Below are 72,089 nucleotides of genomic sequence, written 5' to 3' on the forward strand. Positions count from 1 at the left end.
AAAAACAAATAAGAAATAATTTGACAAAAAAAATATTAGAAGTAAATCCCTTTACTTTTATTTCACTATGACACTATCTAGTGCAACACAAATAATTTTTTGAAAAATAGACTATTGATTTCCATTGAGACTAAAACGCCCATCTCATTTGCAATTTTTCTTCTCCCTCTTCTTTCTCCTTTCTCATTCTCTCTAGTCATGGCCATAGAGCACATCACACCACCATCCATCCATTAGACGAAAAAACCTACAACTATGAACCCCGATGTACTCAATACCATTCACCCCTCATTAACACCACCCCCTCACCATGGAAGAACATATTTGCCATTAACGAGTAGAGTTTTTTTTTAACAATTCCAAATGTAAACCTATCAAAAGTTTCAGTTAAGACAATAATATATACATTTCGAACAACTCTTTGCATGATTGTCTTGTTTTGTTTGCAATACTTTTTTCTAAATTTGAAGCTCTGAAATTTGCAAAAAAATTTGATGGATCTCGATGAATTTCAATAGCCCCATAAAAAAACTTGATTTTTAATAAAATTTCGATGTAATTTGATGAAAGTTTGATGCAAATTCAATGCAACATCAATGTTTTTTAATAGATTTCGATGGTCCCATATGTATGAATACACTTTATAAAAAAATAAAAATTCAAATAAAAAAAATCACTCAAAATAGACAGCCGAGTAAAAAATTATGCCTTTTCATTATAAAACATTGAAATCCATTGAGTTTTGCTTCAAAAATAAATTTGTATGGGACTAAAAAAACATTAAAGTTGCCTACAATTGAAACTCATCCTTAGTATAACAACACTTATCCTTAGTATTTAACCAATCATAACAGAAACTCGCCGTCAAACCCACCCACTTGCTGCTAAAGTCTCCAGACTCCCCAAATAGTCATATACTTATACAAATAAAGATTTCTTTTATATTCATTTTTATACTAAAGTCTCCAAACTCCATCTAAGCGATCTACTGGTCATAATTATAATTAAAATAATATTATCATTTATTATTTTATTATCATACATAGTTCATAACATGATTCATCATACAATTTAATTAACAATTAAATAAAAAAAATCATACATGGTATTACAGAAACAAGAGCACCCACCTCAAATCAAGTGGAAGAAACTTAGATTCAGACCCCAACTCAAACTCCAAATCCACTCTAAATACAGGCAAAACAAAGTGTAGAAGCATCTAAAATTTAAGCAGTTCGGACTATGTCATATCAACTTGCAAGAGACAAAGCTAGAAGAGAACCAAAACCAGTCTAGAAGCTTACACTTACAACTTGGGATGACATGATAGCCTATGCACTAGTGACAACTCTTTATTTGGAAAATTCTAAACCCGACTCATATGAAGAGGTTGTAACGCCCTGGATAATCAAGGTCGTTACACTGTGTGTTTAAAGTAGTGCAAGACTTGCTAACCAAGTCATTTAAATAAAAATGTAAACATAAAGTCATAAACAGGTTAGGTTTAAAAGATTTTGGTCATAAACAGATAATTTTCACTTAAATTAATGTTTGGTACATGGGATCCCAAATCAGGGTTTAAATTACATATTTACAAGATTTCCAAAAGTTATAACTATTCAAGGGCACTCTAATGGAAAAATACACATTTTAGGTTTCCGTCCCTGTACAATCCCTCGACCGTGGCGGCCGAGCAGCTGACAATGTACACCTCGCCCCCAGAGCTCTCCAACTCATGGTTGATTCATCTTACCCTTGCCTTTACCTGCACCACGTAGCACCCGTGAGCCGAGGCCCAACAAGAAAACTATAACATCATAGCACAATCAATATCGATAACCACATAATTTACAAAGCATAACCAAATGATTTACAAGACATTAATCAATTATCCAGCAAGCCATATCATTCACTTAATCAGGGATAACAATCGATAAATCAATGATCTAACATCTAGATATTCAGCATGTCATATTCATCAAGTTAACAACAGTACACACATCATGCAATAACTAGGGTCGACACCCTTAGGCCGCACCCTCTATTTAATCCATTGTCTTTGGCTCACTTAGGCCAAGCCCAGTGTTCAACCCACTGGCTCCGGTTCGCTTAAACCGTGCTCAGTGATTATTAAACTGTCCTCAGCTACCAGTGGCTGAGCCGAGTCCTGTGCACTAATATTAATTCCGACACTATTAGGACGTTTACTTCATGTTTACATGGCATAATACCATCATACAATTTTGCATACAAGTATAGGGAACCCTTTGTTCCAACATAGTCACACAATCAGGTGTAGTTTTCTTACCTTTAATTCCGAGTACTTTGATTAAGAAAGACGACCCTCAAGAACGATCCTGTCCCGAGCCCTAACGTACACCTAGTCACAACCATGATAAATGATTCCATCAATAATAAGTGATTAAATGTTTCTGGACCAAGTTCTAGCCTTCGAGACATCAAATTCCACCAAGCACGGTAGTGGAATCGATCCCAAGCATCCTAGGTTACGTTCCCGCACCTTAAACCTCCTCAAGGCCAAAAATGCCTTAAGAGCCGCGACCCTAGGCCCTCCATGCCGCGGCCCGCCTCCCCAAACAACACACACGAGCCGCGACCCTACACTCCCCATGCCGCGACCCGCCCTTCATTTCAGCCCCCATCTGTTCAAGAGGGCCGCGACACACCAAAAATAGAGCCGCAGCCCGACCCCTTCGAACCCAAAAAGATCTCCATTTTCATCCACTTAATCTCAACCAAATTAATCCAGAATCATCCCAACAACATAATTTAACTATCCCAATAATTCTAATATGTTCCCAGCAATAAAACCTAATAGAAAGCTAGCTCAAAACCTTATCCACAACTCCAATTCAACCTTTAACTTCAAAGACCCAAGAACACTTAAAACTCAGAATTTAAATGTTAAAACCATCATTCAAAGCTTACCTTAAACTCTGCTAGAATCCACCAGCTAATACTGAATTAATCTCCAAGTCTAGAGCTCCAATTCTTGTGAACCTAGCCCAAAAATCCCTTGGTTCAATGACTAGCTTGGAAGGATTTCTTGAGAGGAGAGAGAGAGAGAGAGAGTAATTGGAGAGGAAGGGTCGGTTCAGGCATGGCTTCTAAACATTTCCTACCTTTTAAGTCTCTTAAGTTAATCCCAAGACTCGGGGTACCAAAAACGTCCCCAAGGGCAAAATGGTCAATTTCCCCAATATTCCCTCCTAAACTCTCTAACTTCAAATATATCTCCAATTATTTATTTTCATAACCCAAATAAATGTCTATTACCCAAAATACCCCTTGACTCACCCCAAGTCGGGTATCGGGTCCCGTTGTGACTTTCCCGCTAACTTGCTCTTAGGATCGCCTCGTGCCGTAAGCTGCAAATATATCCACATAATAACGTGGTCTCAATAATTTATCACAAATAATTACATTTATGCCATCAATAGGCCAAAATTACAAGTATGCCCTTACAAGCTAAACAGGGCCCACATGCTTATCTAATACTCATAAACATGCATTTCACATATCCATATAATCGTAGGATCATGCATATCACATAATCATGCATTTTATCAGTAATTCACATAACTACCAATTATGCCCTCCCGGCACACTAATCAAGGCCCTTAAGCCTTATTAGTAATTTTGGGTCATTATAGAGGTAGTGAAGAGTTTGGATTCAAAGGAGTGGATTTTGATATGACGGAGGAATTGAGATCCTTGTACAAGAATGATACTTGGGCGATGGTTAACAAATCCAAAAACAAGAATGTAGTAGCATGTACATGGCTATTCAAAGTAAAAAGAGGGTATAAATGATCAAGAGCTAGAGAGATACAAAGCAAGGTTGGTTGCTAAGAGCTTCACGTAGAAGGAAGGAGTGGGTTTTACAGAGATTTCCGCATCAGTTATTAAATACAAAACCATAAGAATCATGTTATCTTTGGTTGCCCAGATTAATTTGGAACTTGACCATATGGATGTAAAGATTGCATTTTTACATGGTAACTTAGAAGAGACTATTTACATGGAGAAACCAATTGTGTTCGAAATGTTCAAAGGCCAAGAAAATTTTTGTTTGCTCAAGAGATCATTGTATGCTCTTAAGCAATCACCTTGGCAGTAGTATAAATGCTTTGAAGGGTTAATGACAAAGCATGGTTTTCAAAGACGTTACTATGAACCTTGTAATAACTTCAAAGGACAACAATTTAAAGATGTTGAGTATCCATTGTTATATGTGGATGATATGTTGTTGATAAGTGACATGTTTAACGCCCAAAATATGACTACCACTAAGCGGTAGTTGTAGTAAAATTGGGCGGTCGATCCACAAAGAGGTAACCTAAAACCAAAATATTAGTAGATAATAGCACAAAAAGTTAGTAACATGAAATAAATAAAAATGAAAATGAAAAGAGATTTGTGATTTTGGTATTGTCTTTTTTATGGAATGATAAAATGAGATAAGTGAAATAAAAGTAAGGTGTAATCAAGAGTTTGAGAAATTGAAAGGTTTCAAGAATCATCCATATGCTTGTTTGGTTACTTAGTTACTTGATTTACCAAAATACACAAGTAAATAGTTCACATCCCAACATTTACTTGGAAAATCTAACATTAAAGTCCATATTATTTTCTAACAAAAATCTATTTGAGTTATAAAGTTCTTTACTTTAAAAGCACAATGTTAATCTTATGAAAAATCTAAAAATGACAAAATACCCAAGGGCAATAATGCAATAAAAGATTAGACATAAAATTGTGTATCAATATTAATTTTACTAATTAGAAGCACATAGAAAGAGCATGACTAATCCTATATACTATTAACACAAGTAAATAAAGATAACAAAATAGAGATGAAGATGAAAGAACATAAATAACTCAAATATATTATATTAAGAACATAGTAAATCAAAGTAGCAAAATAACATCACTAGCATATGAAATCATCCCTAACCTTCCTAGGAAGATTAGACCATTATGATCATGATTCTCACAAAATTCTAAGAAGAAAATATGAGAAGAAAGTGAGTAGAAATTTTGCTATAGTTTCTTTTCTCTCAAAATTACATACCAAATGTGAAAGAAGAGTCCCTATTTATAGAGCGAGAGAAGGATTAAAAAGAAATTTAAACAACAAATGGGGTTACAAAATAAATTTGAAATATTAATAATAAAATATGATTTTGAAAAATCAAATCTTTTTATTAATATTAACCTAGCTATTTTGGTGAATGGTCATTTTCCCTGTTTCTAAAACACCACAAAATATGAGCTTAAGAGCTCAAAATAGAAATGTGCAAGGCCCAACACATAAAAAATATATTTTGAAACACTATGGCTGCTGGTGGGTTTTGACCAAGTAACAACCAATGTAAGGGAGCCACGTGGACAGGCTGGCTGAAGGAAAGGGGGCAACCGAATCGGGTCAGCAGGCGGGTCGTCGGGTCACACAAGTCGACTGGGGCTGGGACGCGGACAGGTGGCGCACGCTGGAGGCAGCAACTGGACACCCTAGGCGACGTGTGGCAGGCTGTGACGATGACACTTGGCAGCTGGGCAAGGAGAAGAAAAGGCAGATGTTGCTGGGCTTGGGCCTTTGACTTGGGCCTTTTGCTCCAAAAATGCCACATTTTCTTTGTTTCTTCAATTTTATTTGCTTCTTTGTTTCTTCTTTTTTTTTCTTTGTTTCAAAGTGCCAAAAATAAAAATTAAATTCTACAAAATAAATTAAAATTAAATATTTTCATTTATAAATTAAATCATATTAATTCCATGAAAATATAAATTAAAACTTAATTTATTTTGACTATTAAAATCAATAAATGTGTATTTTTGGGTACTAATCACAACCCCCAACTAGCTTATTGCTAGTCCCTAGCAATTCAAGTGAAAAATAAATTTATCAAGTTGAATAATCAAGTCAAACCAAGCAAAATCATCTCAGCATTTTCAAAGTATCAACAAGAAGTTAGAAATTACTATCTAAGCTACTTCAGTTGCAATTCCAGAGTTGTGTGTGTGTGTGCACTAAACCATATTCTTTTTATCGCAAGTCATAATATAAATAGTATCGAAAAATATCAAAAGTATAAAGGTCTGAACTCCAAATTCCTTACGGGCATTGAAAGTATTTTTAATGGGAAGGATACCACTCTTGGAGTTGGAAATGTAAACGTTTGCGCTCAAATGAGAAAAGATAAACTTTTTAGGACAAACAATTTGAACAAGTATTGATCACAAGATAGGCATATCAACTTATTGGAATTCAAATGACAAATAACCTTTTGGATTTACATGAGAAAGCTTAAAAATAAAATGACAGCTAACTAGAAATGATAAATAAGAAAAGGAAACTATTAATAATAATAATTTTATTGATTTATTATTATTTTTTTATACAATTACACAAAACAAAACAAAAATAATAGAAATATTTTTTTTAACAACTACAAAATAATGAAGGAAAGTGTTGCTCTTGTTCTTCTTTTTTTGTACTATGTTTTTCTTTTATTTTTTTGTATTTTTTTCATCTATATATATTTTCTTATTATTATTATTATTTTTGACAAGAGGCAACACAGAAACAAAAGGAACTTACAAATAAAATAAAATAAATAGAACACAAATTTAAACTTTATTACAAATACTCGTTCTTATATGAAAAACATCCCTCTAGTAAATGTCATGTTTTAAATTCCAAAGATGTGACTTTACAAACTCAAATGATCAATAAAAGTTCAAAAGGTTATTTTCTTAACTCTCACAACTCACCAAGAAATGAAAAACTTTAAATTTGAATTTTCTCTCAACTGTTTGTGTTAACAACCAATTTATCACATGTTTGGAAAGTACACAAAAGAACTATGAAAATCACTTCTTAATAGCTAAATGTTGATGCGATTTTTCGCCAATAGTGAATTATATGAATAACTAGGAAGGATTAGTGCTTAATGATAAACTGTAATAAGAAAATGATAATACTCAGGGATGTTGGAAGCCAACTACGAAGAGAAAAACGATCACTCCTTTTTACGTGGTTCGAAGGTTAAAATCCCCCTAGTCCACGAGTCAATATTATTACTGTTTTTCTCTCTTGCTATTTTTACAGAGTATTTGCATTACAAAAAGAATCCAACCCCTTGCACTACCCAGGATCCTGGTATTTACAGGAGAATGATCTCTGGGTAGGTATTGGGGTCATCCCGTGATCTCTTGATCCTTCACATCATTTCTGCGATATTGATGATTAACATCTAAATTTTACACTGAGGTGTGGTCTAATCAATTAGATAAAAAAAAGTAATGGGCCGCATGGCCTTAATCAGGCGTGTGATGTCTGATTACGCACATTTAAATTGTGTATCCAGGAATGCGGGAATTAAATAGACACGTGATGTCTGTTATAGGCACGTTTATATTGCGTGGTCAACTTTACAAAGATCCTGGGGTATGTTAGGCCTCTGATGTACCACGAACTTAATTTAAAGCTAGCTCATGTCTTTTGGTGCTATGTTTATACAATGGTTCTAGGTGATAAGCTGCTAAATCATTCATTAACTCGAGCTATTTGTTTAGGGGATCCCAAATTTCCTCGGATGAATGGTGAACACGTGGTGCTTTGGTTATGGCTTTTTGTTAGTTCGCTTTGTCCAAGCTGCCTCAACAAAGTACGTGCTGATATTCAGGGCGTACATTTGCCCCCCAAGCCCCTGGTCGTGTTCTATGACGCCACTTTTGACTTTCACGGTGGGGGCTTTTAAACTCCCTTTTCGATTATCTATCCCCTGCCCACCATTTGAGTGCCGGACACGTGGAACGCCATGATTGGCGCCTACTCGGGCTTCGAGGATTTGCATTAAATGGCCTGGCCACCTTTTTGCCACTATCTCATCTTCCTAATCATGACCCTCATATCTCGTATTTGTTTGATCGGATGGCCCTCGCTTCCTAATGTCTTTTACGTATAAATAGGGCTGGCCATTTTCAGTACTCATCACCTTTTATTTGAAATTTTTCTTCATTTCCTCTCTTCCGAGTCTCAAAAACTCTTTTTCTTCTTCTGCTTAAAATCCCAGAAATCCCTATATTCTTGTCACGAAAACCATTCGGAAGCCCAGTCTTGAGGATTTCTCCAGGACTTCTACCTCTATGCTGCTTGCAACCTTCGTTTGGAAAATATATTAAGTTTCCTGTTTTTCGTGTGTTTCAACTTCCTTTTTCTTTGCCATGCAAATTTACATTTCATAGTCATAAACAGTAGGTTGTTCCTGAATAACTTTGGTGCATAGGTTTCGATTTTAGGCGTGTTGAGTAGAACCTAAAACATGTCTAGGATTGAGAGATTTCTGGGTAAATTTCTGGGTAAACTTAGGAAATACCCACTTGGGGTATGGAAGACAAGAGGTTTTCAGGGTATAAAACCGGGTAGCTTAAGGGTCACGTTTCTTGGGCGGTTTTTCTTTAAAACCCTCTTCCCAAGGCAAGTAGTGTCCTGACTCGCCTGACACACAGATCCCTGAATATCAGGGGTTTGTTGGAAAACTTAGGCAAGTGGCACAGGCAACGCATGGCATCACGCGGGCTGATATTTGCATCAGCTTGTGTGTTAGGACACCTCGCCTTTGTTTTTTCTCTTGTTCAAAAGCTCTACGCCGCCTACTAAAAAACTCTGTCGTTTTTATTCGATATGCGATCTGATGGCACCAAAGAAAGGAGCACCTAAGAAGACCGCGGCTGGCTCGTCGTCCCAGCAGCTTTGCAAGGGGAAGGAGGTCGTCCCTGACTCCCCCCTTCCTGAGTTTGGTCCCATGGTGGAGGCGGAGGTCGCGGTTTATCCTGACGCCTTCTTCGAGGCCGAAAGAATGATTTCCAAGATAACGACCCAAGGAAGGGTCAACAAAATCCTCCTGTCCCACAACATTGAGCCTGGGAAAGGGACCTTAATCGCCCGACCTCCCTATGAGGGGGAGCGGAGCTGTTCACCACTCCAGGACGACTTCGCAGCCTTGAGTGACAAACATTTGAAGGCCGGGGACTTTCTCCCCCTTGACCAATATTTTGCGGACTTCCTCAATTATGTGAGGTTGGCGCCATTCCAGCTCCCCCCCAATTCGTACCGGCTGCTAGCGGGGTTGAAATATCTGTTCCTGAAGCATGAGTGGGTGGTCCCCACTTCGGCAGACATCCTCTATTTTTTCTGCCTCAAAGCCAGCCCAGACCAGAGGGGACAAGGGGACGGGTTCTATTATTTGACCCGATTTTAGAACTTGCCTGCAGTCATCGAGCTACCCAGCCAACCCAATGACTTCAAAGACCAATTCTTCATGTTGAACGGGTTCCGCAACTGTGAACACCGATACTTCAACCACCCCGTAAGTTTTCTTTTCTCAGCTCGCATAGAATTCCTTTCATACTTTGTCTTCCTTGTGCTTATGTTGATTGGAATGTGTTCGCACATCCATTTTTACAAGGAAGGCCAGATTAGTGACCCTTGGGGGTCAGTACGAGACTTTGGCGGGGCTTCTGCCCAATGAGAAGGACTACCGCCAGCTCGTGTCTAATGACACGATGCTAGTGTGCAAGTTGATTGCTGAAGGTCAGACCCTGGCCTTGAGAAGGATGCGGGCCGCTGCTCCCATGATCCGCGAGCTCCCTCCCATTCCCGAAAGGAATGCTGAAGCCGACGGCAAGGAGCCGGAGGAGAATGAGGTACCCCTCGTGCGAAAGAGGTGAGCTCCTGAGGTCGTCGGGGATCCCATTGCTAAGAGAGCCGCGTCGGGGGCAGCAGCCGACCCCTCCGGCCAAGGTAACCCATATCCTTTTAGGGATTTAGACAAGGCTGTGGCCGACCTTAGGCTAGTTAGGTTTAACCCCAACCAGCTCGTACATCGTAACCCTGGCGACCCAGACCGCAATATCACCTTGCTCCAGTGTGTGGACCACTTGGTTATCCGGTATGATATGGGCCATCCTAGGGGGACCGTAGTGGTGGACAATACCTTGTCCTTTAGGTCAGCCTTCTTTGAAGAGTATGAAACCAACCTTAGGTCGTGGCCATCCCTTCTCCAAGGTGTTGTAGCCCCAGGACTTAGGCAATACGTAGAGGAGTCCAGCCCCGAGGTAGAGTCTGACCCAGAACTTCCCTTAATCCAAGAAGTGTTTGACCTAGACTCTCCTTCCCCCGTAGCAGCTCCGAGGCTGGAGGTCGTGGAAATAGACTCCTCCTCTAGCTCGGAGGGTAGGATTTTTTGATAATTTGTATGTATTTTCCTTACAAACTGATGAGTATGCACATATATCTAACAAATTTTCCTTTCTTTTTCAGTTGAGGAGATGGCACAACGAGGGGAACGCGACATCCGGTTGATGTTCCAGGAGGGGAGATCCAGCGGTGGCCCCCTGGTCAAGAAACTTCAACCCACGTCGAAGAAAACTCCTTCGGCCGCGGTCGCTTCCAAATCCCCAGCCAAAGGGATAGGCACGAGCTCGGGAGCTATGCCCGTCACCCCTGTGGAGAAGAGGGGTCTGGCCACACCCCCTCCTCTCCTTCCCTCAGCTCCTGCTCGGGACCAGGAAGCACCAACTGGTCCCTCGACTCCAGCGATCCTTTTCGCCTTCGTCCGCATTCCTATCAACCCCCAGGACCTCGAGCAAATTCCAGACACTTTTCGGGGGACGGTCTATGGGACAGCGAACTACGCGATGGAACATTTTTACAAGGCCAAGCCCAACGACCTGAGGGTGATTGAGGAGAGGTTCCCGGAGAACGTCATGGAGTCAGCCCTGGGAATGAACCTCACGGTAAGCACTTTTCCTGACCTAATTTTTATTATTCTCCTTGGTGTGCCTAACTATTTATTTGCTTCTTTGCAGGCAGCCCTGGCTCAACATCGTAGCATATCTCGGGCAAGGGCTAGGAATGACGAACTTCAGGCCGAGCTGACTGCGGCCCAAGCTGCTCTCGCCGCTTCTCAAAAGAGCGAGCAGAATGCCAAAGCTGCCTTGGTGGCGGCCCAGGCGAGCGAACAGGTGGCGAAGGCTGCCTTAACCACTGCTCAGGAAGGCGAGTAGGTCTCAGTAGCCCTTCAAGTCGAGCTCGAGGGGGCCAAGGCAAAATAGATGGAGGTCGAGGCGGCCTTTCTGGAGGAGAAAAAGGCATCGACATCCTCCATGGAGAGCATGCTTTACCACTGCTGGGCCTTCAATCAGGACAACAACTTCTCCTTTATGGTCGACGCGTGGGGGCACTACCTTGAGAAGTTCAAGGTTCAGCTACAGCAGGAGTTGCAGGCACCGACTGAGATCGTGGAGACCTCCGCTGCGGGCGAGCAAGAGACTGAGGAGGTGACGTCCTCAGAGCGGCCTGGGGGGGCTTAGAATTTTTGTACTTTTATTTTTATTTGCTTTTATTTGTAAATGCTAAGCACGATGTTACTCTCCCCGAGACAATTTGTACATTAACTTCAGTTGTCCAAGTTTTACTTGTTTTCCAACCTCTCGTCCTTTATGATGTGCTAGGCAAAAACTTAGTTCGCGTTAGCTTTATCGACACCTTGCGTTTTTTAGAAAAAAAATCCCTGAATCAATTTAACCAACTTCTAAGTTTTGGAACCTAGTCATGTCCAGGATATGTAATTTTAAAAACTTAGTTTGCGTTAGTTTTATTGACGCTGTGTGTTTTTTTAGAAAAAACACCAGATAATCAATTTAACCACCTTCTAAGTTTTGGAACCTGGTCGTGTCCATGATATTTAATTTTAAAAACTTAGTTCACGTTAGTTTTATCGACACCATGTGTTTTTTAGAAAAAATACTGGATAATCAATTTAACCAACTTCTAAGTTTTGGAACCTGGTCGTATCCAGGATATTTAATTTTAAAAACTTAATTCGCGTTAGTTTTATCGACACCGTGTGTTTTTTAGAAAAAACACTGGATAATCAATTTAACCACCTTCTAAGTTTTGGAACCTGGTTGTGTCCAGGATATTTAATTTTAAAAACTTAGTTCGCGTTAGTTTTATTGACACCTTGTGTTTTTTAGAAAAAACACTGGATAATCAATTTAACCAACTTCTAAGTTTTGGAACCTGGTCATGTCTAGGATATTTAATTTAAAAACTTAGTTTGTGTTAGTTTTATCGACACCATGTGTTTTTTAGAAAAAAAAAACACTGGATAATCAATTTAACCACCTTCTAAGTTTTGGAACCTAGTCGTGTCCAGGATATTTAATTTTAAAAACTTAGTTCGCGTTAGTTTTATCGACATCGTGTGTTTTTTAGAAAAACACACTGGATAATCAATTTAACCAACTTCTAAGTTTTAGAACCTGGTCGTCGGATGATCTGCCCCCCAAGTAATCGGGAAGTGGACTTGCTAGTTTACTTTGAACTAACAAACAAACGAAATTGTACACAGACACAAATGAAACCATACACACCCTCATTTTTTTTATAATTAATTGGCTCTTAAATGCAAGCCTTACATAGACAAGAGGTTTAATTACTGATAATACTTTCTCGAATGTATAGCATTCTAGGTCCATGGTACCATTTCTCCATTAAGCCGGGCCAATTTGAAAGTACCTTCGTGTACGATTTCGATGATCTGATAGGGCCCTTCCCAGCTCGGGCCTAAGGCACCATCTTTGGGGTCCTTGGCCGCTAGAAACACCCTTCGGAGTACCAGGTCTCCTAATCCAAAGACATGTTTCTTAACCTTTGAATTAAAGTAACAAGTGATTTTCTGTTGATAATGCGCGAGCCATAGCTGTGAATCTTCTCGCTTTTCATCAATTAGGTCGAGGGACGCACTGAGCAATTTGTCATTTTGCTCCTAGCTGAAGGTCTGGATCTTGTGCGTGGCTATCTTTGTTTTGACAGGAAGGACGACCCCACTTCCGAAAGTCAGGGAAAAAGGGGTGTGCCCCATCGAAGTTCGGTGTGAGGTCCGGTATGCCCATAGCACCTGCGGGAGCTGCTTGGGCCAAACTCCCTTGGCCTCGTCCAGCCTCTTCTTAAGGCTTGCCTTGAGCGTCTTGTACACAGCTTTGACCTGCCCATTATCCTGGGGGTAGGCCACATAGGAAAAACTCTTAATTATGCTGTGTCTTCCACAAAATTTGGTGAAGAGGTCGTTATCAAACTGGGTTCCATTGTCTGACACGATCTTCCTTGGCAGTCTGAACCGGCATACGATATTCCTAACCACAAAATCGAGGACTCTCTTTGACGTTATCGTTGCCAGGGGCTTGGCTTCTTTTCCCCACTTTGTGAAATAGTCAATGGCCACTACTGCATAGCGAACTCCTCCTTTTCCCGTGGGCAGGGTTCCAATTAAGTCAATTTCCTAGACCGCGAATGGCCATGGGGACGAGATCATCTTCAACTCGACTGGTGGAGCTCGGACGATCGTGGTAAACCGTTGGCACTTGTCACATTTTTGGACGTAGGAAATTGAGTCCCTTGATAGAGTGGGCCAATAATATCCTTTCCTCAATATCTTCAAGGCCAGGTTTTGCCCCCCAACGTGATCTCCACAAAAGCCTTCATGCACCTCCTGCAAAATAGTTTTAGCCTCCTCTAGCAGAACACATCGCAGAAGAGACAGAGAGAGGCCATGCCGGTACAACGTTCCATCTATGACTGTATACCTCGAAGCTTGATAGAGTATCTTCCTTGCGTTATTTCACTCATTGGGTAACTTCCCTATTGTAAGGTACTCGACTATGGGAGTCATCCAGGTTGGTCTGGCATCGATCATCTCGATCTCCCTTGTATCCTCTACCATGCTTGGTCTTTCCAAGAATTCCACCGGTATCAGGCTCAAGGTCTCGGCTTCCCTGGAGGTAGCGAGTTTTGCTAGAGCATCAGCATTGGCATTCTGCTCACGTGGGATCTGCCCGATTAGGCTGTATTCAAATTCAGACAGCTCCTTCTTCACCTTGGCCAGGTAGGCCGCCATCTTCGTTCCCCGCGCTTGGTATTCCCCTAATACTTGGTTTACCACGAGCTGGGAATCGTTGTAGCACTGGATGGCCTTGGCCTTCAGCTCCTTGGCCACTCTAAGCCCAGCCAATAGAGCTTCGTATTCGGCCTTGTTGGTTGACGCCTCGAATCTGAACTGTAACGTGGAGTGGAAACGATGTCCCTCCGGGGATATCAAAATAATTCCAGCTCCGGACCCGTTCTCATTAGAGGAACCATCCACAAAGACTCTCCACAAAGCCTGAACCGGTTCTTCCCCAGGTTCCTCTTGGAATCTAGTGCATTCAGTCATGAAATCATCCAGGGCTTGGATTTTGATTGCAGTCTGTGGTACGTACAGTATTTCAAATTGGCTAAGCTTGATGACCCATTTCAAAAGATGCCCCGATGCCTCAGGTTTCTGTAGCACCTGCCTTAAAGGTTGATTGGTCATGACGTGGATTTAATGAGACTGGAAATACGGCCTAAGCTTTTTGGAGGTCGTGATAAGGCAGAAAGCCATTTTTTTTATTAACGGATACCACGATTCAGCTCTGAGAAGCCTTTTTCTAATGTAATAGACTGGCTTTTGAGCCCGGTCCTCTTCTCGGACCAGCACGACGCTAGCCGCATCTTTCGTAACAGCTAAGTAAAGAAAAAGAGGCTCTCCTGCCATTGGCTTAGACAACACTGGCGGCTTGGCTAAATGTGTTTTTAGGTCGAGGAAGGCCCGCTCACATTCTTCGGTCCATTCAAACTTTTTATTCCCCCGGAGCAAGTTATAGAATGGCAAACACTTGTCGGTAGACATGGAAATGAACCGATTAAGGGCTAGCACCCTTCCTATCAGACTCTGGACGTCTTTTTGCGACCGGGGCGATGGCATTTCAAGTAGTGATCTGATTTTGTCAGGGTTCGCCTTTATCCCCCTCGTGTTGACTATGAAACCCAGAAATTTTCCTGACGCCACCCCCAAAGGTACATTTTTGGGGATTCAACCTCATACCATACTTCCTCAGGATCTCAAAACATTCCCTCAGATTGGGAACATGGTCATCGGCAGTTTTTGACTTGACCAACATGTCGTCAACATACACTTCCATGTTTTTCCAGATTTGATTAGCGAACATTATGTTGACCAATCTCTGATATGTATCTCCCGCGTTCTTCAGTCCGAAGGGCATGACTTTGTAACAATAAATGTTGGTTGGAGTCATGAAGCTGGTATGCTCCTAATCCGCAGGATTCATTGCGATCTGGTTATAACCAGAGTACGCATCCATGAAGGACATGAGCTCGTGCCCTTCTGTGGCGTCCACCAACTGGTCAATTCTTGGTAAGGGGAAGAAGCCCTTGGGACATGCTTTATTCAGGTCAGAGAAGTCGATGCAGGTCCGCCATTTTCCATTAGGTTTTGGGACCAGAACAGGATTGGCGACCCAGATCGGGTATTTTGCCTCACGGATAAAGCCGCATTTTAAAAGTCGAGCGACTTCCTATTCCATTGCCGCAGCTCGGGTCGTGCCCAGACGCCTCTGTTTCTGCGACTTCGCAGGCACGCTTTTGTCCAAGTTTAGGGTATGCATGATGATGCTCGGGCTGATCCCTACTGTGTCTTCATGAGACCAGGCAAAAACGTCTAGATTTCCTTGCAGGAATTTCAGCAGCTCCGCTTTTCTCTCATCACCAAGGTTTTTCCTGAGCCTAACCACCCTCGAATGGTCTTTAGAATCGATGTTTACCTCTTCGAGCTCTTCGATAGCCTGGAGCTCGGACCTATCTTCGCCAATTCTAGGGTCGATATCGTCACTCAGGGTGGTACCTACGTCGTCGGCTGGCTGAGATTCCTTTATCCCAGGGCCAGTTCTCACTTCATGGGGCTCCTCGCTTCTGCCCTGAATGGCCATCGTCTACTGCCCGGGTTGTGATTTTCCCTTCATGGAAATGCTATAGCATTCCCTGGTAGTGAGCTGATCGCCCCAGACCGTACATATCCCCATAGAGGAGGGGAATTTGACTGCGAGGTGGCAGATAAAAGTTATAGCTTCAAATGCCATCAACGTAGGTCGACCCAAAATTGCATTGTACGCAGTGGGACAATCGATGACCACAAACTCGAGGAGCTTGGAGATAGTTCGCAGTCCCTCTCCCAAGGTTATTACCAACTCGATTGTTCCTATCATTGCAGACCCTTCACCAGAAAACCCATGCAACATGATGGAAGTGGCCTTCAGCTCGGTTACTGACAGCCCCATTTTTTCTAGCGTGGACCGAAACAACAAGTTCATTGAACTCCCATTATCAACTAGTATCCTCCTAACTCTTCGATTGGCGAGCTAGGCGGTTATGACTAGAGGATCGTTATGCGGGAACTGGACATGGCTAGCATCTTCTTCAGTAAAACTGATTGGCTGTCTCTCCAATCGCTGCTATTTAGGTATGTGCTGCTCTGGGACGAACTCGACTCCATTGTGAGACCTCAATTCGTTGATGTACCTTTTCTGGGCACCTCTGCTCGAGCCTGCTAGATGGGGGCCTCCAGAAATGGTGGTTATCTCTCTTCCTATTATTGGAGGAGGGATTTCCTGACCCACTTGGGCTCAGGTCGGATTTGCTGGGACTTTCCAGAGCTGATTGAATGTTTTGCCTGGCGGGTGGATTAGGAGTGACCTGATTTCGGGCATACTGAGCCAGGGGTCCGACCCGGATGAGTGTCTCGATCTCATCCTTCAGATGCCTGCAATCATCGGTGTTGTGACCGATGTTGTTGTGGAGTCGACAGAATTTGGAAGGGTCTCTCTTTGCCTTCTGATTCTTCAAGGGCTCTGGTTTTTCCAGGGAAGGCGGGCATAATTCGCCAGGAAAATGCGCTCTCTAGTGTCTGTGAGGTCGGTATAAGCCGCGTAGACCGGTTTGAACTTCTCCACGGGCTTGTTCTTCTTTGGACCGTGCTGGCCGCCCTCACCACTTCCCTTTCTCTTGCTTCCTCCCCCTGGTTATTTTGGGGAACGGTTTGAGTCGTTGTTACGACGTCCGTTTCCGCTCCAGCGGGCTGGTCAGAGACTTGGCCGATTCCCGCGACCGATGATCGCGCTTCTTCCAAGTTTATCCATCTTTGGGCCTTGTTCAGGAATTCATCCACAGTGCTGACACCTTTCCTCTGGATTTCTTTCCACAGATCGCCCCCAACAAGAATTCCAGTTCTCATAGCCATGAGTCTGGAACTTTCGTCCGTGTCTCTAGCTCGGGCCGCAACGTTGGCAAACCTGCTCAGATAAGCCTTTAGGGGTTCTCTGAGATGTTGCTTCACGTTTGCCAGAGAATCCACCTTGACGCAAACTGCTTGAGAGTCTCAGAATTCCCTCTTGAAATCGGTAGAGAAACTTTTCCATAAGCTGATAGAATGTTTCTTATATTGCTTGAACCATTGCCTAGCTGGCCCGATCAAAGTCGAAGGGAATACTAGGCATCTCAGCTCGGGTCTGATATTATGGGCCATCATCAGGGTGTTGAACATCCCCAAGTGATCTGATGGATCTTCGTCCCCATCGAATTTGGATAGATGGGGCATCCTGAAACCTGGCAGGTACGCTGTTGCTGCGATGTTGGGGGTAAAAAGCTCGAGCTCGTCCCCCGAGTCATATTCATCTTTTCCTTTCTCTGATAGGAGTGTCTTCATTAGTTCCTCCATTTGAGCTAACCTTTTGAGGGTTTGGTCTTTGATCCCTGGGTTGTTCTGGGGCTGTTCAACAGCTCCCGTCCCATTGTACGCGCTAGGCGGGTTATTGTCCCTCCAAGCTTGAGCTTGGTTTGGTGGGACATTCCTGTTGTCACGTATTTCGAAAGGACCATCCTCTCAGCGAGCATGACTTTCGTTTTTGGTCGGCTCTCCCCTCTGCGAGTTGAGGCGATCTCGAAGGTCGGTTCACAGGGCGGCTCGAGGGCTTTGTGCCGAACTTAGATGATTTCTCAGGTCTCCACCAGATCTGCCACTTCGGTGGCTTTCGGTCCAATATCTCCCATTGGAAAAGCTCAGAGCCTGCTGTCGAGGGTGAGGATCTGGGACATTTCCGTGTGCTCGCGGGTGATGAGCAGGAACAGCGGGAGGAAGAGTCCTCCTGCTATTTCCCTATGCAAGAATGTCTCGAGCAGGATGAGGGGGAGATGGATATCTTATCGGTGAAGGAGGATGTCTGATTGGTGATGCAACTCTAGTTCCGTCAGATCGGACCAAACTAGCCCACGGTCTCTCTGCTCCAGTGCCTCCATCCCTCTGCATCTGGCGATCCGATCACTGCGCGAGGGGAGGGGGGGGGGGGGGCTAGCTGGAGCAGGTTGGCCACGCGAGCTCCCCCCAGATCTCCTTCTTGAACCATCGAGAGCTCTCCTGGGTGCATTCGATTGTGGATCTGAACTTGGGGTTAAAGTTCTGACTAACCGGCTGACTCGTTGATGGACCCTGGGAAAATCATCAAACATCGTTTCCTGGGGATGGTACAACATGGGCATAGAACTCTGGGTTGAGGTTCTAACCGATCGATTGGGCTTGGGCTGACTACCCTGGAGGGACTCGTGAGTCCTGCCTTGCCTCTTTCTAACGTTAACGTCAGTTGAAAGAGGGGGTAGCCGGGCCAAGACTTCCTCGATTTTCTTATTTTCTTTAGCTAGATGGCTCCTCAACTACATGTTTTCCATTTCCACCATCGTCATGTAACCTGGGTTCGGATTTGGCGGTAGGGGCGCTGAACTCTCGGTGTCGTCATGGCCCATCGGCTGTTTCCCTGATCGTTGTTGGATCTCCGGGTCTTGTTCGTTGGATACGGCGGTATGGTGAGCCTCCTGCCCCCCATGTTGATTCGCCTCGTTACCATGTCTCGAACAAGTGACCACCATGATAAATTTTTTGTGATAGCACTAATCTAAATCCTCTCAATGAAAAGCACCAAACTATTGACGCGATTTTTCGCCAACAGTGAATTATATGAATAACTAGGAAGGATTAGTGCTTAATGATAAACCGTAATAAGAAAATGATAATACTCAAGGATGTTGGAAGCCAACTACGAAGGAAAAATGATCATTCCTTTTTACGTGGTTCGGAGGTTAAAATCCCCCTAGTCCACGAGTCAATGTTATTACTGTTTTTCTCTCTTGCTATTTTTACAAAGTATTTGCATTACAGAAAGAATCCAACCCCTTGCATTACCCAGGATCCTGGTATTTATAGGAGAATGATCTCTGGGTAGGTATTGGGGTCATCCCATGATCTCTTGATCCTTCACATCATTTCTGCGATATTGATGATTAACATCTAAATTTTACACTGAGGTGTGGTCTAATCAATCAGATAAAAAAGGTAATGGGCCGCATGGCCTTAATCAGGCGTGTGATGTCTGATTACGCACGTTTAAATTGCGTATCCAGGAATTCGGGAATTAAACAGACACGCGATGTCTGTTATAGGCACGTTTATATTGCATGGTCAACTTTACAAAGATCCTGGGGTATGTCAGGCCTCTAATGTACCACGAGCTTAATTTAAAGCTAGCTCGTGTTTTTTGGTATTATGTTTATACAATGGTTCCAGGTGATAAGCTGCTAAATCATTCATCAGCTCGAGCTATTTGTTTAGGGGATCGTACCAAATTTCCCCGGATGAATTGTGAACATGTGGCGCATTGGTTATGGCTTTTTGTTAGTTCGCTTTGCCCGAGTTGCCTTAATAAAGTACGTGCTGATATTCAGGGCGTACACTAAACATAGTAAAAATGGACTCAAACCAACAAGTTGTACTCATGCTTGGAAGATTTTGAAAAAAAAATTGACTTAAAAATTCAACACGACAATAAGATTTTCCAAATGAATGCTCACCACCCCCAACCAAAAATCAGACAGTGTCTTCAATGTCAAAATGAATAATCAATGAAAAAGGTAGGGAAAGAGAACACCTAGATGATGATCATGTCCATGAGGCGAGAGCGTAAATAGTCTGATAACAATACCCCAAAACAAACAAAATACAAAAAAAAAAAAAACATACAAAAATAAAAGAAAGACACAGAAAAAAAAAAAACTATTCAAAACTTCAGAGTGTATAAATTGGGTCCATAAGAAGGACCTCTTAAACATGACTCACACTCTCAATGTAATACTTCAGTCTTTGGCCATTGACTCGAAAAATTCTCCCATCGGTTGGGTCCTTGACCTCAACAGTTGCGTTGGGAAATACTTGCTTCACTACAAATGGACCAGTCCATCACGATCGCAATTTTCTAGGGTGCAAGTGCAAGCAAGAATCATACAGATGCACTTTTTGATTTGGCTCAAAGTGTTTTTGTAGGATTTTTTTATCGTGGGCGATTTTAAATTTCACTTTATAAATCCTGGAATTTTCATAGGCATCGTTTCGCAACTCCTTAATTTCAGACAGTTGGAGTTTGCGATTGATACCTGCAGCATTCAGATCAAAGTTTAGGGCTTTGATGGCCTAATAAGTTTTGTGCTCAAGCTCGGAAGGTAAATGATAGGCTTTTCCAAAGACAAGCTGATAGGGAGACATCCCAAGAGGGAATTTGAAAGCAATGCAGTATGCCCAAAGAGCGTCTAGAAGACGTGTAGACCAATCTTTGCAGTCGGGATTTACCGTCTTTTCCAAAATGTGTTTTATCTCCCCATTGGCTAACTCATCTTGACCATTAGTCTATCGATGATAGGCATTTGCAACTTTATGAAGTACACCGTACTTGCGCATAAGAGCTTCAAAAGATATGTTGAAAAAATGAGTGCCTTGATCACTGATGATAGCGTGAGGAGTACCGAACCTTGACAACACATTTTCTTTTAAGAATTTGACAATTGTAGCGTTATCATTGGTTTGACAAGTTATGGCCTCAACCCATTTGGAAACATAATCCACAGTGAGAAGAATATAAAGGTAGCCAAAAGAAGGTGGAAAGGGTCCCATAAAGTCTATCCCCCAACAATCAAATATTTCGATAACAAGAATTGGGTTCAAGGGCATCATGTGCTGACGGGATAAGGAACCTAACTTTTGGCACCTTATACAAGAATGACAGAAATCATTGGTTTCTTTGAACAAAGTGGGTCAGTAAAGACCGCATTGTAAGATTTTTGCACTAGTTTTCTTCACAGAAAAGTGACCACCACAAGCATCATTATGGCAAAAATTCAGCACAATAGACACCTCATCGTCATGGATGCATCTTCGCATGATTTGGTCGAGGCAATACTTTAATAATTATGGGTCATCCCAAAAGAAATTGCGCACCTCGACCAGAAATTTGTGTTTGTCTTGTGAACTCCATTCATATAGGAGTTCACCTATTACTAAGTAATTCACAATGTGAGCATACCACGGTAACTTAGCAACAGAAAGCAATTGTTCATCGAGGAAATCATCATGAATAGGTGGACCATCAGCGGGATCGCTGAATTCAAGTCGAGACAAGTGGTCTACGACGGCACTTTCAACACCTTTCTTGTCTTTGATCGTTATATCAAATTCTTGCAAGAGAAGGATCCACCGTATTAATCGCGCCTTAGCATCCTTTTTGGAAAGGACATACTTAAGGGCGGAGTGATCTGTGAAGATTGTAATAGGTGATCCAATCAAATAAGATCAAAATTTGTCAAGGGCAAAGACGACGCCAAGCAACTCTTTTTCAGTAGTGGAATAGTTCATTTGAGCACTATTGAGAGTTTGGCTTGCATAATAGGCAACAAAGGGTTTCCCCTCCCTCTGTTGTCCTAGCACAGCTCCCACGGTAAAGTTGCTGGTGTCACACATGATCTTGAAAGGAAGACTCCAATCGGGTGACTGAATGATGGGAGCGGATGTGATTGAATTTACAAGTGATCGGAATGATTCCTCACACTTAGGTGTCCACTCAAAAGTGATATCTTTGGCTGGGAGGTTTCTTAGTGGACGAGCAATCATTGAAATTTTTGTATGAACCTCCTATAGAAACCAGCATGAACAAGGAATGGCCTAACGTCTTTGACAGTCTTAGGAGTAGGCAGGTTGGAGATAAGGTTGACTTTGGATTGATCAACCTCAATTCCTCTTTCAGAAACAATGTGGCCTAAGACTATGTGAGAAGATACCATGAAGTGGCATTTCTCCCAAACTTCAAGATGAAGAAGACATATGTCAAAGGAATTTCCAAAAATGGTTAGGTCATCCATGAATGTTTCCATTGATTTTTCAATCATGTCACTAAAGATGCTCATCATGCATCTTTGGAATGTAGCTGGTGCATTACACAAGCCAAATGGCATACACCGGAAAGCAAAAGTGCCAAAGGGACAAGTGAAAGTGGTTTTATCTTGATCCTCTAATGCAATCTCAATTTGATAATAGCCAGAATAGCCATCAAGAAAGCAATAGAATAGATGACCAGCTACACGTTAAAGGATTTGATCAATGAATGGGAGTGGAAAATGATCTTTGTAGGAGGCGACATTTATTTTTAATAATCAATGAACATGCGCCACCCTGTCATAGATTTTGTGGGGACAAGGACCCCTTTTTTCGTTTAGGAACATAGTGACACCAGATTTCTTGGGTACTACCTGAGTAGGATTAACCCACTTGCTGTCGGGCACTGGATAGATGATCCCAGTGTCTAGCAATTTCAAAACTTCATTTTTTACAACTTCTTTCATTGTGGGGTTCAATTGCCTTTGAGGATCTCTTTGAGGGATAGCCTCATCCTCTAGATTGATTCGATGGGAGCAAATTAAAGGGCTAATACCTTTGATATCAGAAAGCGTCCAACCTATCGCAAATTTATGTGTTCACAGTAGCTTGAGTAACTGCAATTCTTGAGAATTTTGAAGGTTATACGAGATGATTTTTCACCGTCTCCCAAGAAGACATGTTTTAAACCCTTGGGAATTTGGGCCAATTGAACAATTGGAACCTCTTCGGCTAAAGTTTTCGGTTGTGCCCTCTCACGAGGTAGCTCTTCAAAGAAAGGTTGCCAAAATTGAGTCCTTCTATTGCGTGAGTCTATGTGATCTGATATTGCAAGAGTAGACTCAATAGAACCGGGACTTTCATTTTGAGACAAAAGGAGGAGTTCATCAAGATTATCGAAGTTGCTTCGCAATTGAACCTCCTTGGGAATTAAAGTGTCAATCATGAATGTTTGATAGCATTTATCATCTTCTCGGGGTTGTTACCTGATGTGGAAGGTATTGACTTCAAGAGTCATGTTTCCAAATGATATCTTCATTAGGCCATTCCGAAAATTGATCAAAGCATTTGCAATAGCCAGGAATGGTCTTCCAAGGATAATAGGAATTTTAGACTCCATGTTTACCACAGATTGGGTATCAAGAAGAAGAAATTCAACGGGGTAATACAATTTTTCAATTTAAACCAAAACATCCTCAACTATACCCTAGGTTTTTTGGTGGAGCAGTGAGCAAGTTGTAGCACAACAGATGTTGGTTTCATTTCTCCAAGACCGAGTAGTGAGTATACAGAGTAAGGCATGAGATTTACACTCGAGCCAAGATCAAGTAAAGCTTGGCTGACTTCATGGGTCCTAATTAGGCAAGAAATGGTAGGACAGCCGGGATCTTTGTATTTTGGCGGTGTCTTTTGTTCAATCACCGCACTTACTTGCTCAGTTAAGAAAGCAATCTTCTTGACATGGTGCTTCCTTTTTTGTAGTGCATAGATCCTTGATGATTTTGGCATAAGTCGGCACTTGTTTTATGATGTGAAGCAAAGGAAGATTAATCTTCACTTGTGTCAAGTGCTCAAGGATTTCAGCTCGGTTATCAGGAAGTTTCGCAATAAGCCTGGGGAAATGGTACTTTTGGAAAGGCATTGTGTGGTGGATTTTCGGGAATAACTTTTAGAGTATTGGGAGAGTTGGATTTTATGGGTGGGTCTTGCAAAGTTTTACCACTTCTAGTTGTGATGGAATTTACTTCCTTAACATTTTGGTCATTAGAATTTGAAGATTGGGCCATGTGTTGGCCTTGCACATTGAATTTTGGTTGAGAAGGAAGTTTGCCTTTTTCCATAATGGCCAAGGATTCAGTCAATTTTGAGAATTGACATTTCATTTCCTTGATTTCTTCCATCATTTGGCGATTTAGTTTGGATTGTTCCTCTATGAATGCATGAAGGGTATTCTCGAGAGAATTTTGTTGTGGATGAGCATTGTATTGAGGTGCAAAATACACCTTTGATGGTTGAACTTGTTGCTCATTTCTCCATTGGCTTCCAGACGATTGAGCTTGGTTGGAATCTCTCCAACTGAAATTTGGGTGGTTTCTCCAACCAAGGTTGTACGTATGGGAGAATGGCTTGTTATATGCCCCTAAGGCATTGTATTGCTCCTCATAACCCCCCCCCCCCCCCCCCCCCCCCCCCCCTCATTTCATTAAAAGCTAAGCAGTCCTTAGCTAAATGCTACATCCCTCCACAAACAAAGCAAGATTCTTGCAGTTTCGTTTGAGCAATCATGTGTGGTTTTTGGCCATTTTTCGTCATTAAGACCTCAAATTTATTTTCCAAAGCATCAAGTTGGGCCTTAATAATATCCTCTTCTCGAAGTTGATATATCCCAGATGGTTTGTGTCGGTTGGTGCTATCAGTAGCACTTGGACCAGTTCAAGTGTGAGATTTTTCGCGGTTTCTTCGAGATATTCAAGAGCATTGTCTGGCTCTTTTTCGAGGAATTCGCCATTACATAAAATTTCTACAAACTGGCGTTCACGACTCGTGAGGCCTTCATAGAAGTAATTGACCAAACGCCAATTCTCATAGCCATGGTGCGGGCACTGATTCAACAGATCCTTGAATCTTTCCCAAACTTGATAGAACGGTTCATTGTCCTTTTGGGAAAATGTAGAAATTTTTCGTTTTAGACTGTTGGTCTTATGGCTAGGGAAGTGCTTTAGAAAGAAGGATTTGGTCATTTCCTCCCATGTTCCAATAGACCTAGGTCTCAGAGTATAACCAGCTTTTTGCTTTGTCCTTCAAGGAGAAAGGGAAGAACTTTAGTCGCACAGAATCGGCATTTTCAGCTCTATTATAGAACGTGGCTACTACCTCCTCGAGTTCTCTAATATGCACGTATGAGATTTTGTTTTCTATTCCATGAAATGTGGGCAAGAGTTGAATCATGCCAGGTTTAAAGTTTAATGTGGGCATATTAGGAGGGAAGATAATGCATGAAGGCGTGGAAGTGCGAGTAGGATGGAGGTAGTCATTGAGAGTTCTTGGTTGGATTTCATCATTACGAGGCACTGGGAATGAATTATTATCAGCTAAAGTTTGTGGAGAAGCAGTATTGGTGGAAGGAGTTCCGAAAGGAGTGTTGGATGAATTGGAAGAAGTGTCACTAGAAGTTTCGTGATGATTCATCCATTCTCGGAAATCATAATTATATTTATTTTATGTGTTTTTTTTATTTATATTTTTTTGTTAAACTTGATCCCAGGTAGATTTGGAGGTTTTCTGGGGTGATCTCCAACGCCTTACTAAAACTCCCTGAGGTTACTGAGTTAGTATGGTGGATCACAAGTTAAACCTTTTCAACCAAACAACCTTTAAGCTAAGTGAAATTGCTTATTTTGACAGAACAAGTTTGGTTTTTTTATCGCAATAAGTTCAACAATGTAATAGTGCAAAGGTATATGCTCGAAATATTCCTAGGCCGATTGGGAAGGTTGTCAAGGTACCGCTTTAGACTCACACTTGCCTAGACAGAACTCCCCAGGGTTCCCAAGTAAGTGTGGGGGGTAACGCTATCACAAACCTTATTTAACAACCAATCTTTCTAGACAGAACAATATCAGTTTCTACCATTTGTAATACTACACAATTGCTCCCAATACTAAGCGTTTTATGATTGAGATTTTATGAACAATTTTATGTTTTTTTTTTGTGGAAAACCTAAATTCTAAGGAAAACTAAGGCAAAGAAAAAGAAAAGCCTAAACTAAGGAACCTAAAGCCACAAAATAATCAATACAAAAATAAAATAAAGAAAATATGATTGAATTGAAGATAAAATAGCAAGCTTAATCTTTTTTTAAAATATTTATTAAACTAAAAAAAGAAAAGAAATTAAGATTGAAAAATGGAATAAGAATTAACTAAAAAGAAAAAAAAATTATATATATATAATTCCCTTTTTGTAACCAACAGAAAAAAGAAAGGAAAAAAATAAAATAAATATATATATATATATCTTTTTACGTTTTTTTTTCTCTACTTTTTTTTTGTTTTTTTTTATATATATATATATATATATAATAAGAAAAGAGATATAACTAAAAAAATATAATTTTTTTTGTTTTTTTTAATATTCAAATCAACTAAAAATTAGTAAATAAAAAAGAATACAACCCACAAATATAAGAACACTATGCTAACACAATTATTCATACTAACAAAAATACAAATAAAGTTACTAACATTTTGGTAAAAATTTCACTAAACCTTTGAAAACTACCCCCCCCCGGCAACAACACCAAAATTTGTTTAACGCCCAAAATGTGACTACCACTAAGCAGTAGTTGTAGTAAAATCAGGCGGTCGATCCACAATGAGATAACCTAAAACCAAAATATTAGTAGAAAATAACACAAAAAGTTAGTATCATGAAATAAATAAAAATGGAAATGAAAATAGATTTGCGATTTTGGTGTTGTCTTTTTTATGAAATGATAAAATGAGATAAGTGAAATGAAAGTAAGGTGTAATCAAGAGTTTGATAAATAGAAAGGTTTCAAGAATCATCCATATGCTTGTTTGGTTACTTAGTTACTTGATTTACAAAAATACACAAGTAAATAGTTCACATCCAAAACATTTACTTGGAAAATCTAACATTAAAGTCCATATTATTTTCTAACAAAAGTTCATTTGAGTTGTAAAGTTCTTTACTTTAAAAGCACAATGCTAATCTTATGAAAAATCTAAAAATGACAAAATACCCAAGGGCAATAATGCAATAGAAGAATAGACATAAAATTGTGCATCAATATTACTTTTACTAATTAGAAGCACATAGAAAGAACATGACTAATCTTATATACTATTAGCACAAGTAAAATAAAGATAACAAAATAGAGATGAAGATGAAATAACATAAATAACTCAAATACATTATATTAAGAACATAGTAAATCAAAGTAGCAAAATAACATCACTAGCATATGGAATCATCCCTCACCTTCCCAAGAAGATTAGGTCATTATGCTCATGATTCTCACAAAATTCTAAGTAGAAAATATGAGAAGAAAGCGAGTAGAAATTTTGCTATAATTTATTTTCTCTCAAAATTACATACCAAATGTGAATGAAAAATCTCTATTTATAGAGGGAGAAAATGACTAAAAAGAAATTTAAACAACAAATGGGGTTACAAAATAAATCTGAAATATTAATAATAAAATATGATTTTGAAAAATCAAATCTTTTTATTAATATTAACCTAGCTATTTTGGTGAATGATCATTTTGCCTTTTTTCTAAAACACCACAAAATATGAGCTTAAGAGCTCAAAATGGAAAGGTGCAAGACCCAACACACACAAAATATGGGCTGGAAACACTATGGCTATTGGTGGATTTTGACCAAATAACAGCCAATGCAAGGGAGCCATGTGGACAGGTTGGCTGAAGGAAATGGAGCAACCAAATCGAGTCAGCAGGCGGGTCATCGGGTCACGCGGGTCGGCTGGGGCTGGGACGCGAACAGGTGGCGCACGCTGGAGGCAGCAGTTGGGCACCCTAGGCAACGCATGGCGGGCTGTGACGATGACACCTGGCGGCTGGGCAAGGAGAAGAAAAGGCAGATGATGTTGGGCTTGGGCCTTCGGATTAGGCCTTTTGGCTCCAAAAATGCCACATTTTCTTTGTTTCTTCAACTTTATTTGCTTCTTTCTTCTTTTTTTCTTTGTTTCCAAGTGCCAAATATACCAATTAAATCCTACAAAATAAAACAAACTAAATTAAAATTAAATATTTTCATTTATAAATTAAATCAAATTAATTCCATGAAAATATTAATTAAAACTTACTTTATTTTGACTATTAAAATCAGTAAATGTGTATTTTTTGGCAATAATCATGACAAAAAGGATAAGTTGAAGGCTATTCTTAAAACATAATTTGAAATGAAGAATTTGGTTATGACTACAAAGATTTTAGGTATGGAAATCAAGAGAAGAAGAGAACAACACATACCATTTTCATAACTCATAAATCTTATGTGGATAAGGTTCTAGAAAGGTTTTCAATGAAGGGTGACAAAGTTGTCAAACAACCATTAACATGTCAATTTCAGCTTACTAATGCCGACTGTCCTAAAATTGAAGCTGAAAAAGAAAACAGGGCTAAGATGCCTTATGCTAATGCAGTTGGAGCTATAATGTATCTAATGGTTTGCACTAGGCCTGATCTAGCACACTCTATTAGTGCTCTAAGTAGATACATGGTGAATCCCGGAAGACTTCATTGGGATGCTATGAAATGATTAATACTACTAGACATGGGCTGGTGTACAAGCGACATCATAATCAGATTGAAATCAATGGATTTGTGGACTCTGATTATGCAGAAGATCGAGACACTAGAATGTCTACTAATACCTATTACTTTCTAGTTAGTGGGAATTGTGTGAGTTGGAAGTTTCAACTACAATATGCAGTTTCACTTTCAACTACTGAAGGTGAATATATGGCTACTACTGTAGCCATTAAAGAATGTATTTGGATTCAAGATCTTCTAAAGGAATTACAAGTATTCACGGGAAAATCTACAATCTTTTCATATAGTCAAAGTATCATACATCTGCGTAAGAATCAAGTATTTCAAGACCAAACTAAGCATATGGAAATCAAGTATCACTTTATACGTGAGAAGGTCACTAAAGGTGTGATAAATGTTCAAAAAGTTCTTACAGAAGAGAATCTCGCTGATGCTTAAATTAATATACTACCATTGGGCAAGTTTAACTACTGCCTAAGCTTGCTCAGAATTGATCATGGATGATAGTTAATGGTTGAACTGAGATCCTTGGGGAGTTGTTTAAATCTATACTCCATGCTTAATGAATGCCAAGGTGGAAATTTGTTAAAATGGTTGGTCTACATTGAACATCAAATCAAGTCAGCAAGGCTTCATTTTCTTCTAGTCTTGTCTACCAGATAAGTCTAGGTTCAATTTCTAGTATTTTTAAGTTTTGACAATTGTACGAACTCTATAAATTGGTCATGTTTGTTTCATTTATCAAGACAACAGATTTCATTTGTAAAATATTGAGGTTATTTTAGAGAGAAAGATAGGGAGAACTTGAGAGCTAAATACTTGGCTTTTGGTGAGAGATTTATTTGTACATGGTCAAGTGTACTTGGGGTTTTGCTTAGGTTTAAGGCATTGTAATCAATCAAGTGCTGGGTGTCTCAAGTGGTGACAAACTGTAATCTACATTTTTGTTCATAGTGCAGAGAAGAACATTCCAAGATGAGTTCAAAGAGGATGTAGGATCAAGTTTATTTGTACTGAAACTCTATAAATTCTTAGTGTTTATTTTATTGTTTTTCTTACTGATTTTGTCTTGTGTTTGTGCAAGCTGTGTGCCTACTGGTTTTCTTACCTTTGTTTGTGCATGAGAAGCTTGTGCGAGGAAGTTAAATTTCCTTACATATGTGAACTGTGAAGAGTGTAGTTTTTAATGTTTTGAACAATGAAAACTTAAAATTTGTCTTTTCGGAGTCCCCATGATCATAAATTTGATTACACTGGTAATAAACTAATAAAGATATATCAGTATTACATAAATATTCAATGTCCAAATTTAATGACAGTATTAAAATCCAACAAGCTTGTGCAATCAGCCCTAACCCCTTGGTTTACAAGTTAATTTGAGAATATATATATATATAGCTAAATAAACATGCTAATATCACAAAGAATTTAATAATGAACCAATAAAACTCAAGGCTGAAAACGATACATATATGAAGTCATTATCTTGAAAATATTTGAAGTAAATATTTTTAACAAAACTCATAACAGAAAGAACGAAAAAATATAGGCATGAACAAGATGTAACATGCTTCTAGTTGAGGACTCAAATATTTATCTTATAATACACACTAAAGAATAATAATTATAAATGTCTTAAAACAATTAAAAGGAAAGAAAATGCTGACTAAAATGTTCTATCTGACATGTATCTGTGAAATAGTTTTTATTCCTAAACTTACATTTGGAAGAAGAATGAACATATCTACAACAACAACAACAGGGGTAGAGAGGCAAAAAGAATCGATCAGTATAATAGTATATTGGAGCAGCGAAAATATCCTAACTAGGCAAAATACTTGGGCAGAAAGAGAGTTCAAAGCTATAAACCAGTACGGTTTCAGAACAAGAGAAGAGCAGAAAGGAGCATAGCTAAGCTCAATAGAAACGAGCCAGCAGCAATCATAGGCTGTGCATTGCGAGATGTTGGTGCCACTGCTGTAGAGTTGGGCGTAGAAACTGAACTGGTTGGTGAGACAGGAGGCAAAGGCGGCTCCAACACATCATCCAATGTCAATACTGGGTTTGGTGCCTCAGATGGTGGCATATCAGGAGGGCTGATGAGTTGTATGAGACTGCCAGGCTGAGCGGGGCTCATGTAAACAGGTGTATTGTCACCTAGACCCAAACATCGGTTTCCTGTATTAGTTTCAAGCACCCTCAGTTAGCTCAATTTCTCTCCAAATACTAACCAAAAAGAAGGATGCTATACTTTTCCATCTTTTACTTTGTTTCCTGCTAACCTTTATTTGTATATAAAACATCAGCATTGGCCTTTACTTGTTCTCTAAAATAAGATTAAATACATCGACCTGCCATTATATCCTATGACACAGGTAGTGCATTACAGGTGATTTTTTATTTATCCCGATGATATAGCGTTTGGTATTGAATCAAGGCAAAATGATTTCAAAAATTTAGATATAAAAATCAACTGACTAGTAAAAACGCTGATGGTCAAAAAAAGCATAAACATGGGCTTGCATCACTCAAACTATGGAAAGAGGAAATCTAAATAATTTTTGTAGAACTATGTACTTACTTTTGTATCTAGCAGCTGTTTTAGGAAAGTCTGTGATTACACCGTCAATACTGGCTCCCATGACATAGGAATTTATTTCCACAGTTGCATCAGAGAAGAAGTCCCATGCTTGAGAAACAAACTCGTTGCTGAAGGTTTCGACGTAAACAGAAAGGTTCTTTGTCTGAAGCTTACTAACAACATCTGTACTACCGGTCAAAAATAACTTAGTATCTGGGAAGACAGAGGCCTTGTCAACAACCACAGAGTCAGCAAATGACTTGATGTCCTTCAAGGAGCCATCATCAAGACTTCGGATTTTCTCTTCAATCTTGTACACGAGTTCATAATTATTTTTGCCTAGGAACTTTGATAGAACAGAACTATTAGTAGACTGAATCATAACTTTTAGGGCTGTTTGATTGTTGAAGTTGGCTTCGCTCAGGGAACTAATGACTGCTTCAGTTACGCTTAAGCCCTGCTCTTTTGCTAGATAGGCTGCATGCTGAAAGAAAATAATGAAAAAAAAACAGAAACAATCATTATAAAACAAATTTTGAATTAGGATCCGCTTTGGGATGCATCTATCACTCTGATCTGAAGTCAACCAGGCATTCTTTCTTGTTAAATAATATTTTTCACCTCACATTTTTATTTTATCTTTCAATGTTTTAATACCCCTTTTAAGAAAACCATCCGTCCTGAAAAATCAAAGTAGACATGGCAAAATACTCACCTCTATGCTGATCAAGATGCCAGTAAGAGAGCTTGATTTCTTTGTCATGGCCAAAAAATCAGACAATGACACAAAATTGCCATCATTCATGTTCCTTGGATTCCGGTACAGTGTGAGGGACGAATAGGGGCTTGATATAATAGCTACATGTAAGCAGAAAATTAATATATACATAGGTTTTAAATAATTTTGCAAGACGAGATCTTCTGCATCAATTAGTGTCAAGGAAATACTATACCAATATGCTACATAAATAGCCCATCTTATATCTAAGAACAAACTAAGAGGTGAATCAAGCACATAGCTTGCTCTAATTTCACCCTATCCAGCTGATAAGAATACCAAAGATAGAAACATTAGTAAAGTTTTAAAAAATTTCAGGTGATACCAGTGGTAGCTTTTGAATAAACACGAAGCTTAAATGGATTCCACTATTTACATGATTACAAAGACAGCAATTCTGGAGTCGTAATAAATATTTTTTTAAATGACAATATTTATAAGTTGGTAATTACTCAACGATGATAAAATTTCAAAAATACTACACCTAAATGAGTATGCACATGAGAATTGGTTTGAACTTACGTTTTAAAGTTTGAATTTGATCCCATGTCATGTTGAAGGCAAATATTCCAATGCCAGCCTTAATCTGTGGAATACTTGTTGTAAGGTTGCTAAAATCAGACTGAGCCACATCTGTGCTATCTATTAGATTTATAGAGCTTAAGCAAAATGGTATCCCATCCTTTGACATTTGGACTGGACAGTCAACTACATCCACGCCATCATCAATTGCCTTGGAGTAAGCCTTGTCAGTACAACCTGGATAGTCTCCACTGGCTCCACATTTTGAAATAACCAAAGGCTTTGCTGGAGCAAGACAAAATGCAAAACAGGTTAGAAATGAAATAAAAAGTGACAAAACTCAAAATTTAATTAGAAGAAACAAAGACAGTGGTATACCTTGTTCTGTGGCATTTTTGCCAAGGTGAGCAAAGCAATCTGCAGTTTTAAAGAGAAGTCAACAGTTTGAAATAGATAAAAAAAAATTTTTTAAAAATGGTCATGTTCCATAGAGAAACAAGAAGGTTTCACCTAGTGGTTTTCTGAGATTCTTCCCATTATGGAATAGGTAATGAGTAAAACTTCTTGCCTCTAGTCAAACTATAAGTATTGTTCTTACTTTTTAAAATAGCCATGAAAAGAATTTATCATTAGATAAGCCAAATTCTTGTGGCAGAAACACTACATTACCTATGGCTGCTGATGGAGTTATTGGAAAATCAGTTAGCACACCATCAACGCTGAAGTCACCATTGTCAATGAAGTTTAGGTACTCAGCTACTGGATCATAACTATAATTATAGCTCAAAGGAATGTCACTCGCAAACTCTGATGCATATATTTCCAACCCTTCTTTGTGAGCATCTGAGACAAGAGAAGTATGTGGTTCCAAATAAGATTTTGTATCAATAGGCCATATGTAATCTTTGGGGACAATAATTCCAGAGGCAAATGTCTTGATCCTTGTAAGATTCTTCATGAGAGAACCATATGTCTGGTTTGTTGAAGGCTCAATCTCATCTTGTCCAAGAAATCGAAACACCAGCTTTGTCACATTTGTATTGAGTCTTGCTCTAATACTGTTCAGGAAACCCAACTCTGTCGATGAGATATAATTGATCACTACTCTTTTAGATAAAGAGAGTACATAGTTTCTCATACTTAAATTCTGTTGCTTGAAGAATGCATCATGCTGCAAAAACAGGAGAGATGATATGGTTCAAACTGTTATGGTAAACCAGAAACTGTATACCCAAAGAAGCAGCTGGTTAAAGTGGGCAAAAATGCGTCGTCTCAAGTACCTGAATATTCAACCATATGCCTGGTGGTTTCAATTGTTTAGCCATCTCATCAACTGTGAGAATTTGAAATAAATTTCCATCGAATCTAGGAGAGCGAGAATAGATTCCTTGACTAACTGTGAGGATAACAAACAAAACATAAGTTAGAAGAGTTTCTCAACAACCCATCTTCAACAAATATGGACTACACCGTTCAATCAAGTCGTACTATCCAAGAGTAACGGGACAATTAGAATAAAATAAGATCTCAACGATAGCAAAAGCATCCATTATCCATGTGAATGGAAAGAGTTAGATGGACTAGGAATTATGAATAATTAATTGATCATAATAATATGAATTTGTATATGGTTTGCATGAAAGAATTTGGAAAAATAAGTAACAACAATTATAATAATCTCAACCAATGAGATGATGTGGGAAAAAAAAGTGTTCATAAAGATCTCAATCCTCCCTTTGCAACCCAAGTATTCCAGATTTTTTCTTTTGTAAAAAAGACATTATTAATAAATCTAAATGAAACTTTTAACATATAAAGATAACCACCACCAACAAAAATATCATAAACTGCGACTATAAGCATGGAAATCTAGGTATGAAAATTTATTCACAACTTGAAAATACCTTGAATAAATAAATCCCATTTGTTTAGCAAAATATACAGTGTTAGACAGCCAAAAGATACATGTCAAGAATAGTTTATACTTACTGCTGACAGTGGCTAGCTCTTTAAGAGTGAAGTCCACCGAGAACCATCCTCTGGTAGATTTCCCATCAATAACGTACTCTTTATCCCTCTTATTGAAGACATATGCAATATCAGTGCCATTGTCTAACTTGACATCTGAAGCGCAAATTCCTGCAGCATCTTTTGTTAATTGAACATCACACCACAACACCACATTGGGTAGGCTAGTTATCAATGCTAAGCTGTACGCAACATAGCTGTAACCAGGCAATGTCCCGGAAAATCCACCATGGGCTATGACCAGAGGTGAGTCCCCTGGAAATAAAATAACAAAAATAGAGATCAATAGCTGAGCTCGTAAAACAAGATATCACATAGAAACAAGCAGCTTCTAGATTATCATGTCAGCCGTTTCAAATTCATTTTTGTAAATCGATCAACTACATTCCATAATATATATATTTTTTCCTTATTTCATCTTTCCACGGGTTTCTCAGCATCCAAACATAGTTTCCCACCAAAGAACAATCTATCCTTGAAGTACAGAGCTATAAAAACAAAATACCGCTAAGTGTTTGCCATGGACTCTTGGGACTCGATTTCTGAGCAGAGACCGAAGCTGCAACCAAGCTAAAAAGAAGAGCAACTGAAACTAGAGCGCGTGAGTCACACATTGCCAGAAAGTGGACCTCGGCAGCGAATCAGATGAGCTTCTGCAACTCCCGACGATCTCTGCCGTCGAAGCTTCAGGTTTTCTCGTAGAATGTGTGAGGCTTGGTCACAGAGATTAACAAAAATGTATATAAAGAAAGAATGGAACTGTGAACCAAAGTTAGCCTAGTCAAGCCGATGATTGGACGACAGCTCTTGGTGGGGGCAGGGGCACAATCACAATCTGGCAAGTGACGACGTGACAGTCAGTTATTGGTTAGCATCCTTGAGGTCAACAGAATGCCCATGAAGAGTCGTACTCTACGTGGGAACTACTTACATCATATTCTTTTTTCGATTGGGAATACTCAAATCTACAGTTGGCAACTAGATTTGACAAGACCGTGAACTCAATCTCAATCTCCCTTTTCTGTTCTTTTTTGAAATGGTCCATATCTCCGGATTGTTTTTTTTTTTAAGGAATCCATCTCCACCAAAACTTTAAAAAAAATAAAAATTAACTATTCATATTATTTATAGATATGAATAAATATCTATTCATTTAAATTTATAATTTATTAATGTCACATGCAATTTTTATACCATCTAAATTTAGTTAAGTGGGAGGGAAATTTCATATTATACCCATGATAATTTAGTAAAAATTTTTAATAGACCAATATAAATTACTATCTTCAATATATAACAATTTTAATTTTTTAGACAAAAATACTCCTAACATTCAAACACTTATTTTCTCTCTCAATCTGAACTCTCTCTCTAATATTTCTCACTTTCTCTTTCATTCTAATTTTGTAGATCTCGAAAAAAATTCCAAAATTTAAAATAAATTCATCTGAAACTGACATTTGAGTTAAAAAATATAAACCTCCAAAGTTTTTGTCAAATTTCATGATAGAGCATTGATTTTGCATCGAAATTGTATCGAAAAAACATCGTTTTGACCAAAAATTAAGTTTTCATGATTGTATCGCAACAACATCGAAACACCATCGATTTTGCATCGAAAAGTCATTGTTTTGGCCAAAAACCAAAATTTCATGATTGCATCACAAGAGCATCAAAGCACTATCGATTTTACATCGAAATTGCATCGAAATACCATAAAAAAAGCATCTAAATTGCATTAGAACCATGTTTTTTTGATGCAATTCGATGCTCTTGCGATGCAATCATGAAACTTGATTTTTGGAAAAAACAATATTTTTTCGATGCAAAATCGATGGTGTTTGATATTCTTGCGATGCAAACATGAAAACTTGATTTTTCGTTAAAACGATGCTTTTTCGATGCAAAATTGATAGTACATCAATGATGTTTCGATGCAAAATCGATGGTGTTTCGATGATGTTGCGATGCAATCATGAAAACTTGATTTTTGGCCAAAATGATGCTTTTTCGATGAAAAATCGATGGTGTTTCGATGCTCTTGCGATGCAATCATAAAAACTTATTTTTTGGCCAAAACGATGCTTTTTCGATGCAAAATCGATGGTGCATCGATGATGTTTCGATGCAAAAACGATGATATTTCGATGCTGTTGCGATGCAATCATAAAATTTTGATTTTTGGCCAAAACGATACTTTTTCGATGCAATTTCGATGTAAAATCAATGCTTTGTCATTAAATTTGACGAAAACTTTGGAGTTTCATATTTTTTCACTCAAATATCTGTTTCAAATAATTTTTTTTTAAGTTTAGAATTTTTTCCAGATCTACAATATTAGAATGAGAGAGAGAGAGAGAGAGTGAGAGATGTTAGATTCAGATTGAGAGAGAAAATGAGTGTTTGAATGTTAGATGTATTTTTGTCTAAAAAATTAAAATTGACATGTATTTGGGATAATAACTTATGTTGGTATATTAAAAAATTTCACTAAGTTATCATGCATATACCATAAAATTTACCAAGTGGGATTACTTTATTTTTACAAGTGGTTTAAATATTGCCATATAATTGTATGTATTTTGAACGAGCTTTCACTATTTTTTTTTCTTTTTGTTTCAGTGTGGCTATAATTTTGGTAAGATATCATTGTTTTTAGGGTTTATACATTTTTAGACCCTGTGTTTTTCACCATTATCTGTTTGGACCCTGTGTTTTGATAAATTAATTTTTGGACCCTATGTTTTGTAAAATAGTTAAAATAGAACCCTAAACTCGATTGTGGTCAATGTTTTCTCAACTAAAATCACAAATAATTTATCAAACTAACAATTCAGAACAAAAATAAAATCATTCTGCTTAAAAACTATGTTGTTATATTCAATTTTTTCTTTATCAAAATTGAGTTCAGGGTTCTATTTTAACCTTTTTATAAACACATAGGGTTCAAAAAGTAATTTGTCAAAACACAGGATCCAAACAGGTAATGAAGAAAAACACAGGCTCCAAAAAGGTATAAACCATTGTTTTTATCATGTTATTAATATAGTTTTTTTTTTTCAATTCAAAGTAATAATTAAAATTATATTTACAAATGTAAAAATTTAATTAACTATTTATTTATTAAAGTAGTAAATTATGTGGTGTAAATCTCTAGATTATTTTGTTTTTGCACTTTAGTCTTAATTTATATTTTTAATAAATTATTAATATTATTATTTATTAAATCAATTAGTCTTCGTATATAATTTATTTAGTTTTGTTAAAATACTCCAACTAATATGTTTATAGTCTAAAGAAATAAATGAGTTCCTACTCACCTAGTTTATTTAAATGGAGAAGTGTTGTCACGAAAAACATGTAAATTATATAATTTACATGTTCAAATAAACTATAAATTCAGATTATTTTATCACCCACTACAAAAGAATATATCAAACAAAGACCCAAGACTGTAAAACTACTTTCTAACTAGTTGCAATATATATATATATATATATATATATATTTCTTTTAGAGAAGAACCTAAAAGAGTCCTAATCGTTATTGTTGTACTTTGATTTTTCCATCTTTCTCATTTCTAAATCCTTTTGGGAAATTTATTATAATTTTCATTAGAAGAAATGAGAGAAGAAATAAAAGTTACTAAAAAGGGAGAAAATCGTGACGATTGAACTAAAACTGGTTTTTTTCTTCATTTTCACTTGAATAATCACAAAAAATGTTTTTACATTATAATTCCTTTTTTTTTTTTGGACATTGGAGAGGAGAATTGGGACTTTCTATTTATGAGGAGAGATATAATATCATTAAGCTATGATTATGAGGACCCCTTTATACATTTATTGGTTATCGTAACTCACAATATTACAATTTTTTTAAATGACAGTAATACATGCTTTAGTTTTTTTTTTTTTAATAATACGAACTTTAGTTATGTATTATTTCCAAATGAAAATTCTTTTACTTTTCTTTTTTTTTCTATATGAAATATAAATCTTTAATTTTCTATCCATAGAACATATATGGTATTCAAACTACATTATTTTTTGTAGTAGTTAATTTTAAATATATATTTAAACTATTAATTAATCAAAACCTAACTCTAATTGGAACGTAATTAGTAATTCATATAAAAAAATTAATCGTTTGTCACCATCCCAGTTAGAGAGCTATAATGCTATTGTATATTAATCTTATCATATATATTTCCATTATACTGATTGTAACTTAACGCAAGTATTGTTTAAACTTAAAAGTCAAATATCCATTTAATTAACATTCAGTTGAATCTAAAACTTGGCCAAATAACTTACGAGACTAAAATAATCCAACACCAACAACTATTAATTGTCTTTTGTAATTGTCTTCTAGTTATTAAATAGATATACGCAAGAGATATAATTAGTGTTAAAAATATTTTAATAGTTTAGGACTTTGTGTACCTTACCTAATTCATCGATCTAATGTGTAAGATAAGCTTAAGAATGTCTTAGCATGGCAATAAGTCAATAAAACCTAAAAGAAGTAGGGCAGAAGAGCAAATCAATTAACTAATGTATTATTGTTGTTGTAAATTCACCCTTAAAACACCAAACTCACAACGATCAAGAGATCAAACAATGAAACAAAATCTGAAAACCTCATACCCAAAATACACCAACAACACACAACAAGATGGCCTACATCTAGTTAAAGCTGTAAAGACCTGATTATACAAGACTAAAATAATGCGAAATTTTAAAAGACTTTCGTTTTCTACAGTCTTAAAAATCCATATAAAAAAACTTTTAAAAATAAAGTATGCACAAACTTAAAATATTACATGATAATTGTTCCAACATTTCAAAATGAGCCACAAGAGTTTTAAACTTCATACAAAATATCATTTCCAAAAGTCCGTATTCCCAAAGGTCAGGCAACATGTACATTCAGTAGACAGACTCCACCACTCACTGCTCCGCCTTGCCCGTACCTTTTCCTACAACATGAAGCAACAATAATACTTTGTAAGTACAACTTATACAATCATGAAGGCAAACAGATCAACCGACGGTCAATGACACAACAAGAAAATGTAATTTTTATGACGATATTATAGACGACGAACATATTTCACCGCAATTAATACCATGCAGCGAAAGTAGTTCTTTGCTGCAAATAAATGTCCCCAAAACAAATCGAGAATTATGGCTTTATTGGCGGCAAAATTTTAAAGGGGATTATATTTGCACCCTAAATTTTGATCAAGATACCCCATTTTATGAAAAATTAATAAATAATATATATTTGTATCAACTTATGCTCACATTTTTCTATTTCTTTTTCTTTTTCATATTCTAAAAATACATATAAATAATATATATTTTAAATATTTAAATAAAATACAAATTTTAACAAAAAATATATAAAAAATTGTCTACGTAAGAGTTTTTTACTAAAAAATTATACATTATTTAATAAATAAATTATGAAAACAAAATAAAATTAAATTATTGAAATTAACAAAAAAAAAAGAATTTAAAGAATGTCAAAAAAAAAATATTGAGAAAAAGTGTTAAAAATTAATTTGTTTTAATTAATGGGCTGCCTATATATATTTTTGGGGTGCAAATATAATGCCTTAATATTTGCAGCGAAACATTTGTCGTACATAATGGAAATAAAGGCGCAAAAAACTCGCGGGCTACACTGCATTGTTAGGAAACTTATACAAGATCTTTATTTATTTTCATGTAGATGTGATATTAAACAAGTTAATATGAGACAACCTTAAACATGTTTCTAAAATTGAATTCAAAGAGAAATAATGATAAGAATACTTACATTATACGCGGCGTAATAATAGAGTCATTCCTTCAGTTTCTCTAACCCTTGTATCATTTCTGTCGCATAGTATTACCAAGAACTGAACCGTTCTTCAATTTTCTTCACAGCCTTCCAAAGTATCCTTAGAATCACCTAGACTAGAATGAGAAATTCTCAACACATGAGATAGATACAGAGAGAAGAATAATAGAAGAGAAAAATTGAGGCTTAGAAAATGACTTATGCAGTAGAGAGAATCTAAAACCTAATAGATCTTCTCAGAAACTTGTGTTTCAGAAATTTGATTTCAACTCTCACTTAACATTCCTTTTATATACTCAATTAGGCCATTTAATTTGATTAAAAATCAATAAAATAATAGATAATATCAGCCCTAGGTCAAAATTATCATGAGCTTTAGGCCCGTGAAATTTCCCATTTGATTATAAGCCAATTAGACTTAAAATCAAGATTTGTATTATTTTCTATTGATTTAATTAATTAAATAATTATTCAAATCCTTTATCAAATTAATTATTTATAATTTGAACCTTGATTTAAACTTATTTAATAATTTAGATACAAATTTATCTTAATTAATAAATCTACCATAATTTCTCTTTTCTTCTCTAAATTGTATAACTAAGTGAAACTATTCAAAATTGACTTAGTCAACTTTGATAATTAAATCAATTAATTGAGACTATCTAGATGATTTTATACAAAGTACAGTGGGGACCATGGGCCTATGAAATCAAGCTCCAATAAGTTATCATAAATCTAATAAATAAATTTACTAACTTATTAATTCATAGTGACTCCACTAAAGACTCGAAATTGCACTTTTTAATTCATAGAACGTTCTATAACAAATATTATCACGACCCGAGCCCTAGGCCGTGGCAGATTTGTAATATCCATAACTTGGGTGGTCAAAGGTCAAACTTTCACCCTCGTTGAAAAATAGTCTTTATAAATGATCATTTAATTTATATTAAATCATACTATAATTATAAGTTAAAATAATGAAATAACTCATATAATTATATATAAAAATATTAGTGATAAAAGTATAATCATTTATCATTATACATAAAACAATAATATTCCCACAGTTATGTAATCACCAAATAGTTAAATTTAATAAGTCATAAACACCCAAAATAATACTTAGCATCCACCATTCCTCATCCCTAACTATTTCATAGCTCATTCTGATATACCGATCATTAGATTCGAAGTCGAATACATATATAATGCTCAAAAGATAAGACAATGACACGAAATAGAAATAGGCTAAACACATTGGCTCCATCGATAATTCATCTTTTCCACGCTCGCGTCACTAGGCTCCTGGAATGGGAGAGATAGGGGTGAGCTTATAAAGACCAGCAGGAAAACAACTAATAACATAGGACCCAAAAGTTTAATACGTACAACCCCTGCATGGTTAGCTTTGAAAACAAAACATATATCATCATGTATAAACCAAATTAGAGAAACCACAAATAATCATAAGAGCATAGCTACAAGTGCACATCACACCATCCACTAGATCCCTAGTTCCCGTTACCCACCATAGAAAATCCGACATCCTAAACGGGGTAGCCGGACCTGATAACCACCACAAGGGGGAGGCTCAGAACACTTCCTGTATACAGATGCTAGGTCTTTACACCTACAGGTGAGTGGACACCTGATCTACCTATGATGACACAGAGACTAGGTCGTGAAACAACAACGTGCACCAATCATGATCACTATGGCTCTCATCGGTATAACCAAATGCTGGTAAACATGAAAAGAAAGAAACATATTCCCTTTATATTTTAGAAAATTGGACAGCATAACAGCTACATTTGAATAAACCCAAAAATCATAACCTGCATAAATAAGTGAACAAAAATATATATTTGGCACTCAGTGCCCTCAAAACAGATCAGAAAACATGCAGGTTAAGTTTTCAATTTTTCAAACATTTTATAAATCTCAAAATTGGTATATGTTGAATGCAATTTAATACGAGTAAAATAAGTCCAATAGTCTAGTTGAGTCCCTACCTCTTTAGATACCTCTTTAGAATTTAATCCGAGCCCAAAGCGACGCTCCTAAGCTTAACGATGATCTTAGAGTGATTTAGTCCGATTTTTATATCACATTTTTCCTACGTGCACCAAATGAGCAAACAATTATCATCATAGCATTCCTTATTCGAAATCGTGTCCAATGACATATAATATGACCATATTTAAAATTTCAAGTTCTGGAACCTTACCCAAGCGGTGCACTATAGTGGTTGGTGGCGGTACTGGAAACGTCGACGAAAATATGCATGGCATATATCAAAACGATCCTCTCGATGAGTACATCACGAAAGTACAGCTCCTTCGCCCAAATGACCTCCAGTGTCGCCGGAAAACTCTTTCAAAGGGCGGAGATACCCAAAATCTTGCTAGAGAAAAACGACGAGTTGACCAGAAAGGATTAGTGGGTTTTGTTCCTCTCTCCACGCTGGTTCCAAGGGTATCAACCACTCGTCAAGAGGTGTTCGGAGTTGGCCGGAAAACAATGTCAAAGTTGACAGACCAAAACTTTGACTGACTATTCCGAACAACTTACGGCGAGTTGGGCGGTGCCGCTTGGTGGTTGAGGTCACCGGAGCAAGGAGAATCCAATGAGCCGTCACATGCCAAAAATGGTGGCCGGTGGTGGTTGGGTCTGGTGCCTTGCCATGGGTTGCCGAGAGAAGAAGAAGAAGAAGAAGAAGGGAAGAGAAGAGTGTCGGGGAGAGAGAAAGAAAAAGAAAAGAAAAAATAAACTGAATATATATTTATAAAAAAAAAAAATTCCTCCCCTTTTTGACTTTTCTAACCTGAGATAAGTCTCAGGTTTCACAAATATAAATACATTATTTGTTGACCCTCGATTTGGCCAATGACACGGAGTCAAAATAACGACAAAGAAACAAAAAGGAAATCAAATGGGAAGAAGGTGACACAAATGATTTATAGTGGTTCGACCCCAATTGTGTGGTAATAACCTACGTCCACTTAGTGTTCTTATTGATGTTGAATCCTAATGTCGTGATCAAAGAACTAGGGTTTTTGAGTTTAACCAGCCTTAGGAGAATTACAACTTTTCGGTGGATAATCACACTATGTTCTTTCTATGAGTATTCAAGTTCAAGGTTCAAAAGTCCCTTCCTTGAGCCCTCTCATTCATATTTATAGGCTCAAGGGGGTTACATGGGCCAATGGGCCTTCATTATCCTTAATCTCAGCGTATCAAGGCAATAAAGAGAAAATATAATAAATATAGTTATTACAAGATTACATATCTTAAAGGAATTAAACCGAAGCGTGCGAACAGACTGGTCGCATCTAATCGCGAGATCTGATGAAGCAATAGACATCTGGTTGATAGGCGAACAACATCCCTTCACTTTAACGTTGCCACGCGCCAACCACATGTAATAAATTCTTGTCATGTCATCAGGAGCCATTTTTTGGTAAACATTATTAATTATCCATTGTTACAACCATAATTGTCATTTAATCCTCTATAGACGGTCTACAATGAGATGGGACTAAAATACCGTTTTACCCCTCATTGTATTTTATCGTTAAAACATTTAGTTCCTTGTAAATGAAATTTCAGTAAACTAATATTAATTACTGAAATGAGATCTCTATCATTTAGCACCTTGAACCAAACTAAAAGGAAACCATTGTTTCACTTCTTCATCAGAAGCTATAGATGTTCATATCTATGATTAATACTCCCACTCAATTATCCTACCAAGTTCCCAAGATGTAAGTATGGGCTAGTCCGTAGGGTAAGCTGGTAACAAACAAGTCAAAGAACTCAAATAATACAATCAGTTAGAACACTAACTACTCAGAATTAAGATTGAATTGACCTATAGTCAACTATATGATATCACTAGAATAGATAATAACGGTATGTTTACTTATCCTATCTACTATCAATATCGGTCCAGTCCGATGTAACAAATACATCTGATCTTATCTACTTTGCTAATGTTCTGGAAAGAACATAATACTGCGATGTGTAAGTAAATCATATCGTGGATTGGAAAGTCAGTGTAAATCCTGTGCACTGACTAATCTTAGGACTAACTTATTTTGAACATATAATCATATTTATATTCCATTGTGATTACGTCACTATAAATACGATTAGCTATATGCTCGTGATTTAATAGAAGTTTATATTAAACAAATAACCATGAAAATAAAACATGCGAGCAAAGTGATTGACCAAGTCACAAAATGATTTGTATTCTTTTATTGATAATAAATGAGATTACAAAGAAATTGGATTTTAATTAGGGCATAAAACCCTAACAAACTCCCACTTGCACTAATTGAAACTAATGCCTTAATTCTACTAATCCTATTTCCTTGATATGCTTATCAAATGTAGCTTCTGGTAGTGTCTTTGTAAACGGATCAACAAGATTGTCTTCAGAAGCAATCTTCATAATCTCCACATCTCCCCTAGCCACATATTATTGAATAATGTGATACTTCCTTTCTATGTGCTCACTCTTCTTGTGACTACGATGTTCTTTCGAGTTGGCAATCACTCCTGTGTTGTCACAAAACAACACAAGTGGTTTATCCATTTTTGAAATAACACCAAGATTCAAATAGAACTTCTTTAGCCAGACTATTTCCTTAGCTGCTTCTGACGCAACTATGTACTCAGCCTCCATGGTGGAATCTGAGATCGCAGACTGCTTTATGCTTCTCCATATTATAGTTCCCACCCTAAGAGTAAATACCATTCCAGAAGTAGACTTCCTATCATCGACTTCAGTCTAAAAATCTGAATCGGAGTAGTCTCTACAAGGTCCAGAACACCACCCTAGTAGACTAACATATAATCCCTAGTCCGCCTTAAGTACTTCAGGATATACTTAACTGCTATCCAATGTTCCGGTCCTAGGTTTGACTGATACTTGCTCACTACTCCCACTGTATAACAGATATCTGGTCTAGAAATTAGCCCGAGCCTGGAAATTTTTCCATCATGGACTGTATCATATGCATGTCCAAGTTGACAGGCTGAAATTGTGGAGCTTGGATGTTCGGATTGGTAGCTTGCATAAATTGTTGCATTTGCTGGAAGTTGTTGTTCTGGGTCATAATGACTTGACTGAAGTGTTGAACCATGGACTAGAAAACCTCATTTGGTACCATTGGAGGGCCGACTGTGATGGACGGAAATGGTGATGCCTCTGATTGTGAATAGGATCTGGTGCGCCTGAGGCAAAGGTACTAGTGCCCTTCAACTTGCGTCCAATAGCTTGGTTGTGGCCACGACGTTCACCAAGTACCTTTGAGACTACTTGTGTCTCATTGACAAAGGCACTTCCTGCTGAAGATTCAGATTGGAATTGGGATTGAGATTATGTCTAGACTTCTTGCTGCAAGGCATCCTGCAATTTAGAAACAAGACAATTAATACATAATATAACTATATAATAAACACATATACAAAACTTATAAAGTTACTTACATATGCATCATTAACATTGGTGTTCACCCATCCACATGTCGGATGACTATGCATGTCATGGAACGTATCAATCATGCTGGGCAAATCCTTAGTTTGAATATTCATCTTTAGAAAACAAAATATAACAAAATATTAGTTAAATATTGAAATTATTATTAAGATAACTTAAAAAAATTTCAAATTATCTATATTGTTTTATTTACCTTCTTAAATCGAGCAGAAGCGTAAGAGGTCCATCCATGGAGACTTAGATACTTCTGTTTTGCTCTGTTGGCAGCATTTGCCTTTGAGCGTGCCATGAACTGTGGAGTGGTGAAAAGGTCAACAAACTTCTGCCAACTCTCGTTGTTCATGATCTCTGGTGGATTCTTTCTAGCTGTCTCGATATCATCATACCCTCCATGTTCATCGAAGTATTTTTTCTTACGACCTTTTCTATCCTTGTAGCGATTGAAACTCTCACTCAATCCCAATCTCTACCAGTCGCCACTCAGGGAGAATGAAAAATTCCTTCAAAAAAACATTTAAACTAGTTAGATTTTTTAAATTATAAAAAAACATTACATGTGAATAAGTTGATAAATTTACCTCAATCTTTTGCATCAATCATATCTTGTGCTTATCCGGAATACTCTGCCACGAGTCATAATATAATGGAACATGGTGACTGATAAGGTTACCAATAAGTCTCGTGAAAAATGTCCCAAAATCACCAACTGTTTTGTATGTTCCCTCTTTCAAATCAAATTGTAGAGCCAACAGACCTTTATTGTCATTGACGAACTGCTGCAGATTTTTGGATCGAGACCGACCTCTTCTTTTCGCGGCAGCTGCTGCAAATTTTAATTAAACAATAAAATTAAATTGAATAAAATAATAACAATTTGTCATTTATTGATAAAAACATAGATTTATTCTAGTATATTACCTGTCTCACAGGAAGTAGACACTCGCGTAGGATCTGGAGGAGGATCACCCGCTCCATCACCGCCATGAGAACAAGCAACAGCAGCAGACATATCTTTATAGTTTATATAATTATTAACATAAAATCAGCTATAAAATAATAGTAATAAAATGTAGAGCACTTGTCATTAAAATTTCGGTAATGCATTTGAAACTATTGAAAAACAAACATTGCTGAGAAAAGTCATATATTGATTGAAAAATCTTGAAATTAAAATATACACATAAACATACAATAAGAATATGCATAAGAAAATATTATTCCTCATCAATGTCGATTCCTACATCATCATCTGTACTTTCTAAATCATCTGCACTAATTTTTTCATATCATCGTCATTGATGAAATCATCATGCACAACCGAAACAGATCGAGACGTTTCACCTGACTTCTCCCAAAGCATTCACATGATTCTTGGCCATTTGTATAAATGCTTGAAGACCATTCCAAAACTCATCAGAGTTACGTCGTCTATTAGTTATCCAACTCTTGTCAGTCGTCATAACTGATTCAAGTGGAAAATAAATTATCACAATGTGATAATCATAAAAAAAACTACCTTTATTTGGTAATAATTTTGTTATCACCAAAACACTAATTTTTTTTAATGTAAATTATGAAATCTTATGAATAAATTATTAAATTTTATGAATATATATTATCAAATTTTATGAATATATTTTATTGTTAGTTATGAATGTATTATAAAGTTTCATTATATAATCAAATATTTAATTATAATTATTATTATGTTGTTTAATCATTGTTATCCAAAAAACTGACATAGATGACGTGGGAAGTGATTCCTAAACACGTGACTGACATTGGAGGAACCCTGCTAGGGTATCAACCAGAAGGCACATTATAAGTAGTAGGCGACCTAGTCTTACCTGCGACCAGTTTGGTCGATGGTTCTGCATGCAACAAGATGCTTCAATAAAGATCTTAGTAAATCCCGAAATTAACTCCCACAATCTCCTGAATATCCGATTATTTAGGAAAGAATATCTGTAACAAATTCATGTAATCCCCCTTGAGCCTATATATAAGAGAAGATAGCTCAAGGGAGGGACTCTTCTTGTTTTTTTTTGGGCTTTTGAATCATTGGAAATTAGAGTAATTCTATTTGTTATTCAGAGGTTAGTGAAACTCATTGAACCCTAGTTCTTTGATCACTCCTTTGACTTTTACATCAATAAAAATCTAAGTGGACGTAGGTTATTACCTGACTTTGGGGCCGAATTACTATAAAATATCGTGTTCTTATTATTTTCGTCATCACGTTCTTTTCAACGTATTTATCCACGTCAAGCGTATTTCGACTCCGTGTCAGTTGACCAAAATCAGGGTCAACATTCTGGTGCTTTCATTGAGAGCTTGATATATCACAGTTGAGAAAACCAATGGCGAAAACTACAAGGAAAGCCGGACAGGCGGCCCCCGCTGCACCATCAAACCTGCCTCCTCCTCCTCCTGCAAGTGTGGCTGAGGATGAGCCACATTTGGACTTTGAGGAGGAAGAAATGGATGACGCGACGCTGAAGAGTACTCTGGGGGAGTTGCTTGAAGAGCTGGCCAATCTGAGGGCCAATCAGGAAAGTGCTGCCGAAATCATGGCGTGGCAGCAGCAAGAGATTGAACGACAACGCGTGGAATTAAGTGAAAGGCAGGTGGAGGTGGACCGTCGCCAGAGCGAAGCCATGGCAGCCCTCGAGGCAGCCTAGCAATTGGCTAGGAATCAGGTCGCACCTGCCTCGCAGCCTGATCAACCTACGAATGGGCCACCCCACAGGGGTCCCAATCCTAGCCCGCCTATCCAACCCTCGAGCCCGCAAAGGCCCGAGCAGCCTCAGGTGCCTCATGACGATGTCCCACAGGACCCTGAGGCACAGCCTCCCTCCCAAGCTAGTCGCGGCAATCCCCCGCATCAGAGGCAGAATAGGACTGGGCATCAGCCTCGTAGTCCTAGACGCCATAGGGGCGACGAGCCGAACTTTTCGAACAGAGGTCAGAATCCTCCTGGCAACAGGAGGAACTCAGAGTTAGGCTCTGCGGTCTGGGGTCCCCCACGGCATGATAATGCATGGGGACACAACGACCAGCGCAGGCCACCCTCTAACGCTTGGGATGCTTCAGCCCGGGACGGAAATCAAGGGAACAGTCGATCCCACCATAGCCAATCAAGATTCAGAGATGGCCATGGGTATAATGAAGAAGACTCCGGCAGAGGAAATGCCGGTTGAAGGAATGACAAGAGAGGTGGAAACAGGAATCAGCCACCTCAGGATGACCAACCCGACAGACGGGACGCTGGGGGGCAATCCAGACAGAATAACGTCTTCAACTGGCTCGGAGCTAGCGAGCAGCGAAGAAGAGACGAGGACTTGAGAAATGTGCTCAACAATCGTCGTGAGCGACATGGCGAGAACATCCCCCCAGCGACTGAGGCCACGGCAATTCCTATCACCGTGCAAGCCCAGATAGATGCCCTCAACTAGGCGGTGCAACAGCTGGTCGGGGGAAGAACATCTCATATCGACCACGACAGGAGGAAAGGCACTCCTTTCGTCCAAAGGATAGCTATGGCAGAAACTCCTGGCAAGTTCAAAATGCCTACTCTTCCGAATGTTGATGGGTACGGTGACCCGGTATCTCACGTCAATAAGTTTGAGATACAAATGGACATTCAGAAAGTGTCCGAAGATGCTCGGTGCAGGATCTTCCCTGCAACACTTTCTGATGCCGCACAGGAGTGGTTTCTTAAGTTCCCTCCTGCAAGTATAGTTTCCTGGGAGATGTTTGTAAGAGAATTCTACGGACAGTTCTACGCAGGTCGTGTACACCCGACCGAGGCAAACCAGCTGGTTGAAATTCGCCAGCAGGATGGAGAATCGCTGAAGGATTTCATCCAGCGCTTTATGCGAGCAGCGGCTGGAGCGAAAACAGTGGGGGATGAGGGAAAAATGATGGCCATAACCGCAGGGTTTAGGCGTCGCTCCCCCCTTTGGAAGAGCCTTCGCAAAGATGGGGTTAGAACTACCCAGGAATTCTTGGACCGGGCTGATCGTTACATCAAGCTTGAAGATGCCATTGCCGATGATGGGAAACCTTCAGGCAAGGATAAGAAGGTTGCCGAGCCCGCCAAAGCCACCAATGGACCTAAACCTAACGGCAACAGCAAAGGCAATGGGAACGGTAACGGCAATGGCAAGAATGGTGGAAAACGGCAACACAATGAGCCTTCCACCTCTGACAATAAACGAGCCAAGGGTAATCGTTATGAACCTCGGTTCACTAACTACACTGCCCTTGTTGAGTCTCGGGGAAAGGTTTATCAGGCCACGAGTTCTAGTGTGCCTTATAAGAAACCTGCCCCCATTCGAAAGGATATTTCGAAAAGAGACACTACCAAGTTCTGTCGTTATCATAACGACTACGGACATGACACCAACAAATGCAACTAGTTGAAAGACGAAATCGAGTTCCTTAGTAGACAAGGACACTTGAGAAGATACGTACGGGCCTCGGGAAATTCCCAATGAGAAGCTCCAGCTGGCAACAAGCAAGCGTCAATGCGCCAACACTCGCCACCTCTGCAGCCTGCCCCCGTGACTGACACATTATTAACCATCTGTGGAGGCCCGCACCTCGCGGGAAATAGCGGAAAGGCCAGAGAATGATATGCTCGAACTCTGCGTCACGACCAGGACATCGAGATGATGACTATGGAGGACCGCGCGCCAAAAAAGGCTCGATTAGAGGAAGGTGAGATAACCTTCTCCGATAGCGATGCCCAGCATGTCTGGTTCCCACATTCCGATCCGCTAGTCGTGGATATCCAAATGGCCAACATGATGGTGAAAAGAGTGCTAGTCGATACAGGGAGTTCTGTGAACATCCTGTATAAGTCATCGCTGGAACGCATGAAGTTGTCCGTTAAGGACCTGGAGCCTTGCAACCAGAAAATATACGGCTTCACTGGTGAGGGACTCGCCCCCGCAGGATCAATTAAACTACCAGTGACGACAGGTACAACGCCTGCTACCAGGACATTACTCGCTACTTTTATAGTAGTCGATTGCCCTTCGGTGTACAATGCCGTCATTGGGAGGCCCATATTGGTCGATTTATGGGCCGTCACCTCCATGTGGCACTTGGCCATGAAATTCCCGACAGACGCAGGAGTGGGATGGGTATTGGGAAACCAGAGGGAGGCCAGAGAGTGCTACAACGCCTCAGTCGCGAAGGCGAAAAAGGGGACGTCAAAGAGCACTACTTCAGATAGGTTGCAAATGGCAATTGATACACAAGCCCAATCCGGTGATGAGGTCACCAAATAGGGTGTTGCCCAAAGTGAGGACAGAGATCTGGATCCTCGCGTTGGGGATTTTGAAGAGAACGTTGGACCCGTCGAGGACCTGGAAGAGGTCCAACTCGACGAAAAAGACCCGACCAGAGTAGTGAAGGTCGGGAAAAATCTAGAACCAACCACGAAGCATACACTGGTGAAATTTTTGCGGAGAAACCAAGAAGTCTTTGCCTGGTCACACAAAGACATGGCTGGAATAGACCCTACGGTTAACAGCCATGTCCTAAACATAGACAAGAATTTTCCACCTGTGCAACAAAAGAGAAGGCTGCTCGATAAGGATCGGTCGAGAGCCTTAAAAGAAGAAGTCGAAAGATTAAAGGAGAATGGGTTTATCAGGGTGGCATTTTATCCATCGTGGGTCTCCAATCCAGTGCTGGTTCCCAAGCCTAACGGAAAATGGTGAACCTGTGTGGATTTTACAGACCTCAATAAAGCCTGCCCAAAGGATTGCTTCCCACTCCCAAGAATCGACCAGCTGGTCGATGCTACCGCAGGACACGAGATCCTCTCGTTCATGGATGCATATTCGGGCTACAATCAGATTAGCATGCATCCCCCTGACGAGGACCACACCAGCTTTTGGACCGATACGGGATTATACTGTTATAAAGTAATGCCCTTCAGACTGAAAAACGCAGGTGCGACTTACCAGTGGCTAGTCAACCACATGTTTAAAGAGCTGATCGGAGTAAACATGGAGGTGTACATGGACGACATGTTGGTAAAGTCTAAAAAAGCAGAAGGACATGTGAAGGATTTACAAGAGTGTTTTGATGTATTGAACAAGTACCAGATGAAACTAGATCCTCTCAAATGTTCCTTCGGAGTTGGATCAGGGAAGTTTTTGGGGTTCATTGTAAATTTGAGAGGAATCGAGGCAAACCCCGACAAAATAAAAGCCCTGATCGACATGAAATCGCCATAGAGAATCAAAGATGTGCAAAGTCTAACTGGGAGAATCGCAGCCCTGAGTAGATTTATTTTGAAGTCAACGGACAAATGTGTCCCTTTTTTCAATCTACTTAGGGGCAATAAGAAGTTTGAATAGACAGGAGACTGCGAACAAGCTTTTCAGGCATTGAAGGTGCACATGGCACAGCCTCCCGTTTTATCCAAGCCGATCGAGGGGGAAACTTTGTTCATTTACCTGGCGATCACGGAAGTAGCTGCTAGTGCGGTACTAGTACGTGAGGAAGAAGGCATACAAAAAGCGGTCTACTATGTTAGCAAAAGGCTGATTGGGGCAGAACTAAGATATCCGCCCATTGAAAGGTTAGCATATTGCTTAATCCTGGCCTTGAGGAAGTTACGCCCTTACTTCCAAGCCCATTCCATCACAGTGCTAACCGACCAGCCCCTTCGGCAAGTTCTCCAAAAACCAGAGGCGGCTGGACAAATATTAAAATGGGCGGTCGAACTAGGGCAGTTCGATATCACGTATTCACCGCGAGCAGCAGTAAAAGGACAAGTCTTGGTCGATCTTATTGCAGAGTTCACCGAACTCCCAGACAGCGAATAGTGCGAACAGCCTAGTGCGCCTGAGCCTCAAGTGAAAGCTCCTTCGTGGAAGTTATTCACGGATGGGTCGTCCAACGAATCCCATGCAGGAGCGGGAGTGATATTGATAACGCCGGAAGGGCATCGATTTCACTGCACCATTAGGTTCAATTTCACTGCGTCAAATAATGAAGCTGAATATGAAGCACTCCTCGCTGGGCTGAGAATGGCCAAAGACATGAGCATAAAGATGCTTGATATTTACAGCGACTCACAGCTGATGGTGAACCAAGTTCTAGGGGAATATCAAGCTCGAGGCCAAAAAATGGTGGCCTACTTGAATAAAACAAAAGACCTGCTAGCCCAGTTCAAGAAGTATACCCTCCAGCAAATACCGCGAGATCAGAATTCAAATGCAGATGCCTTAGCTAAACTCGCGAGCGCGAAAGATGCTGACACTTTGAACATTGTGCCAGTAGAAAGACTGAGTGAGCCAAGCATACAAGCAGTTGAAGCCAATATGGAAATTCGAATGGAGGATACATGGATGGCACCTTACTTGGAGTACCTGACAAACGGAGCGCTACCAACAGATAGAAACAAAGCCAGAACCCTACAAAGGCAGGCCGCTAGGTACATACTAGTTGACGGTGTCATGTACCGGAGAGGGTATTCAATGCCACTACTCAGATGCGTTACACCAGAAAAAGCTAAGGAACTAATGAAAGAAGTGCATGAAGGCTTCTGTGGAGATCACGCTGGGGGGCAGAGTTTAGCAAAAAATATTTTAAGGCAAGGCTACTTTTGGCCAACTATGAATGAAGATTCAATGGAGTTTGTTCGAAGATGCGATAAATGTCAAAGGTTCTCCAAAATTCCACGAGCAGCTCCAAACGAGTTGAAGCAGATGCAGAGTCCGTGGCCTTTTGTGGTATGGGGGATAGATCTGATTGGATCCCTGCCAACGGGAAAAGGCAGAGTAAAGTACGCAGTCGTGGCAGTTGATTACTTCACCAAATAGGCCGAGGCTGAACCACTTGCTACCATAACAACCAAGAAAGTTCTTGACTTTGTCATCAAGAACATCGTTTGCCGGTATGGTTTGCCCCGAAAGATCGTTTCAGACAACGGAACCCAATTTGACAGTGACCTATTCCCCGACTTCTGCGAAAGGCACGAAGTTATTAAAAGCTTTTCTTCAGTTGCGCATCCCCAAGCGAACGGGCAGGTCGAGGCCATAACTAAAACCCTTAAGGACACCCTGAAGAAGAGGCTTGAAGATGCTAAAGGAGCATGGCCAAAGTAGCTGCCTGAAGTCCTCTGGTCGTATAGAACGTCTCACCGAACATCGACAGGTCATACCCCATTTTCCTTAGCCTATGGATATGAGGCTATGTTTCCTGTCGAGATAGATCCCCCCTCACATCGACGCATAACATACGACCAGGACCAGAACAGCCAACTGATGATGGAGTTCCTAGACTCAATTGATAAGATACGGGAGAAAGCCCAACTCCGAGTTGCTGCATACCAGCAAAAGGTCGCCCGGTACTTTAACTCAAAAGTAAAAGAAAGAAAATTCAACGTTGGTGACTTGGTGCTACGACGAGTTTTCTTAAATACCCGCGACCCTACTGCTGGAGTACTCGGACCTAATTGGGAAGGACCTTACCAGATTGAAGAAGTCCTTCACCCGGGCACCTACAAACTTGCACGCCTAAACGGAGATCTCGTTCCACGCTATTGGAATGGAGAACACCTGCGCAAGTATTATCAATGAACAATCCTTTTTAAAGGACTGGCTTGTATTAAATTTTACTTTTTACAAGTTTCGCAAAAAGGGTTAGCCACGTTGTATGGCTAATCGCTTATATATGTAAGATCCTTTTTTTTAGGATCACTCGTAAAGACATGAATAGTCCATTTTTAATACGAGATTATAAGGGACTGTGCGCAGCCAGTCATTCTTGCCAACTATTGTAAATTTATTTTTACAAGTATTTGTTCATTACGTGTGTTGTTTTGTTGTATTACAAGTGTTAAAATTTTGCAACGAGCAGTAATGTTCGCACAAGTCGTGGTCAAGGCAAGTGACCAAGGACCTAAAGCTCCTCGATCACTTGGGGGCATATAAGGTACATCGATAGCAAAGCATACCGCAAGGTATGTAAACACATGAACAAAATAAGTGAAAGCATGCTACAGTACTTCGCGTATTTTTCAAAATTCATATTTTGTTAAATCAAACCAAAGTACTATGCTAAGTTCGGTCATACGGACAGATGTTATAGTAAAATGAAAATATTATAACATTATAAGGCAATCTTTTACACCGCAAGCATCACTGCTTGGATGTAACTGTTCGAATAAAAGGAAAGTTTGCTGCCCATGCAGCAAATCCAAAAAAAGATAGTCTTTACATCACGACCTGTGGGTCGTGTAATTGAAGAAAAAATAAAAAGAAAATAAGTTCAAGGAGCAGCAGGAGCAGGAGGGTCTTGCTCAGAAGTCTGATTGGCCTCATCTTCAACAACTCCTCCTTCCTCTACGCCAGCGGCCGGCTGGATGCTTGGGGAAGCAGGGATCCTTACTCTTTCCTCTTCTTCGGCCAAACGAGCAGTGCAGCGGGCCAATTCAGCATTCCTGATATCTTCTGAAAGGTAGCCGAAGTTGGCACCCTGGTTATGTTTCCAGAAGTTATAAAAACACCGTAGCGTCGCATTCTTATACCTTTCCAGATTCTTGGCGTTGTCAAGCTTCAGCTGCTCTATTTGGCTCTCAAGATAAGCCACGGCCTTGTCCTTGGCAAGATTCTCCTCTTTGAGTCTCTTGCATTCGCGATATTGGACTCGGCTGGCCTCCTAGTACTCCTCCCTCTGCTTCCTCAAAGTTTCCTTTGAAGCTTCGACCTCCGCCAGCTTTGCCACCGCAGCGTCCTTCTGCTGGGTGATCGTCTCCAACTCCCCAGCATGCCTGGCTTCTGCAGCTTGAAGCTCCTCCGCAGCTTTCGCCTGGTACCTCTCGATGGCCTTTGCCCGAGCCTGATCGATGGTAGCCTGGGCACGGGTACGAGCAGCAGTTGCGGTCAGCAAAGCCTGTAGACAAAGGGTAAAGTCAGAGTCTGTTGCAAAGAATAAAAGACTAAGACCAAAGAGATAAGAAACACTTACACTGGCCATTTCGTTTAAGGCCCTGTTCAGAATTTGGTCGACCCCCATTTTCTCTACATCAGCCATCGCTTCCTTACAACGATCGTACTTCACGATATGTGCAAGGCGGTCCTTGGCTGCTCGCAAGGCACGGTTCGAAAGTTTGGTCCCAAGAGCTTCGTCCCGCTGGGTCTGTTCTTTAGCGGCTGCAGGTGGAGGGTTCTTCGTAGCAGGCGGAGTTTCCTTCTCGATAGGAACTGAAGGTTGGGCGGAAGTTTGCCCAGTTGGCGCATCCTTAGGAGGATCTTCTGTTCGACTCTTCTTGGCAGGAGGTCCTTGGCTCGATTCGCCGTTGTGCCTCCTGGATGTCTTACGCCGAATCAAAGGAACTTCTTCCTCCTCCTCGGCCTGGTATAAATCGAAGACATTGGGAGTAGCCATATCTGCACACAAGTAAACATATGCGAATGATAAGATAAAGGCAAATAAGAACTCTCGATAAAACAGGAAAGAGGTCACAAAGTTTAATACCCGAGCTACAACTACTGGTCGCTATACTATTGACTCTATTAGTCACACACTCACTATTTGGCACGAAGAAGTCTGGCCCTAGATTTGGAGTATACGTAAAGTTGCCCTCCCCGTGAAACAAGTGATAGGGAATTGGCAAGCCATTTAAAAGCGAAATAAATGTACCGTTTTCATCGGAGGATTCCCCCAAGTCCACAACGGATTCTGTTGCCTTTTGTTTCCCCTTGCCTTGGGGTGCAGAAGGCCTTTATGCGGAAGGATTTCCAGTGGGTTCCCTGATTGTAACCCCGTCGGCCTCCTTCGCGGAGGGGACACAGGAGGCTACTACTCGGGAACCCCCTCGAGAGTGGCATCGGCTACCGCGTGTCCACTTGTTTCATGGCGAGGAGCCAGGAGGCCAGATAGCCTCAAATTTTCATCAGTAACCAGGGACTTTACGCTTTTTTCTACGTCTGTCATCCTGGCCAACGCAGTGGACCTCAACACCATGTCTGGTGTTGGGGTCGGACGTAACCATGGGCCTGAAAGAAAAAGTATACTTTAAGAAAAATGAAAGGAAAATTGCTGATGGAAAGTATCGACCAGTAAAAACAGCATTTACCTCCTCGGGCGAAGGCCAGGTTGTTGCTGGTCATGTCCGGAGTAAGGAAGTACTCTCTGCTGTACTGCCCCACGTTGGATATGTACGTGGTGTCACTCAGGAACGTCTGGTTTGTCTCCTGGTGACAAAGGTGGAAGAAGCCCATCCCATATTGTTGGGGGTTGGACTTGAGGTCGAAGAGATAATTGACCTCATGGGGGGTAGGTTTTGGCCATTTTTTAAGTTTATACAAGATATAGAGTGCGGCCAGCACTTTATATCCATTTGGAGTAATTTGGAAGGGGGCGACACCAAAATAGTTGGCCACCTCCTGATAAAAAGGATGTAGAGGGAGGGTAGCCCCCGCCTCTATATGATACCTAGACCAAGCACTATAAACACCTCCGAGAAGGTTAGCCCTTTGTTCTGCAGCAGGAATCTTGAGATTAACTCCTGTGAGAGGATACTTCCTAAGGTAGTTGGCAAGCATCCGAGGAGTGACATGGCTAGTCGGGGAGAGATACCACTCAACATCAGGCATATTTTGATGACGAGGATGGGCTCTAGTTTGGATATTAGGGTCGGGTGCGGGATTTTCTCGACCACTGGTCGAAGGAACCCTAACATGAGAATCAGGCTGGGCAGGAGAGTTTGGGCTATCTTCGGAGTCAGGTCTTTTCTTGCCTAAAGATTTAGAACGCGCCATTTGAGGAGGAGATAGGCGAGGTCTAGGAGAAGGACGTGACAAAGGGATCTCGTGAATTCTGTCGGTCGGTTGTTCTTCACCTTCGAGCAGCTGGGCAAGAAGATTGTCGTCGATGGGTCGTTCACCTCCCCACAAATCTGGCATTAAAGTCTGCAAACAGAAGAATGGGGAGGTGAGGATAGAAATTTTTTAGGGCTTTTTAGAATAACGCTATTCGAGTATAAAAGATAAGCTTTTATACAGCAGCATTCTAACAAAAAGATAAAAATTTTCATACGAACAGTTTGAGAAACGGATCAAAGGGTGAAAGTAAAAAGTTTTTCATAAGAACTTTTTCAACTCCCCTTAGGGCGGGAAAAAACCTATTTTTCGGCTGGCTTAAAAAATCAAATTTTTACTTCGGTCTTATGTCCTAAAAAGTATGATCTCAACTATCAGACCAACTCGTAACATTTTTTCATGCACAAGACATTCTATTGACAAGCATCTCAACCCAGAAGTAGATAAAACTCAACAGTTAAACATACAGGAACATGCATTACGATAATACGAGACGTAAAGGTTCAAAGACTTACCAGAAAGAAGTTCGAGGAGATTGGCAAAGGTTTTCGGAGATCAGTGAACCCTCGGACTGAGCCTTGAGAATGCAGAAGAACGGTCTCCAGGAGAAAACAGAAGCTCTGGTTTTAGGGTTTCTTGAAAGAGTAATGGCGTGTGTAAAAAGAAAAAGGGAACTTTGGAGATGTTATATATAAGTTTGTCTGTGGCATTAAAAGGGATTAATCATCAGTTTCCCCTTTTTCGAAGTATGGGGAAGCGGGATAGCCGTCGAATTATTACTGGGGAAGCGAAAAGACATGATTAGACAAGAGTAGGTTGCTTTTTCCAAGAACACACGAAGGGGTCTGACACGTATGGCGGGGTCACCGAAGGGTCGTTTCCTCAAAAGTTTATTTATTGCTCGTAATAAATAAACTTGGGGGGCAAATGTTATCCAAAAAATTGACATAGATGACGTGGCAAGTGATTCCTAATCACGTGGCTGACACTTGGAGGAACCCTGCTAGGGTATCGACCAGAAGGCACATTATAAGTAGTAGGCGACCTAGTCTTACCTGTGACTAGTCTGATCGATGGTTCCGCATGCAACAAGATGCTTCAATAAAGATCTTAGTAAATCCCGAAATTAACTCCCACAATCTCCTGAATATCCGATTATTTAGGAAAGAATATCTGTAACAAATTCATGTAATCCCCCTTGAGCCTATAAATAAGAGAAGATAGCTCAAGGGAGGGACTCTTCTTTTTTTTTTTGGGCTTTCGAATCATTGGAAATTAGAGTAATTCTATTTCTTATTCAGAGGTTAGTGAAACTCATTGAACCCTAGTTCTTTGATCACTCCTTTGACTCTTACATCAATAACAATCTAAGTGGACGTAGGTTATTACTAGACTTTGGGGCCGAACCACTATAAAATATCGTGTTCTTATTATTTTCGTCATCACGTTCTTTTCAACGTATTCATCCACGTCAAGCGTATTTCGACTCCGTGTCAGTTGACCAAAATCAGGGTCAACAATAATTATCAAATTCTTAATATAATTTTTACTTTTTATTTTTTTAAAAACAATAATAAAGTTTTATTATTTTAATTTTAACTTAATTTTAAGAGTAAAGTTAACGTAGTTACATATTTTGTCTACATATATTAACAAATTTTATGAATATATTATAAAATTAATTAAATACACAAATATTTAATTATAAATTTATTAATTTACCATTAAAGATTATTATTTTAATTTCTACTTTACAAAAATATTAATAAAGTTTTATACTTGTAAAATTATTATTTTAATTTACACTTTATATTTTTTAATTAATTTTGATTAATTGCTTTAAAATTTATTAATTAAAAAAAATTAATCACACTAACTTTAAAACTATTTTGTGATGTTTAGTTTTTTTAAATCTACAAAAAAATTGGCAGCATAACGGCTATAATCTAATCTATCCAAAAATTTAAAATCTGCATAAAAACTAAAAAACCAGACCTAGACATACGTATAATATAAACATCTAATCATATTAATCTAACTTACCACACAATTTAAAAATATAATTCACATTAGCATTTATAAACATATAAATATATTTACATTTATATACATATACATATATCTAACCTATCATACATTTCTTTTTATAACATAACTTTTAATTTAACTAAATTAACATAAAATAAAATTAACAAAATTAAAAATCACAAATATAATTAAATTAACAATACAAATCTCTAAAATGAAAAATAAAATTCAACACTATCTAAAATAACCAATTACACAATTATGAATATAATTTAACCATTAATCAATCACAAAATATTTAAAAAAAAAATTACCCAAGGCTCGAGCTGGGGAATTATCCAAAGGAAAAGGCTTTGGATGATGATCCAATACCCAGATTTGAAAAATAAAACAAAAAAAAAAGTAAAAAACCATATCCAACAAATACAAAATACACACATATATTAAGAAAAAAATACATATAAAGGCTGTAATAGCAAGATAGTGGGTTTAGAATACTGAAACTTGAAAGAAATTGGCAAAAACTGGGATGGGACACGATGGAACGGCGAGGGGCGACAAATAGTGGCGGTTTCTGTCTCTGTTTTTCAGATAAAAAACTTCAACAGATGAAGAAGAAGGCTTGGGTTGGGGATATATCGTCTAACTCTATAGCGACGATATGTCGTCGCTATAGGTAATTATATAGTCTTCGCCAAGGTTGATCACACCATTTCACTCAAACGGTGAGACGCTATAGAGACAACATGTCGTTGCTATAGATAAGGGAATAATACAAGAATAGTTTTGTTTACTATGCGTCCAATCTAAAGCGATGACATGAAGTGAACATTTGACTAAATTTTTTGGCCGTCAACTTTCCATCCATTTTTTTGGACCCTATAGCAACAACATGTCATCGCAATACTCTAAAATTTTAACTATCCACTTGATTAAATGAGTCTCTATAGTGACGACATGTCGTTGCTATTGTAATGACCTGACTAATTCTAAGACCTCGCACCATTAAAAACTACTAAGACATAGCAACTATTTTGGAATACATATATACTTAAAATATTAGAACTTTATTAAAAATCCAAAATACAGTACGAAATACAAAATACGGGATCTCATCGTTATTTACATAAAAAACATAAACATAACTTTAATTAATTCTTTAAAAAACTATGTGCGGAAATTCATAAGCATATAAATTAAAAGACTTGAAACAACGTCATCCTCGATCTTCCAGCAATCCATTCAAACAATCCATCCCCAATACACATGCCAAGCTGCCACGAATCCATCCCGCCTTCCAAGTTTATTTTCCTGCACCATCTAAAATAGAAGGAATGAGCCTAATGCCCAACAAGGAAAATCTACTAAAAACATATATCATAAATCATAAGACTATATCATAAAACATATGACGTAAAAACGTATATCATATAGGACTACAATATTAATGGCCATTAACTCATTACCGTAGCATGTGATAAAACCATCTAGGTCCTTAGTCTACTAATCAAGATAGGTTAGATCACAAGGTAGTATATGATAACCCATCTAGGTCCTCAGTCTACTAATCGAGGTAGGTTAAATCATAACTCTAAACTATGATAATGATAAAAATCTTGAGGTTTGCTATCTAAGCAACTATAAGCCCTAAGTGACTAAAAACATATTCATATATATATATATATACATAGCACATAACATATCATAGCATATAAACCTATCATAACACATATAATCTAACCTATTTTCCTTACCAAAAACCGGGATATTTGAGACAAGAACGGGATGGTAAACTCCTAAAATCAATAATAAGAACCATGAGTTTCTAAAGAAATGGAGATGAAAAAGAGATCTAAACCATCAAGACAGAAACTTACCAAAGAACCTTAAGTTTCGAAAACTTAAACACCTAACCAAAAGCCATAATGATGAGTTAGAGTCTGAAAGAAAATGAAAGAAAATAAAAGAACTATGATGAACTAAATTTGAGGATAAGAATGCCTTGATAGACTAGAACTTCGATCTACACCTCAATATCGAAATATCACTATATCTTACTTCTCAAGTGTTTATAAAGCTTAGATTGAAAAGCTTTTAAATCCCAAACCCTAGTGTTTTCTCTCTAGAATAAACTTAACAGCTTGGAGCCTCTGAAGAATGTTTGAATAATGAATGAAATGGCTGAGTACTAGGTCTTATTTATAGAGTTCAAGGAGTGAAACTAATCCCTTTTAAAATGAATAAATAAATGAATAATAATTGAATAAATTTGAATTTTTGTTTCAATAGATGCCCAGAACTCGGTCAAAAATGTTCAAGAGCAAGTCCAAGTGGTTGAGGGCTGTTTCTAATTTAAATCCATAAAATTTCAAAAATGGCTCTAGGAGCCAATATATCGCCTACCCTAGGCGATATATCGCCCCTACCTATGCCCCGAGCTTTCATGGTTTCGTTCGTGCAAAATCGACGTGTTTTCCGTATCATTCGTAGGCGACATATCGACCCTTATAGCTGCGATATATCAGCATACATTGATATTTTAAAAATGTTTTTGCACATTTTCAGCACACTTGAATTTTGTTAAAACAACTTTGACTGAGTAAAACGTAATCCTAACAGTTGTTGGAGGGTTCTAGAGCTTCTAGATCTATCTTTTATTAATTTAAAATGCTTAAATTCTCAATAAACATGCTTGTAACAAGTGACACATTCTTATTAGTTCTATCTAAACCTTAGGTTATAATAAATACTATTTCTAGGACCAGCTATATTAATCAAACCTTATGTTATAATTAATATTTATAAACTATAGGTTAAACTTATAAAATCCATAACTATTTCTATGAGTTTCCAAATAAATCCCGTCTTGAACCAATATCCACGAAAATAAAATACTACTACTGCTACTGCTACTGCTACTGCCACTATCTAGCTAAGTAAAATTCTGAGACGCTACAATTCTCCCCTACTTAAAAGAATTTCGTCCCCGAAATGTACTTACTAAACAATTCTGGATACCATGCTAGGATGTCTTCCTCCATCTACCACGTTGCCTCCCATTCTAAACTATTACTCCATAGGACCTTGACTATCGAAATACTCCTAGACCATAATTTCTTCATCCCTTTCTCTAGGATGCTAACCGATCGTTCCTCGTAACTCAGGCCTTTTTGGAGTGCTATCGTGTAACGACCCAAAATTTCTAATAAGGCTTAAGGGCCTTGATTAGTGTGTTGGGAGGGCATACTTGGAAATTATGTGAATTAATGATGGAAATGCAAGATTATATGGATATGTGGAATGCATGTTTATGAGCATGAGATAAGCATGCGGGCCCTGTTTAGTTTGTAAGGGCATAATTGTAATTTTGTCCTGTTAGGACATACATGTGAATATTTGTGATAACTATTGCGATCGCATTATTATGTGGATATATATATATTTGCAGCCTTCAGCACGAGGCGATCCTAGGGGGCAAGTAGCGGGAAAGTCACAACGGGACTTGGTACCCGACTCGGGGCGAGTCAAGGGGTATTTTGGGTAATGGACATTTATTTGGGTTATTGAGTTGTGAAAATAAATAATTGGATATATATTTGCAGTTAGGAAGCCTAGGTAGGAATACCGAGGAATTTTACCATTTTGCCCTCGGGGACGTTTTCGGTACCCTGAGCCTTTGAGGTAACGTTAGAAACTTAAGTTAAATAAAACAAAACAAAGGAAGCTTTCAGAAATTTGTGAACCGACCCAAGGAACCCTCTTTTCTCTCTCGTTTTTATCTAAGTCATACCAAGGAGAATTTTGAAGATCAAGCTAGGATTTGGGGCTCTAAAACTTGGAGATTGTTCAGTATCAATTTGTGGATTCAAGCAGAACTAAGGTAAGCATTAAACTGTGATTTTAGTTATCTACTTATGTGATTATTGGCTGGGTTTCAAGTTCTTTTGAGGTGTTGAAGTTGAAGATTGAATTTTGGGTATGATGAGTTTTAAAGCTAGAGTTTGTTAGGTTTTGCTGTTGGAATCATAGTGGAACTTCTGGGGTGATTAAATTAAGTCGTTAGATTGATTTTAGAGGTAATTGGCTTGGTTGTGTAGAGAAAATGGTGGATTTTCTGGGTTCGAAGGGGTTGGGCCGTAGCTCAGTTCTCGATGTGCTGCGACCCTTTGAAGCAGATGGGTGCTGGGGAGGAAGGGCGGGCTGTGACATGGGGAAGGCTAAGCCGCGGCCCGTATATGTTTTTGGGCGAGGCTGGGCCTCTGGTTGGGAGCAAGCCACAGCATGGGAAGCTTGAGCCGCGGCCCTTAAGGGCATTTTTGGCCTTTTGGAGTTTTTAAGCGCGAGAACCTAACCTAGGGTGCTCGGGATCGATCCCACTACCGTGTTTGGTGGAATTCGATGTCCCGGAGGCTAGAATTTATCCGGAAACCTTTTTACGATTGTTGATTGAATCCTTTATCATGGTTGTGACTAGATGTACGCTTGGGCTCGGGGCAGGATCGTGCTCGGGGGTCGTCTTTCTTAATCAAAGCACTTGGAATTAAGGGTAAGAAAACTGCACCCGTTTATGTGGATAGGATGGGACTAAGTGTTCCCTATATTTGTATGCGCTGTTATATGATTGTGATAAACCATGTGAATATGTTGGGACTAAGGGCTCCCTATAATAGTATGGATGTCATGAGGTGGTATTATGCCACGGGGACATGTGATAAACAGCCTAAGAGTGCCGGAATCAATACTTGCACACAGGGCGCGGCTTAGCCACTGGTAGCTGAGGACAGCTTATTAATCACTGAGCTCGATTAAGCTGGCCAGAGTCAGTGGGTATAACACTGGGCTTGGCCTAAGTGAGCCAAAGACAGTGGTTTATTACAAGGGGTGCGACGTAAGGGCGTCAACCTTAGTCATTGCATGACATGTGTATTGTTGCTAGTTTGATGTATATGATATGCTAAATATCTGGATGTTGGATCATTGGTTTGTCAACTGGTATTCTTGGTTAAGTGAATGCTATGGCTTGCTGGGTAATTGATTAATGTCTTGTAAATCATTTGGTTATGCTTTGTGAACTACTTAGTTATTGATATTGATTGTGCTATGATATTATGTTTTCTTGTTGGGCCTCAGCTCACGGGTGCTACGTGGTGCAAGTAAAGGCAAGGGTAAGATGGTTCAACCATGGGTTGGAGAGCTCTGTGGCGAGGTGTACATTGTTAGCTGCTCGGCCGCCACAGTCGAGGAATTGTGCAGGGATAGAAACCTAAAACGTGTATTTTGCCATTAGAGTGGCTTGGTTATTTATAAGATTTGGAAATTCTATAATTAGGTTATTTAAACCCTGATTTTGGATCTCATGTACCAAACATTTATTTTAATGAAAATTGTTTGTTTATAGCCAAAACTTTTTAAACCTAATCTGTTTGTGTCGTTAGATTCACATTTTTATTTAAATGACTTGATTAGCAAGTCTCGCACTGTAGCATATCTACGCAGTGTAACAGTCTTGGTTATTCAGGGCGTTACATATCGTATTGTACTTGAGGAGGTGAGATGGGTCTGACACATATCTATGCAACATCGAGATGCAAAACACATTGTGGTTATCTGCTAGAGCTGGTGGTAGGGCTAATCTATATGCAACTGCTCCCACCTTGTCCAATATCTCAAAAGGACTTATAAACCGGGGACTAAGTTTTCCTTTCTTACCAAACCGTTTCACTCCCTTCATAGGAGATATCTTTAAAAAGACTTGATCTTCGACTTTGAATTCCACATCTCATCGCTTGGTATCTGCATAACTTTTCTGTCGGCTCTGAGTAGCGAGCATACACTTTCTAATTAGCGTCACTGCATCCAGAGCCTCTCTAACAGCTTCGGATCCTAGAAGTTGTCTTTCTCCTACCTCATCCCAATGTAACGGCGATCGAAACTTCCTTCCATAAAGTAACTCATAGGGTGCCATACAGATCGTTGCCTGATAGCTATTATTGTAGGAGAATTCTATAAGTGGCAAATACTTACTCCACGATCCTCCAAAGTCTAGTACACAAGCACGCAACATATCTTCTAAAATCGATATGGTATACTCAGACTGACCGTTGCTCTGAGGATGAAATGCTGTACTAAGACTTAACTTGGTACCCATGGCTTGCTGCAAGCTTCCCCAAAATCTCGATGTAAACACTGATCCTCTATCTGATACTATGGTCTTAGGGACTCCATGCAGTCGTACTATTTCTCGAACATAAATGTTTCCGTACTGGTCAGCAGTGTACGTAGTCTTGATAGGTTGGAAGTGAGCTGACTTGGTGAGTCTAGCTACCACAACCCAAGCCAAGTCATTTTGCTTATTCATTTGTGGTAATCCTGTCACGAAATCCATGGCTATGTCTACCCACTTCCATTCCGTAATACTAAGCGGTCGCAATAAGCCTGCAGGTCTCTAATGTTCCTCTTTTACTTGTTGGCATACTAGGCATTTGGACACATACTCTGCTATGTCTTTCTTCATTCATGACCACCAGTATAGTGCCTTAAGGTTGTGAGTCATCTTGGTCGACCCTGGGTGAACAAAGTATGGGGTATTGTGTGCCTCTTCTAAAATCTTCATCTTAATTCCATGTTCATCTGGCACGCGCACCCGTCCTTTGTATCTCAAGAACCCCTCTCCTGATACGGAGAAATCCAGAGTCTTGCCTTCTTTGACTGCAGCTATATGTGATACTAATGTGTCGTTATGCCCTTGCCCGATCCATATATCTTCTAAAAGACTCGACTGGATGGACAAGTTAGCCAGTTGACCAATGACTAGTTCTATTCTGACATTAATCAGCTCTTGTTGAAGCGGCTTTTCTACTCCTGATAATGCTGCTAAATTTCCATAACTCTTCCGACTTAGCACATCTGCAACTACATTCGCTTTTCTTGGGTGGTATAGGATTTCACAGTCATAATCCTTTACTAGTTCTAACCACTTGCGTTGCCTCATGTTATGGTCTTTCTGTGTGAATAAATACTTTAAGCTCTTGTGGTCCGTATAAATCTCACACCATTCTCCATAAAGATAGTGGCGCTAGATTTTCAATGCAAAGACCACCGCTGCTAACTCCATATCGTGTGTTGGATAGCGTTGCTCGTATTCCTTCACCTGCCTTGAGGCATAGACTATCACTTTGTCATTTTGCATCAAAACACAACCCAAACCTTGCTTCAACGCATCACAGTATACTACAAACTTGTCATTGGGTGTCGGTACACAAAGTACTGGTGCTGAGCATAACTTATCCTTGAGCAACTGGAAGCTCTCTTCACATCTATCCGTCTAGTTGAACTTTTGCCATTTCTGGGTCAAGTTGGTAAGCAGGGTGGCTATCTTACAAAATCCTTCTGCAAATCTCCTGTAATAGCCTGCTAGCCCGAGAAAACTTCTCACTTATAATGCATTCCTAGGAGTTGGCCAATCCTTCATAGCCTCTGTCTTAGCTAGGTCTACTGCGACTCCGTCTTTGGATACTATATGGCAGAGGAACGCTACTTACGAAACCAAAATTCGCACTTCTTAAACTTGGCGTAAAGTTGATGCTCCTTTAGTCATAGCATGGTCAATCTTAAATGTTCCTCGTGCTCAACTTCGTCCTTGGAGTACACTAAAATATCGTCAATGAACACTATAATGAATTTGTCCAAGTTATCCTTGAAGACCCGATTCATTAAGTCCATAAATGTAGCTAGAGTGTCGGTAAGAACAAAAGACATAACTAGAAACTCGTAATGCCTGTATTGAGTTCTAAAAGTAGTCTTTGGTATATCCTCTTCTCGTACCTTGAGTTGGTGATAGCCGGATCGTAAATCAATCTTTAAAAACATAATAGCTCCTCGGAGTTGATCAAATAAGTCGTCGATCCGGGGTAGCGAGTACTTATTCTTAATTGTCACCTTGTTCAGCTCGTGATAATCAATACACATATGCAAGCTTCCATCATTCTTCTTCACAAATAGAACCGGTGCTCCCCATGGCGAATGGCTTGGTCTGATGAAACCCAAGTCTAAGAGTTCTTGTAGCTGCATTTTCAACTGCTTGAGTTCATTTGGTGTCATCCAGTCTGGTGCCTTAGAGATAGGCTCGGTACTCGGTGCTAGTTCGATTGTGAAGTCAATTTCCTGAGTAGGGGGTAACCCTGGTAAGTCACCAGGAAATATCTCTGGAAATTCCTTTATAATGCGGACGTCTCTAACCTTTAGTGGTGTTTCCTGTACTACATTCGTAATGCTGGCTAAGAATGTGTGACATCCTTTCTCTATCATCCTCTGAGCTTTGAGAGATGTGATAAGCAGTGTCCGTAGTCCTGAAACCTTTCCCATAAAGCATAGTTTCTGACCGTCAAGAGTTTCAAACATCACTTGCTTACGTCTACAATCGATGGTTGCGCCATGCCTTGCTAGCCAATCCATGCCCAGTATTATATCAAAGTCCTTGATTTCTACCTCTATCAAGTCTCCTTCTAGTTCTATGTCCTCGATTTTGATCGGTACTCCTCGTACTATCCATGATGATAGGACTACTTCGCCCGAAGACAATTTTGTCACAAACCTAGTTCTAATTCTTTCACAAGGCTTGTATAATTTTTCTATCATTCCTAACGAGATATATGAGTGTGTTGCTCCCGAATCAAACAATACTGAACATATATTATCGAGGATAGGAGTTTGACCTATGATCACTTTGTTACTAGCTTCGGCTTGTCCCTGGGTCAAGGCAAAGACTCTGGCTGGAACCATCTTGTTGTCCCTCTTTTCTTCTTGTTTGAGTTATGGACATTCCTTCTTTTGATGACCTTCCTGGCCAAAATTGTAATAGCCCTTGGTGTTTGTACGACATCCCCAGGATGTCTTTTCTGGCACTTAGAGCACTGCAGGTATTCTACATAACCCGACCTACTACTTCCATTAATTGTCCGTGCTCTTTTGTCACCATCGGCCTGCTTACTATCAAGATGCCTTCTCTTCCGCCCATTATTGTTGTTATGCTGATGGTTGTTATTGAGGTTCCGACCATTTTGCGTCTGATTCTGCTGCTTAGGTTCAGACTTCCTGGCCTCCTCCTTACTAGCATTTGCCTGAAGCCTTTCCACTTCTATAGCCGTTTCTAGAGTATCGGCGAAAGAAGTTGTTCCAGGATTTGCTAGCTTGAATCCAAGCTCAATCTTGGGTCTGAGTCCCCTGGTGAACTTGGTGACCCTTAAGAAATATGTTGGGACCAACTCTAGCGTGAACTTGGCTAGTCGATCGAACTGTCAAGCGTACTCGACTACCGTTAAGTTGCCCTGCTTTAGACTGGTGAACTCTTCTACCCTCGTAGTGATGACTTCCGAGTTGTAATACTTCTTGTGAAATAGTTCCACAAATCTAGTCCAGGTCATGGTGGCAGCATCATGAGTTTGTTGCACTAAATCCCACTAGATTCTAGCATCCTTTTTCAGAAGAGACGAAATGCAGGATATGCGATCTGCGTTGCCGAGGTTCATATGTGCAAGTATCGACTCTACATTCCTAAGCCATTCTTCTGCCTCGAAAAGGTTGGTTGTCCTTTCAAATTTTGGAGCGTGCTGCTTACGGAAACGCTCATAGACTGGCTCTATGTACTAAAATGGATGAGGCGCATATTTCGCCATCGGCCAACCCCCATATGGACCTACTTGTTGGGGTGCTTAAGGCGCTTACTAAGGCTGCGATTGCGGCTGAGGCTACGACTGAGTCTAAGGCTGTGGTTGAGTTTGTTGTCGTTGTTGCTGTAGCAATTCTTCCACTTGTTGACGTAGCCTGACAATCTCTGTGGGGTTGTCAACTGGAGATGCCAGTGCATTTTTGTTGGCAGCAGCATTGGTAGCACGCGTTCCCCTTCTTCGAACTGGAGGGGCTTCATGAGTCTCATTGGCGGTGTAGGAGGTATTGTTGGCTGTGCGTGCAAACCTTCTGAGCGACATCTTCAGCAAAGTTCTAATAGTCAAGAAAAATGTGTTAGAACTTACCCTAATAGGCTCTAAGGCAAAACTTAGTCTAAGCAAACATAACTTGAAAATATCAGTTATAATTTCTTATGAAAAAATTATGTAAGCCTTCTTTATAATTAGGGTGTGTTTCTATACTTAGAAAATTTAGCCATCTTTATTATTTTCTAAGTCTGTTTCTAATCATCCTATATGACTTAATTCTCAAGCTCAAAACTCGTCGTTGTTCAAAAGTTAACCATATTGAGGGAGTGCTAGGATCAGTAAAATCTTTCCCACTACTATGGCCCCCTAAACTCTCAATATAGAACTCGGTCCATTGATTTGTATCCACCCTCACTGAACTCAGTAATTATTTATTTATTCCAAATTTATTATGATTGTAGAAAAAAAATCAAACTCATACATGTCATTCAAAAATAACAATGATATTCATTTGGAAAAAGATTTTCACTAAGTACAATCATAAATTCAAAAATAAATAAAGAAATAAGTAAACTAAACTAAAAAAAATAACTAGGGTAAATCTAAAAATCAGGATCTTCTACATTTGACCCTTCATCTAGCATATCGTCATCTATTTCTTCATAATCATCATTATCTTAAGCCTCAAAACTACCTCGGGGAAAATTCATGAAGATGTTATGCTTTTGTTCATTAGTGAATTGAAATTCAAACTTAGAGGTGAACCTAAGTATGAGAAAATAATATCTCATGGCTACCGGTAAATCATCTTCTTCATCAACTGTCTCTCATAATTCTTCTAATGTTGAAATTACAGAAGGAAAGTCCTTAAAAAGCCTAATTACTAGGATATATTGTTCCGTAGCTCTCATCATAATTTTCTTAGTAGTTTGAAGGTGGACTATCTCCTTGTGAAATAAGATCAATCTCTGAGTGATTCTTTCTAGCACTCCTATTATATTCCTTGGCTCTCTAATCCATTTCAATGCCTTAATGGCTCAGATATCATGATAAGTCAAGGCTCCATCCATTCTTAACTGAAAACATAATGACTAAAACGTTAGCTATTAACATAAACATAATAATCATACCATAAACACTTACATTAGCGGTTAGATCTGGAGCTTGTGCATGTGTATCAAGGAGAACTTCATGCATATGAACTGTGGCTTTGATACCAACTGTAATGCCCCAACTAATTCTAGACATCGGACCATTAATAACTACTATTTTGGAATACATACATACATAAAATATTAGAAGTTTATTAAAAATCCAAAATATGGTACGAAATACAAAATAAGGTATGGATACCCAATGTTTAGTACATAAAACATAAAAACATAAACTTTAATTAATTGTGTTAAATACTAAGTGCGGAAATACATAAAACATAAATTAAAAGACTTGAAAACAACGTCATCCTCGATCTTCCTTCAATCCATTTAATCCATTCATCCTCAATACACATGCCAAGCTGCCACGAATCCGTCCCGCCTTCCAAGTTTATTTTCCTGCACCATCTAAAATAAAAGGAATAAGCCTAATTCTCAGCAAGGAAAATCTATCATAAGACTATATCATAAAACATATGACGTAAAACGTATATCATATAGGGCTACAATATTAATGGTCATTAACTCATTACTGTAGCATGTGATAAAGCCATCTAGGTCCTCAGTCTACTAATCGAGGTAGGTTAGATCACATGGTAGTTTATGATAACCCATCTAGGTCCTTAGTCTACTAATCGAGGTAGGGTAAATCATAACTCTAAACCACGATAATGATAAAAATCTTAGGGTTTGCTATCTAAGCAACTATAAGCCCCAAGCAACTAAAAAACATATCCATACATATATACACAACACATACCATAGCATATAAACATATCTTAACACATCATATAAACACATATAATCTAACCTATTTTCCTTACCAAAAACTGGGATGTTGGAGACAAGAACGGGATTGGAAAACTCCTAAAACCAACTATAAAAACCATGAGTTTCTAAAGAAAAGGAGATGAAAAAGAGAACTAAACCATCAAAGAAGAAACTTACCAAAAACCTTAATGTTTCAAGGAACTTAAACACCTAACCAAAAATCACAACAATGAGTTAGGATCTAAAAGAAAATTGAAGAAAATAAAAGAACTATGATGGATTAAATCTGAGGATAAGAATACCGTGAATGGACTATGACTTTGATCTACACCTCGATACCGAAATATCACTCTATCTTACTTCCCAAGTGTTTAGAAAAGCTTAGATTGGAAAAGCTTTTATCCCAAAACCCAAGTGTTTTCTCTCTAGAGTAATCTTAGCAACTTGGATGCTCTGAAGAATGCTTGAATGATGAATGAAATGGATGAGTACTAGGTCCTATTTATAGAGTTCAAGGAGTGAAACTAACCCATTTTAAAGTGAATAAA

The 72,089-nt window shown here is 39.0% G+C and overlaps 1 protein-coding gene and 1 non-coding gene across 2 annotated transcripts; one reads left to right on the top strand and one right to left on the bottom strand.

Annotated features, from left to right (window-relative positions):
- The first annotated feature begins 24,794 nt into the window (after positions 1-24,794).
- Positions 24,795-24,901, top strand: LOC133820709 (small nucleolar RNA R71). The gene has a single exon (XR_009887110.1). It is a non-coding gene; the product is annotated as a small nucleolar RNA R71 (small nucleolar RNA).
- A 5,153-nt stretch (positions 24,902-30,054) lies between these two features.
- LOC133818350 (glycerophosphodiester phosphodiesterase GDPDL3-like) lies at positions 30,055-35,495 on the bottom strand. The gene is made up of 9 exons (XM_062251150.1): positions 34,945-35,495; positions 34,401-34,694; positions 33,692-33,807; positions 33,081-33,582; positions 32,790-32,828; positions 32,412-32,696; positions 31,827-31,969; positions 31,112-31,595; positions 30,055-30,708 (listed from the first exon to the last, which is right to left on the bottom strand). The coding sequence occupies exons 1-9, from the start codon at positions 35,051-35,053 to the stop codon at positions 30,410-30,412; spliced, it is 2,271 nt and encodes a 756-aa protein (XP_062107134.1). The 5' UTR covers positions 35,054-35,495; the 3' UTR covers positions 30,055-30,409.
- Between the last annotated feature and the right edge of the window lie 36,594 nt (positions 35,496-72,089).

This window comes from Humulus lupulus, chromosome 2 (assembly GCF_963169125.1).
Source record: "Humulus lupulus chromosome 2, drHumLupu1.1, whole genome shotgun sequence".
NCBI lineage: Eukaryota > Viridiplantae > Streptophyta > Magnoliopsida > Rosales > Cannabaceae > Humulus > Humulus lupulus.

Coding starts and splice junctions, on each gene's coding strand:
- LOC133818350 (XM_062251150.1), bottom strand. CDS start 35,053: ATGTGTGACTCACGCGCTCTAGTTTCAGTTGCTCTTCTTTTTAGCTTG. Junction 34,695..34,944: donor TCCATGGCAAACACTTAGCG/GTATTTTGTTTT, acceptor TTTTATTTCCAG/GGGACTCACCTCTGGTCATA. Junction 31,970..32,411: donor TCAAATTCAAACTTTAAAAC/GTAAGTTCAAAC, acceptor GCTTACATGTAG/CTATTATATCAAGCCCCTAT.